Raw genomic sequence first — 52,278 nt, forward strand, 5'->3', positions numbered from 1 at the left:
TATCCTCCAGATACATCCATTTGCCCAAGAATTTCATAAATTCATTGTTTTTAATAGCTGAGTAGTACTCCATTGTGTAAATGTACCACATTTTCTGTAATGGATAGAGACTTTAAGAGCCTCAATACTATGCATGTCCTGCAAACTGTCTATCTTCCTGTCAAAGAAATGATAATTATCACTGTGCTGCCCATGGTTGTAAGACAGAATATTCCTGGGACATAACAACCCCTGTATCCAGATAGGAAGGGAAAATCCCCTTCAACTATAATCATGGAAGATGTAGCCCCATGATCATTAAGGCACCACCATTAGGTCATATGTAGAATGTAGGAAATCTGGCTTGATGCCAGTGGAAATTACCTAGAGGATTCATTTACTATCTATAAACTATAGCTACCCAAGAGAGTGACTCCCATTGGGTCCAATTCTGCTATGTTCCTCCTAATGCCAATCCCCAAAGTGAACCAAAGCTCTAGGGATCCTATCCCACTTTCCATGCTTGCCTTGACTACCAGAGAGCTTAGACTCACACTCCCATTCCATTCAGAGCCCCTCCTTCCATGCTAAACATGCTATTAAAGGTCTATTGCTCTTTAAACATGTCTGATCAAGAGTTAGGGTAGGACTGCTGGGTATGTCTATATCCATATCTACCTGTCTTTATAGGAGTAGAGTCCAATCACTCTCCAGTTGAGGACTCTACCAATTGTGAATGGAAATAATCTAAAATTTGAAAATCTGCAAGAAGGCAACTGTTTCATGTCTTCATATTTTAGTCTTGCTTTCTCACCTTATAATAAGATTTGTTCAAGCCGGGCATGGTGGCGCACGCCTTTAATCCCAGCACTTGGGAAGCAGGGGCAGGCTGATTTCTGAGTTCGAGGCCAGCCTGGTCTACAAAGTAAGTTCCAGGACAGCCAGGGCTACACAGAGAAATCCTGTCTCGAAAAAAATGAAAAAACAAACAAACAAACAAACAAACAAACAAACAAAAAAGATTTGTTCAAATGTTGAACAAATGAATGCTGGACTAAGGTAATACACATTCTTCAATGTCCCTGAGTCTACCTTCCTTTCTTATACTATTGGTTTGACTAAATTTACTTCCTCTGATTCATTGAAGTCATACCTCCCACTTTCTATATACTGGTCTTCTATCCTCCAGATGTTCCCTTCCATTATAGACATTATTTCATCCATTTTAGACATATAGACATATTATATCTATAATGGAGAAGGGAGAAGAACTCATTCAGCCTGGAGAGATGGCTCAGTGGTTAAGAGCTTGCTCTTCTAGAGGTCCTGAGTTCATGTCCCAGCAACCACATAGTGGCTCACAACCATCTGTAATGGGATCTGATGCCCTCTTCTGGTGTGTCTGAAGTCAGCAACAGTATACTCATATAAATGAAATAAATGAATCTTAAAAAAAAAAAAAAAAGATTAAAAAAAGCCCCAATTCTGTTCTTGATCCTTGTAATGACAGGAATAATCAATGCAACTATCCTAGGTACCTCAGCCTTGACTATTGGGATCTAAAACTTTAAGAGACTCAGTTCCAAGATAGATTTAGATCTGGACCATTTGGAGAGTTAGAGAACCAAGTCAACTTCCTCTCAGAGATAGTTTAACAAAATTTAAGGGAGATAGACCTTTTTATGAAGTATAATTCTCTTTCCCAGGATGAGCCCATGATTTGTATGCTCATAGAACCAGCGGGGAATGTGACAAGGGTTGTAAATTGACTATGGTAATTCCATTTTGGTAACTCAGATGAATTTTATCTTGCCCAATAAAGTCCCAGTAATTGAAATAGAGAACTTGAGAAAAACGATATCAGGAAGAAAAACCAGGGAAGGAAATGGACTCTTTGCCAAAGTCATATTAAGCTCAGTATTTTTGCATATTTTTGGCTATTATAATTATTTGCTTAACTAGCCATTATTATAGCCATTCTTGGTTGTCAACTTGACTACATCTGGAATTAACCAAAACTCAAAAATGGAGGGTACATCTATGAAGGGTTTCTGCTTAATTTAAAGTGGGAAGATCCCCTTCTAATCTAGATTTTTGAGGTAAGAAGACAAGTCTTTACTCTGGATCAGCTGAGCGAGAAAAAGACATGCTTTTAACTTGGATATTGAGGTAGGAAGACACATGTTTAATTTAGATCATTTGAGTTGGGAAAACCCATGTCTAACTGCTGGAACCTGCTAGTCAGTCAGTCAACATGAAAACCACAACTGGGAGAGTAAGGACGATGATAAGAAAAGCAGAAAGAGGATGCAAGAGAGAGATATGGGAGGACTCCTAGTAACACAAAGCATGACTAACTCCAAAAAGTTAAACAATGTCCACAAATTTACACAGTATCCATGTTTGGCCTAGGCCATTTCCTTCAGGTTTGGACAGGCTCTTAAGGACATATGTGTAAGCAGAGGAACTTGGCAGAATTTAACACATGCCTTAACTAAAAACAAAGATAGATGTTGACAGACTCATTCATAATTAATCACAAGCAAGAAGTCAGCCAAAGTTTACTCCATATGTGCTTGCCACATCAAACTTGGGCTATATCTTCTGCTGGAAGGTAAGGACATGGAACAAGAAAGCTTTTACTCTTTGCCTGCTTGTTCTTACTTTGCTAGAAATTTACTGGCATTAGAAACTACTTCTTGCCGGGCGTGGTGGCACACGCCTTTTATCCCAGCACTTGGGAGGCAGAGGCAGGCGGATTTCTGAGTTCAAGGCCAGCCTGGTCTACAGAGTGAGTTCCAAGACAGCCAGGGCTATACAGAGAAACCCTGTCTCAAAAAACCAAAAAAAAACCCAACAACAACAACAACAACAAAACCTACTTCTTTAGGATATACTGAAGACCATCTGAGCTATCCAGTTACATGGACTAAACAATACTGGATTCTTGAACTTTCTGTTTATAGCCAACTATTGTCAGATTAGTGGGACCACAGTCTGCAAGCCATTCTAATAAATCGCCTTTCTATATATTTCTGTTCGTGTTCAATATTCATGCATGATTCTGAATTCTTCCTTCAGCTTGAGAGAGGGTCCTGAAGAAGGGGTGAATGGGAGCAGCAGAGGAATGACTCAGAGTCAGTAATGGAAGCAAGCTGGTTTTTTACCCTCACTAATAGACACACATGTGGATAAGTCAGGCATGATGACACGCCCCCCTCCCCCCCAGGAGGCTAAGGCAGCATGTGCTACACTAGGCTCAGAATGTTTGCTTCTAGGAGAGCATTGGTTATTTTTAGAAAACTCTTGCCTCTAGCAGTAGTGGAAATGGAATTCTAGACCTCATGTGTCCTGAATGCTCTGCCATTAACTAACCCTTAGATCTGTTTGTTTTAAAATCCTAATGTTGTATATATAACTTTTATTGAAGATGTACATTGGAAGTGGTATTCAAGATTTTAATAGGATTATGCAGAAACTTCCTTTTGGAGTCAGCTTCCATATTGCCACCAATCTTGTAGGAAACACCTACTTAACAGCTTTTTTATACACTATTAAGGAATATATACAGTTTTCTGAAAATACTGGTGTAATTTTTTCTATGAAAAAACACTATGTGAATGGAAGGCTGAGACAGGAAGATTGCTGCTACTTCAAAAATAGCTTGGGCTAGGGAGTAACTTCCTGCCCCAGTCAAAAGAAAAACTAGAGATGTATATGAAGCCAGATGGAGTCAGTCTGGTTCTGGCTAACTCAATCTTGTCATTCCCACCTCTGATTTGTAGCGGAATCAAATAATCGATTTGTCTTTTCTTTATTAATTTTTTAATGTGTTAAGAAATATTAATGTTATTTAACCAGTTTTCACAGATGAATATTTATTCTATAAAAACTTTATGGAGTATACAGTTCATATATAGCTCAAGGTACTGAACAAAAGAGTAGATCCCACAGATACGAAAGTACTGTACCACTCCATCCAAGGTAAAGAGAGATTTACACACTGCACAGTGCTCCACATGACCGGGAAGGCATCAATTCTGAGTATAAACTTCAACAGTGTAAAAAAGTAAGGTTTTGATTTTTTTTTTCAGTCTTCATACATTCAATATGATTGCAAGCCTACAAGCCTTAGTTGTAATAGGGGTCTGTAGTTAATCCCCACACCATGGGGTACTCATGAACACAAAACCATGAGCAGTATATGGCAGACATAAAAGCAGAGACCATGGAAAATGTCAAATATAAGGTAGTTCTTTTCTGTTTTGAAAGGAGTTTATGTATTTCATAGTGTGCTAAGAGAATTGTAAATTAAATAAAATATACTCTAAGTGAGCCTAAAAATTATACTTTGTAAACATAAAAAATACTTTTGTTGTACTACATCATACACATATGCAGATAGACAAACAAAACTATCCAAAGTAGTATTTCTCACCCAGCCACAAGAAGTACTTATATATTTATTTTTCAAAAGGTCAGAAAAACTATTAAACTATTTAACCACTAATGCTAATTCATAACTTAGCAAGTAACACTCAAGCTGTGGAGTGACTCACAGACACTGGACTCTTTCCTTCGGAGACAACTGGGTTCCTCGCAGTGGCTGGGTAAGAACAGGACGTTAAAAAAGGTAGAGTCGATGGGCATCTCAGCACAAACCCACAGCCATGTGGGATTCCCTACAATCCCTACAAGGTTGGTCTTAATTTTGATCAGAACTGTTTTCAGCATATTGAGGTACTTGCACCTTCCTTTCCCCGCTAGAGGCATGAATCTGTTTCAAATGTTTCTACACATTTCAGTAGAGGGAGAAGGCCAAGGCTGGCTATCCTTTAGAGTCCATGATCTAGATTTAAGAAAACAAAAAGGAGTAAAGCAAACATTATTCCAAACTCTTTAGTCATGATTTGAATCAAGGATCTGGCCCCGTGTGCTGTAATATGAAGATGGAGCTGGAGCAGGCCAATGAGAGAAAATATGAAGTGATGAAGAAGATCTAGGGCTCAGCCCAGGGCATAGACTCCACGTTAAAGAAATCGATGAATTTTGATTGGCAGGCTGAGCAGGACACCAGTGACTCCCACTTGCTATAGCATCCTTAACAGTAGCTTGTGCTTAGAGACAGAACTAGAAACATCCAAGCTATTTATTGCAGTGGAGTTTTTAAGTACTGTAACTTTAAAATAACGACAAAGCTTCTTTGTCTATGAGTCTTTATTTTATACTCATGTATACATGAGTATAAAAATGTAATTGAGCACTGTTCTTGGAAGCTCTAATTTCTTTGTAGGCTAGTTGTGGATTTTTTTGTTTTTGTTTTTAAAAGGAATTATGTTTTATTTGGTGACAGAAGTGTTTGACTTGTCATTTCTTTTCCCCAAGGTTTGAGTCGTTGGCCAACAGGTCAATTGGAACCTAACAATTGTAAGTTAATGCCGAAATAGGATCCTTTATTACTTAGCATCTTATTCTGTAAGGTGGGGTAATGGACATTGTATTTTTCTTCTGTAACTGCTTCCTGCTGGCATTAGGACATTGTCAAAGAGGCCCAAGAAAGCTGAAATACTAGTCAAAGGCTGAGGAATAGGGCATTTATCAGAAGCATCTGATTAGGTGATCCAGCTGAAAGACAGGAAAACTCATATTGATTGTGCTGATCAATCATCAGCTCTCAGTAATCAGCATTCAGCAGTTTGCAGTCCTCAGGTGGTCCCTGGATGTTAGCCAGGTGAAAATCTAAATAAATATAAACTAGGGTCAGATGTTAAATTTTGTCTAGTAATTGGCAAAGGTAAAAAACTCTAAGACCAAGGGAAAAATCTCACTCTCAAGAATAAGACGCACCCATTTGAAATCCATCTGGTTTACTGTACGTAGATCCAAACCTTAGAACTTTTTGATTCCCTGAAGCTTATGTGATCTTTAGTTACAAGAGGATATACGTTAATATTTATCATTGCACTGAAGTCTGTATAATAGAAAAAGCAGATAACCTTTATCTGTAAGACAATAGCAGTAGAGTCATATCTTTGAGACCTAGAAAAACCAAGAGTTTTGAGTTAAAAGACAAAGAACATTTTGTCTTTTAGTCCAGGGGGCTAGATACAGAGATTGAACTGAGTTTTTTTTTTCTATTTATTTGTTTGCTTTATTTTGTTTTTGCTTTCTTTTTGCATGATAAGAAACACCTTTAAGTCTACATTTAGAAGACAACCAAAAGGGATTTAAAACATTAAGCTTGTGACTCAATTGTAAACAGCCAGTGCTCTATTTGCTTATCAGAATTCCATTGATTAATGTGAAAAATTTGAACTTTTGAAACCTTAGTATAATACCACAGAAGAGTGAAAAAATCTGAAACATTCTCCATTTTTCAGATACCTTAAATTACGTTCTCATACCTCTACAACTTGTATTTATACACCTTAAATAATTTTCAGACCCTCAGAACTTACCTAAGCTTTTACATCCTAAAACCTTTATACACTTTAGAACACTCAGAACTTGCATAGACTTTAAATCTTTTTCTTTCCATTTAATCACTTATCAGAGACAGGGGTAGTTATTACTGAGAACAATTATTGCAAAGCAAGTTTAAATAAAGGAACAGTAAAAAGCTACATCTGAAATCTGTTTGTATTTTAATTTGGAGCCTGTTAGTAAAGTAAACCTGTCTGCCTTTTTAAAACAAGAGACCTAGTGGTTTTAACTAGTAAGTTAACCAATAAACTAACACAGAAGTGGATTACCTTGACTTAAGGAGCTAGTTGTCTGTTGTCCACCTGTTAAGCTATAAGTAGTCATCAGTGTGATTAGAGAACTTGAAGGGTACATTGTAATAAACTGAATAAATATCAATTAAAAATAATAGATTTACCCATTACCCAGACAGCTACACCATTAAGTTCTTGTAATGTCAATGGCTTCATTGGGGACATAGGTCTCAAGGTAGGATCAATCTTTTATAGTAAGTCAGGCATACCTGGCTGTTGCCTGGTAACTGTGGGGGCAGAGCTTAGACTAAATGCTAACAGTATCTACTTAGCATATCTGAGTTATACAATCTTTGTTCTTAGTTATCTGCTCTAAACTGGATAGGAAAAGAAAAGAGACAAAAGCTTCTCTTTTGAATATTAGGCCATCTCAAATCCTTGAGATGTTTCTAGGGGCTGGTATTGCTGTTTGAGAACCATCAATTGAGCATTAATTATACAGGTTCACAAACGAGGGCCAATATCAGAAGGATGAGTGGGCCAGTCAAAGTTGAGACAAGGGTAGCCTGCCGCAAACACTGAACTCTGACACACGCGCCAAGGCAAGTTTTCAAGCAGCTTCTTTTTCCAACAGCTTTCTTCAACTGCTTTCTTCAAATAACTCCCAAACTGAACCCCCAAACAGCTTTTCCCCACAGCATTCTTTTATTATTATTATTATTATTATTATTATTATTATTATTATTATTATTATTATTTTCTTTATTTACATTTCAAATGCTATCCCGAAAGTTCCCTATACCTCCCTGCCCATGCTCCCCTACCCACCCACTCCCACTACTTGGCCCAGGCCTTCCCTTGTGCTGGGTCATATAAAGTTTGCAAGACCAAGGGGCCTCTCTTCCCAGTGATGGCCAATTAGGCCATCTTCTGCTACATTTGCAGCTAGAGACACAAGCTCAGAGGGTACTGGTTAGCTCATATTGTTGTTCCACCTACAGGGTTACAGACCCCTTCAGCTCCTTGGGTACTTTCTCTATCTCCTCCATTGGAGACCCTGTGNTCCATCCAATAGCTGGCTGTGAGCATCCACTTCGGTGGTTGCCAGGCACTGGCATAGCCTCACACGAGGCCACAATATCAGGGTAACTTCAGCAGAATCTTGCTGGCATGAGCATTAGTATCTAGGTTTGGTGGCTGATGATGGGATGGATTCCTGAATGGGGTAGTCTCTGGATAGTCCATCCTTTCATCTTAGCTCTAAATTTTGTCTCTGTACCTATATCCTTTCATGAGTATTTTGTTCCTTATTCTAAGGAGGAATGAAGTATCCACACAATGGTCATCCTTCTTGGTTTTCTTCTGTTTTGCATAATGTATTCTAAGTTTCTGGGCTAATATCCGCTTATCAGTGAGTGCATATCTAGTGACTTCTTTTGTGATTGGGTTACCTCACTAAGGATGATATCCTCCAATACATCCATTTGCCCAACAATTTCATAAATTCATTGTTTTTAATAGCTGAGTAGTACTCCATTGTGTAAATGTACCACAGTTTCTGTATCCATTCCTCTATTGAGGGACATCTGGGTTCTTTCCAGCTTCTGGCTATTATAAATAAAGCTGCTATGAACATAGTGGAGCATGTGTCCTTATTACCAGTTGGAAGATCTTCTGGGTATATGCCCAGAAGAGGTATTGTTGGGTCCTCTGGTAGTACTATGTCCAATTTTCTGAGGAACCGCCAGACTGATTTCCAGAGTGATTGTACAAGCTTGCAATCCCACCAGCAATGGAGGAGTGTTCCTATTTCTCCACAACCTCGCCAGCATCTGCTGTCACCTGAATTTTTAATCTGGTGTGAGATGGAATCTCAGGGTTGTTTTGATTTGCATTTCCCTGATGGCTAAGGATGTTGAACATTTTTTCATTCCCCACAGCATTCTTTTTTTTTAAAAAAACTTTTTTTTTTTTTAAGATTTATTTATTTATTTATTATATGTAAGTACACTGTAGCTTCTGACACTCCAGAAGAGGGAGTCAGATCTCGTTACGAGATGGTTGTGAGCCACCATGTGGTTGCTGGGATTTGAACTCAGGACCTTCAGAAGAGCAGTCGTGTGCTCTTACCCGCTGAGCCATTTCACCAGCCCATCCCCACAGCATTCTTAACCAGCTTTTTTTCCCCACAGCATTCTCCTTCCTCTCCCTGGGGCACATGCTGTTTTCAACAGTCCTCTGAGCTCTTTCAAAACAACATTCTCCCCCTCCTCCCAGGGCACATCCTGTTTTCATCAGTCCTCTGACTTAAACCCTCCCCCCTCTCCTGGATCCAAACAGAGTTCAGCCAGGGAGGCCAGTGACTCATCAGGTGGGCAGCACAGGATCCTCTGCACAGGTTCAGCAGGCTCAGGTTCTTGGCAAACAGGGAACACGGGGCTTGGCACATCCGCTCCCCACAGTAGCCAACCAAGGGAACCAGTTAAAAAGAGACTCATACAAGCCCTGAGACTGCTCTCTTTCCAATATCCTGTTATTTAATCTTTTTCTAAGCTGAGCCATATTTTCTCTGACTATTCCTGAATAATTTGGACCAGACACAGCATTCTCCTCCTAGAGCTATATATAATGAAAGAATTAAATTTTAGATCCATGATATAGGTGGCTCATGTTAGTTAATTAGAAAGATCCCAGGCCTAAGAAAAAGCAGAACAGGCCAGAACAAAGGCTGTTAAGCCCCAGGAACTGGCCGGCCATAAAGATAAGGGAGGAATGCAAGGATGTCAGGACTATCTCAGCTGAATTATGGGCCTCCTTTGCTGGCACCTCCCTGTCTCTCCCACCCTCCTGACTTGGGTCAAACGTTAGCTAGATGCTTCGCTAACATAGATAAGAACCCAACTCTTAGAATTACTGATTACCCCGACCTGCACATACTATTTGCTGATGTTTAAACTAACCAATTGTGTGGTACCATGCCAACTGTGCCCCTACTCTCATCTCTTTTGAATATAGGACCCTGGCCCCCGGGCCTCGGGGTCGATCCCTCTGTCTCCAATGTGAGATACATGTCAGCCCGGAGCTCTGATAATAAACTGCCTCATGTGTTTGCATCAAGACGGTCTTTTCGTGATTCTTGGGTGTGCATCATCTCAAGGCTGGAGTGGGGAAGTCTCCATACAGAGGTCTTTCAATAAACCACATTGCTGAAGAAACAATAAATCTAACCCTTTTCAATTTTGTAAAACTACTTCAGTTAGAGAGGCAAGGGAGTCTTGTAGACAGTTAATAGATTTCTCTATTCCTCTTATATCATTATCTATTGCAACATACAAGGTTCTGTGATTCTTGTCTTGCAGCATTAGTGCTGAAGCTCCTGTGCCAGCTGCTCCAGCTACTCCTATACCCAGCTATGATGGATAACGTCACAGCAGTCACAGCAACACTTTTCACCTGGTAAGCTGGGAAGTCTAATTGATTGGGAATGGCTTCCCCTATATAGTAAGTTATTTGGGTAGCTAGCTGCATCAGGATAAAGAAATCAGACAATATATTCAGAACTAGAGCATGACTGCAAGGGGTGAGTCCTGACACACAAGCCAAACAAGCATCCTCTGGAGGCAATAGGTACCCTTATTCTATATTGTCAGGAGTTGCAATGGGATTGTAGAGGTGTGAATATTCTGAGAGTATTTGATTTCCATTACAAAGGCCTTGTCCTTTTATTGGCTGTAGGGTCAGATCACTTCTTTCTGATTGCTGCCATCTACAGTGAATACTATCTGTGGTCTATGACTAGTTACCAGGGACAGGTATTCCTTCATAACAGGGGAGTTGAACATTTAAGCATTTGACACAAAAATCCTGTGACAAATTTGGATGAGAAGAGTTAAGTACCTGGAGTGAAGTTTTCAACAATTGCAGGGGTTCTGATCCAGGTAATGAAGTGGGATTTTGTTGGAGCAAAGGTGGGTGAGGTTGCCTCTTGGTGTAGGGGTGGGAATGGGAATAGATGTGGGCAAGGGCTGGGGATCTGGCCTTACTTGGTCTTTATTAGGTCCAATGGGTACCTCTGGAACATGTCTAATAACTAGTCAGACAGTGAACATTATTCCTTCATAAGAGCCCCATACTCTTTTATAGTATCTCAATACCCACATAACCCAAATCCCATTCTGTGGATGTTTTCCTCTTTCTGTGAAAGCTTAGTGTCATGGGGTTACAAGGTGAATATAGATAAGGAAGAAAAGAAGTGTTCCACTTCTAACTAGCTTGATGAAATCAGATTTTAATTGGGGGAAGGGTTCCCAATAGACGGAAGTTCTGCTTTCACAACCCCAGTGTGCATAGTAGTAGTCAGAGGCTCCTACAGAGCCTCTGGTGAGCCTGGTGTTCTGGGCACACAAAAAATATTGTTCTTGGAGATAGTTTCTCCCATAGGGGTCTAACTGGTAACATTTTGTGACAATTTGTAACAAATCTTTCATATCAAAGTGTAGTCTGGAAACCAAGTCCCAAATCGAACAGTGTGGCTGACCTGGTGGACAAGTATATCTTGGTCAAGGTTAGTGATTACCCAAGTGAGGTTGAGGGGGTGATGCAGACTAGAGGTGACAGTTGCAAGATGCAGGCATTGAGTGAGAAAAATTTGGAATGTTGAAGTCACAGCTTTAGTGAACTGGCTGGGTGTGTGATGACTTTCCATCACTCTTGTGGTAATTGTCTGGGAGTTTTGTCTCTCTCCTGGCAGTCTTAACATGGGAGTGGTGCATCCATGTTTGGATCCTGTCCATCTTAATAGCTATTGGCATGATCAGGATCACAGCATGAGGCCCTTTCCAGTGAGGTTCCAGAGTTTTGTGGTTATATCTCTTAAACCAGGCTCTGTCACCTGGTTCAAAGCAATGGAGGTTACGGAGAGTAGACTCAAACTTCATGTATGGCAGGCCAGAGTTGCTTCTGGACTCCATGGAGAGCCTCCAAACATTTTAAGAACTTATGTTGGTCATATTCAACTAGAATGTCAGACTGGAGATTAGGCAGTATGGGAAGGGGTTTCCCAAATAGGATCTCAAAGGGCATAAGACCGAAGGTATAAGGGGTATTCCTGGGCTTATATAAGGCATAAGGTCGGAGAGACACCCGATCACTGCCAGTTTCAAGGGTTAATTTGGTCAAGGCCTCCTTCAGGGTCCTATTCATCCTCTCTACTTGCCCTGAACTCTGGGGTCTATCTATACAATATAATTTCCAATTTGTGGGGAACACTTCTAGAGTCAACTTTGGCTGACTTCTTGTTTATGATTAATCATGAATAAGTCTGCTGACATCTCTATTTTTAGTTAAAGCATGTGTAATATCCTGCCAAGTTCCTCCACTTATGCATATGTCCTTGAGAGACTGTCCAAGCCTCAAGGAAATGACCTTGGTCAAACATAGATACCTTGTACCATAAGCTTGCCATGTAAGCATTTGTGATCATTGTTTAAATTCCATGGAATTGGTCATGTTTTGTGTTGCTTGCCTTTAAAAGACACCGAGAGAATAAACTCAGAGCACAGTACTTACTGTTAGCCTTCCCGACTTCTAATCTCTCTGATTCTTCTTTCAAATCCTCACTCCAGTTGTGGATTACCCATTGTCTGACTGGCAGGCTCAGGTACCAGTTGGTCCCCAGAACCTGTGCTAAAGATTGAATTACCTGAGAGATGAAGGCTGGTACATTGTCAGACCCAAGTAGTATAGGCAAACCATACTTGGGTATAATGTCTTCCAGAATCATCTTTGCTACTACACTGGTAGTCTCCTTCTTTGTATGGTAGGCTTCTACCAATTCTGAAAAGGTATTTATAAAAACTAGCAGATATTTTGTAACCATATATGCCTGGTTTTACCTCTGTGTAGTCTATTTCCTAGTTGGCTCCTGGTGGTTGGCTTCTGATTCTGGTTTCTGAAATTTTGATTGGTGCCAGAGGGGTTCATGGCCTGACAGGTAGGGCAATTTGAGATTACCGAGTCTATTAATTGACCCATATTAAATATTTTGTATCACAGCTCTCAGAACAGTTCCTTTAGTTTTTAGTGACTCAGGAGTGACACTTGATGAATCTGATAGGTGGGTTGTTTAGCGAACTCCTAGGTAAGATGGGGCAGCCCTTTGCACTGTGTAGCCATCTATTTCCCTAGTAAATCCCTTGACATTTGGCCTGATCCTATTTGTCCTTTGCAGTATATTCAAAGATTGCTGGGAGCACTGTAGATAGTAAGGCTACCAGAATGTTGGTAGTGAATGCTTGCTTGGCCTTCCATGCTGCTTTGTCAGCTTGTCTGTTCCCTTGAGCTATATCTGATATTCTTTTTTGATGCCCAGAGAAATAGATTATGGCCACTTTGAAATTAGGCCATAATGTCTCCAGCAAAGCAAGTATTTCCTCCTTTTTTTTGATGATCTTTCCTTCAGCAGTCAATAATCTCTCTTGTTATATGAGCCCATGTACATGAGCCCATGTACATAGGCAAAGCTATATCTGTTGTCAGTTTAAATGCTGGTTATAGTCCCCTCTGCCAACTTCAAAGCCTAAATTAAAGCTGTAAACTCAGCCTTTTTGGCTGATATTTTTGGCAGCAGAGCAGTTGTCCAAACAGAATCCCAGTCCATCACCACTCCTGCATACTTGGTTCTGTTCTTGATGAAGCTACTCCCATCAATGAAGTAGTTGCTGTTCTGTATCTGGCTTTGGTTTTAAAAGCATGAACATTTTTCCTCCATTCAGAGATCTGAACATAAAGATTAGATGGAGATATTTTAGCATGATGAGAAGCACATTTTTGTTTATGCCTAGAAGACAGATGAAATTTAAAATCTTGAACTTGTGACAGAAATAGTAGTTAGTGTGTTATCAGTTTAACATAATTCCATTGATATGGCAGGATTTTCCCTGTCCAATTAATTTAAATATTACTCCAGCAGGAGGCCTATGATTGGACAGGTAAAAGGGAGGTGGAACTAAGACAGAGAGATGGAGCTGGAGGAGACTGGAAGAAGGAAAAAGAAACATGGAGCAAGAGGAGGATGATTCAGATTCCACATGGCTGTAAATGGCTACAGGTAGCTATAAATATCATAAAGGACAGTATAATTGGGATAACTTGTCTATTCTAGGTGGGCAGCTTGTATCATTGTCTACTGGCTCCGAAATTATTGTGTGAGAATCTTGTGAATTGAGAATTTATTGATATGTAAATCTGACTGATTAATTATAAGCTTCTAGAGTTTTAAGTTACTGGGTTAAGGGAATCTGTGACAACTAGCCACTGGAGGTAAATGGCTGAGAAGGTATAGGTGGCACTGAGACAAGCAAACCTGAGCTGGAAGGACCACTATCAGTTGCTGCTGGGGCTATATAAAGACAGTGGTGGCAAGACTGCCACTGGGCATGGAGTAGCTGGGTGTAGAGCGGGAACTTGCCTTTCTTTTTAATATTTTCCACAACACATTGATCAATATTAAAACTCCAAACCTTCAAAATAGTAATGTAAGAAATCTGAAACATTTTTCTTACCTTAGATTGCTTTCTTATACCTTTATAACTTGCATTTACATACCTTCAAACACCAAGGTTCATATCCTCAGACACTTTTTTTCAGACCTTCAGAACTTACTTAAGCTCACACATTTTTCATCTAACCATTTGCCAGAGATATAAGTAGTTATTACTGAGAGCAGTCATTGCAAAGTAAATTCCTTTAAATCCTTTTGTTGGGCTGGAGAGATGGCTCAGTGGTTAAGAGCACTGACTATTCTTCCGAATGGTCCTAAGTTCAAATCCCAGCAACCACATGGTGGCTCACAACCATCTGTAATGATATCTGATGCCCTCTACTGGTGTGTCTGAAGGCAGCTACAGTGTTCTTACATATAAATAATAAATAAATATTTTTTTAAAAAACCTTTAAATCCTTTTGTTTTGTTTTTCCCTTCTTTCTCTGTCATAGTCAGGTGGCCCTCCAAATGCAGGACAGATTTTGGAGAAAACCTTTAAACAAATATGTTTGGGTCTAGAGGAGAGGGGGCTATAATCCAACTCCAGAACCAGTTTCCAAATAAAAAGGAACAGCATAAACCAACTTTAATATTATCCATATTCAAAGACATTTGAATTCTTGCTAAATATGATCCAGAATCCAGTAACCAGAAAGCCCAGAGATAAATTGTGAGTACTGGCCATCAAAGCAGCCAAAGCAACTGGCATTGGCATTAATGGTAGTGAATGGTCCAGCAGCATCAGAAGCAGCAGAAACAAAACCAATAAACACAGAACCCAGAAAGCTCACACACCCAGAAACCAAACATGTGATGCTACCATCATTTATACATTCAACTGAGTCTGAACCATTTCCATCTCGAGTCCCATGTTTGCCACAAGAACACACAACTTTTGTCCAGAAAGCAAGGACACACCAGAAAATGCAGACCCAGCTCCACACCCAAAACAGACAGATAAAACTTTCCAAACAAGAGCCAGGTGGGTGGGAGACATATCACCATTTTGCTTTCAATAAGAGTAAAAGGGTTTTGTAGTTGGATAAGAGGGGGATGACATTTGGCCACAGAGGGCTTTTGAGTGCTCCATACTCAGGGATGTACTTGGGAGGTTGGTGTAGTGGCTATTCCTGGTTGTCAACTTGACTATATCTGAACTGAACTACAATCCAGAATTGGAAGGCTCACCAGTGATCCTAATCTGGAGGCTGGGAGATACAAGTTTCTGACCTGGATCTTCGTATGGAGATCTTGGTGGCACACACCTTTAATCTGGACTACACCTTCTGCTAGAGACCTACATAAGGACGTTGGAAGAAAATTCCTTTGCCTGCTTGCTGCTGACCATTGTTGGGAGTTGAACTGCAGACTGTAAGTCATCAATAAATTCCTTTACTGTAGAGAGACTACCCATAAGTTCTGTGACTCTAGAGAACCCTGACTAATCAGTTGGTAAGGAAAAAGATATGTCAGATTGTGTGATTTGGAAGAATAAGAGGAAGGGAATGGCTGCTGAGCCTGAGGTCAAGCTGATGGGGAAAGTAAAACAAGCAGAGGCTCCTGCTTTGTCTAGGAGGTCCATCCCCATCAAGAGGATGGAACAGGTTCGTACCACTAGGTAGAAGTAAGTAAGGGCGGTACCCCTTAAGAAACAAATAATTGGTAGAGTTTGGTAAGGTTGATAAGGCTGTCTTTACTATATGTCCTTACATACATCCTTATACAACATAGGAGGGGTAGGTCCATAAAACTCTACCAGGACTGAGTAGGTAGCCCCCTAGAAAGGCAGAGGTGGGTTGCCCTGATTCTGTTATGACTACCCAGATCTCTCTGTCAGAGATAATGATGGTTGGGCAAGGGAGCCTATGTCCTCTATGGCCATGCCTAAGAGGGCAGCTAGAGGGTAATCTGGGCACCTGGACCTGGTATGCCTACACTGTGAGCGACATGGGGGCAGTCAACAGCCCAATGTCCCTTTTGATGTCATTTTAGACATTATGGTGGTCTGAATGAAAATAACCCCATAGGCTCACAGAACTGGCATTATTATAGGTGTGGCCTTGGAGTAGATGTGACCTTGTTAGAGGGAGTGTGTTATTGGGGGTGGATTTTGAGGTTTCAGATGTTCAAGCTAGTCTCAAGAGTCACTCTCATTTCTCAGCTACCTCTCTAACACCATATCTGCCTGCATGCCATCATGTGTTACACCATGATAATGGACTAAACTTCTTAACTATAAGCCAGCCACAATTACATATTTCTTCATAAAAGTTGTTATGGTCATGGTGTCTCTTCACAGCAATTGAAACCCTAAATAAGACATAGTAGAGGTGGTTTGTTAAAGTAACTTTTATTCACTAGATGTAATTGTCTTGGAGGCTTACTGCTGAATAAGCTCATCCTTTCTAACTCTTTCTGAACTTTGGCTGACTGTTTAACTCAACTGTTCTGGCTCAAAATATTCTCCATGCTGACAGATTCAAACTGGCATCTTTCAGCTTCTGACTAAATTGCTCTGCTTGGCCTCAAGCTAACTCTAGCAATTTGTTCTAATCTTCTTGCTCCTTCTCATTCTCTGACTCATTCTGTCTTCACCTGTGTCTAGCTTGTTCTTTTTGCAGTTCTATAAAACTGTTCTGGTAAAAAACTGCTTTTGAACTCCATGAACTGAATTGCCACCACTCAACTCCACTGCACTACCTCTCAGCTGATTTCCAACTGACTGATTCAACTGACAAACTGACTTAAACTCCACTGTTCCTCTCTGTGCTCTCTTAAGTAACCTCCCTTTCCTGAGCTGTTCTTGTGAAAGTTGAGTATATCTTATTCTGTCAAAGCTTTCTCTGATTTGTTACCTTATCTGTCCTTCAATTAGACAACATTGTTTGGGATTAAAGGCGTGTACTAAGGGCATGTCTGTATTTAAACCAGAGAGAGTAAAGGTGTGTGGCATGTCTGCATTCCAGCCAGAGTACACAGACCTAGAAAGTCTTTGATTGTGATCAGAGCAGCCATGTTGCTGGATTAAAATTCCTCTACAGTGGTTTAAAGGGGCTCAGGCCTGCCTGAGCCCAGTGACTGGGCCCGAGGTCCTCCAGCTTTGGGAGGCAAGAGAGCCTGGGTAGTTTTCTATATAGCCAGTTGAAAGGCCTTAGCCAACATCAGTTATTTTTGTTTGGTGGCTTTTCTCTCCCATGGTACACCTTGAAGGCCACCTCTTTCAGGCTTCTTCTTCATTTAAGTTTGGCTCTAATGTCGGGGAAACTCTGGGAGAAGTAGATCATGAGGTATTATTGTTTTCCACCAGGGTTCTTGGGGTCCAGATTGCTATTGTTGGGGTTCAAGAAATGCCCCATAAACTACTGAGACACTGATGTCACTTAAACAGAGATAGTTTATTGAAAGCATACCTGGAGTTGATTGTTCACAGGTTTCCATTACTATGAAGAGACATGATTGAGGAGAACAATGGCTTCCCTTTGGTTCTGGCCTGAAAGGGTCAGAGCAGTTAACTAGGGGAAAGTTCAGGGGCCATCCCTCCTGGAAGGGAGGGATGTCCTAACATAACTTTCTGTGGGCCAGTGTTTTTTCTTGTTCCTAGTTAAGAGTTAATATTTATGCTGGAGAGGAGGATGTCCTTGGGACTGCTGATAAACAATTCCTACTTCTGAAGAAGTTCTTATTATGAGAAAATGAATCCAAGAATGATAATATTGTGTGTTAAGTCTAACTGAGTAAAGATGATATTTTTTGAGCAAAAATTGCAAAGTCATACCCCATGTTTATAAGCTGGAAAAATCAGTAAAGCTTTGCTACTTGCCACCAGAGCGGTAGTCTGTCTATCTCTTTAAGGCGTTCCCGAAGCTGGTCTTTGTCATATGATAACCAAGGCAACTTTAATAAAGGACAACTTTTATTTGTTTGTTTGTTTTGGTTTTTCGAGACAGGGTTTCTCTGTGTAGCCCTGGCTGTCCTGGAACTCACTCTGTAGACCAGGCTGGCCTCGAACTCAGAAANCCGCCTGCCTCTGCCTCTGCTGGGATTAAAGGAGTGCGCCACCACGCCCAGCTAAAGGACAACTTTTAATTGGGGCTGGTTTACAGGTTCAGAGGTTCAGTCCATTATCATCGTGGCAGGAAGCCTGGCAGCATCCAGGCAGGCATGGTGCTGGAGGAACTGAAGGTTCTACATCTTGTTTTTAAGGTAAAGAGGAAAAGACTTGCAGCTAGGAGGTGGGTCTCAAAGCCTACCCCACTATGACACACTTCCTCCAACAAGGCCACAACTACTTCAACAAGCTCATATCTCCTAATAATGCCCCTTAATGGGCCAAGCATATTCAAACCACCACAGAGTGTGCACAGGAACTGAAACTGCAACTCTAAGCCAGAATACTACTGATCTTTTAAGCCTGAAATCCACAAACATCTGTGCCAAATTATCCTACCAATCAGGATTTAGGGATAGGGGACTTCCTTAGGGTCATGTCATTGTGGTACACTTATCCTGCTCCCATTGGTTGGGTTATTCAATTGTGGTGGGGCAACTTGCCTCGAATTCATGTCTCAACTTGCCAAACAGGATGTCAGTTTCCCAGGGAGGTCTTAAGGACTTAAACTTTACTGCGATTAGTTCTAAAGTAGGACAAGGGTTTGGGGCAGTTTCCAAGATACCAAAGCATAGAACATAACAGAATGTATAATCAACTCAAGCATGAGAAAGTTTCCTAATAACAGTACATAAGACAGTTTCCTCATAACAGCATAAGATGGCTGGCTGCAGGCATAAGACAAAATGGCTACAGTAATAACAGATGACAGCAGTTTCCTAGCCCTTAACAGCATATTAGATAGAAAAGAGCCTTTATAAAGGGGCCTAGAGTTTTTATGATTTGTCCTGGAGGACTTCTTGTATTTTTTCATAATTTACTGCTTTAATAATAGCCTTAGGGAGACCAGCCAAGTGGAAAGTTGTACATTGATCCCTAATACCCACGCTACCTCCCAGAGTACTTTAGGTCCTTCCAATGGGACTAAGGGAGTGGTTCTGACGCCTAGATCGGAAATCTGTATGTGAAAACTGAAGGTCCGGTTCCCTGATTGGTTCAATAAAGATGCTATCCAATGAGCTGGGCTGAATAGGAGGGACTTCCAGTTTTCCAGCAGGCAGGCTAGCAGATGCAGGAAGGAAAAAAAATATTTGCCATGCTTCAGAGGAGGAAAAAAAGCCACCAGCCATGTGAGATCTAGGGTGGAGTGGCCATTAGGAACATAACTAAAGCTGAGGGCAGATTTAGGGTTTTGAACTAGGAGTGAAAAGGGTGTGATATCCAAGGAAGGTTTAGAAGAACCCAGCCACTGAGCTAAAACATATAAAAAATAAGCTAATGTATGTGTGACTTTCATCCCTGGAACCGAGGGAACCTGGGCGGGGCTGGTGGTGAGGTCTGCCCAGAACTTAAAGCAGGTTGTAAAAACTACATTCCGGAGGGGGGTGGGGGAAGGTGAACTGCCTCAGCCCTGATTGGATGAGCAGCATTAGTTTGATAAATTTCATTTGCATATGCCCTAGGTACCTGACTTGCCTTTCTTTGAGGAGAAAGTTGTTGGTGAGAATGGCTTATATGTCATGGAAAATGAGGTTCTAAGATTGGATGATATATTGGAACAGTGTAAGATCACTACCTTTTCTCTTTTTTTCTATTGAGAGAGAGAGAGAGAGAGAGAGAGAGAGAGAGAGAGAGAGAGAGAGAGAGAGAGAGANNAGTAAGAGAGAGAGATCAGCAACCTCCTGCAAAGGGAAAACTGAGGCTGGGTTAGGCCAGGTAGAGAGAGGCTGAGTAGCAGAAGGACTGAAGCCTGTTGGTGGGCTAAAAGTGGGTGCCAGAGATGGATGATTAGGGTGGCCTGTCTCTGGAGAGGGAGGAGGGGTGGAGGAGAAAAGGAGCTGAGGGTTGAGGTCAAATATGATTGCAAAAGTGAATAATTTTGGGACCCTTCAGTTGGGTGCCAAGTAGAGAGGCTGGAGGTTTTCTAAGAGGCATCTCAAGGGGTAACAAGAAGGTATAGATGATACAATTCCCATGGCTGGAGCTGGTGTTGAAGCAGCTATAGTTGATGGTGTCCTCAGGGAGGACCAGGTCATTCAGTGGGTTGTCACAGCACTCAACAGGATCAGGTCTAAGAGCCTGAGGAGACTCAGCACCTGGTACCAGGGCTTTTGATGGGGCCGGATGTCTCTACAGAAGGCAATGAACTGAACTCAGGAACGAGGTCTCATCCATGGGAAAATAACTGAGAGCAGGATCTTATAGTATCATGAAAGCTATGAGGGCATAGAGAAGCTATGGGATTACAGACAGTTCTTAAAGGGGAGGGAGGAGGGTTGGGGCATGAAAGGTTCACAATAATCCCGTAAGGCCTAAGGAAGCTGTAGAATTTCATCTCTGAGGTTGTATATGTGTATGTGGTGGTGGCGGAAGTGTCAGTGAAGAGGGTCAGCAGTAACCATAAAGACCTTTGCTGGGGATATCCTCACTTCCAAGAATACCAGAGGAGTGCCAGATACTTGATGGTCATTTCCTCTGATTTAGGGGAAACTTACCAAATGACCCCTGGTGGATGAGGTGCTGAGCAATAGGTGAGCCAGATGGTGCGATGAGGGATAGGGTCCTAGGGTGGCTCACACCCTGAGAGGGAGGAGCACAGGCACCAGGAGAGCCTATGACATCAATGTAAGGGCTTTTCTGGAACAAGGGCATCTTGGTAGTCCAAAGGCAATAAATACCACAAATTCATCCCATGGAACAAACCTCATACAAGAGATTTATTCGGGGAGAAAAACAGCATGGTGACTGTTTCTGAACAGGAAGAGAAACTGCAGTGTTGGACTGAGGGGAAGGCTTTTATACTTTGGAGCATACTCAGAAAGTATCTTAAGATAGAAACATTGCTTGGAAGTTAAGGAGGAGTAACAGGGGATTGGGGATTTCCAAGTCTCCGAGCTTGTAGTCAAACCAGGGGCAGGTGGTTTTTCCTTTGGCTTACTTCTTGGGCTTGGGATCAAGTCAGGGTTAGGATGTTCTTTCTCTGTCTTTTACCCTACAGTTATAGCTCCGGCTAGTGGGCTATACTGTGTTGCAGCAGCTGGTCCAAAAGAGGTAATTCATTTGGCTAACACATAATTTTGTATAGCTGAAGAGACAAAAAGCAGCCAGCACCCACCTCCTCCCCCCCAAAGCCTGGGTGCTGAAAATTAATGTCCTTGAAGCGATAAGACTCCCCTGCCCCAAGCTATAGGAAAGAGACATAAGAGCTGTGGCCAGCTTGTATCAACAGGAAAGAATGCATTGGTCACTGATAATAGGACAAGTTATTCCTTCCCAGGTCAAAGAGGTCCTTTTCCAGACATATGGTCCCTCCTTGCAGTCTGAACAAACGTTATCAGTTTGAAGGATAACATTCCTTAACCCCTTTACCCAATTATGTAACACCAAGGCTTCAAAGCCCCAGCTTTTTGGTTTTCATAGCTGGACCTTGGTGGTCAGCCTCAGGAATAAGTCAGACATGAGAAAGTAGTCAAATAAGGAAGTCTAGTGGGGAGTCTACTGATTTAGCAAAAGAGAAGGGGGAAGGGGCATGGCCCGTGCTATACTTGGGCCTGCCAGAACCCTTCAGCATTTTCTAAATTTTTATTTTTCTTTTCTTTGGTTGAGATAGGGTCTCTCTGTATAACCCTATATAGGCCAGGATTCACTCACAGAGATCTATCTGCCTGTTTCTCCTTCCTAGATTCTGGGATTAAAGGTGTATGCCACTAAACCCAGCAGAGGGTGCATTTTCTTTCATGTACTTTGTAGAAGATTTTGCCATTTCATTTACAGATTGATAATGAGGTCATCAACAGCTTATCTTTGTTGAAGCCTGCCCCCACTAGCTGTAGCCCTTTTCTTTCCATGCCTACTGTGATTTTATATTGTTGCTATAATATGCCTGCCAGTCATTAACACAAAAAAATAACTTGACTCAGAGCAAGGTCATGCTGAGCACATATCCTGTTCTGTTCTGTATAAGATTTGTTAATCTTAAGAAATTCCACAAAGGTTTAGGTAGGACCCGTTAAATCAAAGGTCAATATGAACGAACTGTCGTGTCTAAAATGGTTTGTCAGAGATGATCACCAAGCAGCACCCCTATGGGCACCTGAGTTTGAGCTCACTGCGGGTTTTCGTGGCTGACATTAAAGAGTGCTACTAATAATCCAAAAAGTTATAATACTCATGTTATCTCAATTTTCCCTGTTTGTAAGACCCCCACCCTCGGTCAGTGGTACTTACTTATAGACACCTCCAACACAGAGACAAAGATCGATGCAAAAAGCAACAGGTTTATTTTCTGGTGCGATGGGATCAACCTTCAATTAGTCTCTCAAGGAGAGTGACTAGACGGTGACCCTGAACGGCTATTGCAGTTTTTATACTTTTTAGGAGCACAGGTTACATCAGAAAGGTTACAGTTCAAACTTATTGGCTAAGCATATTGACCTTTAAATCTATTGGCTAGTAAGCATGGGCAGATCATGACGTGCATTTGAACTCTATCTGGGACTTTCCAGAGGGTCAGGTGACTATCAGTCAGTACATTCTGCGGTTTTTCTGAGAATTGTTTACTTAAGAAAGGTCCTGTGGGTGGAGAATGGAACTTAACCTAACCTTGACCTCAGGTGGGAGGGAGAAGCAGAAGTGGGGAGAGGGAGTGTAAGACTGGCAAAAGCCCTTAGGGTCCTTTATGTTCACCACCCATGTCCCACCCTCTGTAGAAATTTAGTTTTAGGGGTCAAAATGACCAGACCAAGTCTACAGCTGCCAAAACAAGATTAGCAGTTCTTAGAAAAAATAACCATAACAAAATAACAGTTCTCAGAAATATTCTCCTGCCCCACCTCACACTAAATTCCGAGAAAAAACACAAACTGCACTGACCTTGCTGCCAGAATTCCCGGCAACATTAGTAGCTGACCAATGAGTTTAAAAATATACTGCTGCTTTGCTGACCAATCATAATATGTCTATTCAACCCTCCACAAAGAGTATAAAAGAACTCTGCTTTCTGAGCTTGGGGGTTGACTCTCCCTGCGAGGTTGAGCAACCCCAGCCGTTGGAACAATAAACCTCTTGCCATTGCAGAGGTCTGTCGTCAAGTTGTGTTTTTGGGGTCGTGCACCCAGGCTAAGGTCTCGGGGGTCTTATACCTCCATATCTTACTTAGGACCAGTCAGCTTAAAGGTTAGCTGATAATACTTTGCCTAGTAAGCCTACTGTTCCCCTTCTTGCCCATTAAATGTTTGAGCCTGTATTTTTCCTATAAAAAGCCTACCCCGAAAGCAGACTAGGACTATAATTACGTTTCTGAGTTCCTTCTGCAGTCCTGAAAGTTCATTAATAGGGTATGTTTTCAGTAAGTTGTTTAACTGAGATCACTGTTCATCTACTTTTGTTAGGGTCCACGAATCTCTGAAGAGTGATACCCCAGACTCAAATAGTATGCAACAGCAAAGAGCATTTATTGAACAAATTCTTGCACTCAGAAGCCCAATTCCATCAGGCCAACTCACTCCTTTCAGTTTGTGTGGCGATTCCTGAAGCCCAACAGTATATTTCCACTGGCCCTTGGCGTTTCACTCCAGAAACCCTTGTAGAAATACAGTTTTAGCGGTCAAAATGACCAGACCAAGTCTAAAGCTGCAAAACAAGATTAGCAGTTCTCGGAGAAATAACCATAACAAAAAATAACAGTTCTGCCCCGGCTCGCACTAAATTCCCAGAAAAACCACAAACTGCCCTGACCTTGCTGCCAGAATTCCCGTGACATTAGTAGCTGACCAATGAGTTTAAAAATATACTGCTGCTTTGCTGACCCATCATAATATGACTATAAGGCCTCGGGGGTCTTAAACCCTCAGGTGATTTTCATATAAATTCTAGGTGCAGGGCTGAGCTTTCTTCTTCCCTCAGACTGCAGAAGGCGCACCCGCCCGGCACTAGGACCGCGGCCCTGGTGCAAGCGCTCGGGGGCGGAGTGGGGACTCAGCTGGACCCGCCCCAACGAAGGCTGCCACCAAACCTCTGCGCTTGGCAGAGGCCTCGTCCCTTGCTATTGGCGTGTAAGCACCCGCCGGGCGGCTTGTCTGCTTCAGATCGGGCTTTTGTTCGGCCCCCTAGGCTCCGGGCTGGGTTTTCGCCACCTCTGTCCCGGCGGAGGGGCGCCGCCCGGGTCCTCGCTGTACCGCGGGGTCGCTGCTCGCCAGGCGGGCGCGGTCTGCGGTTGTTGGCCTGAGGAGCAGGCGGGCTTGTTGCAGCTAAGCGTCCCTTCCGGTTTCGGAAGGAGAAGCAGAGCTTTGTTTTGTTTTTCGGTTTCTTTCTGTCTCGGTCTTCCGCTCCCTGGCCCCTGCGACCCAGCGGAATTGCCTTGCGCTCCGCCTTCGAGCGCCCAGGCCTGTGTGAGCGCCGCGGCCCGCAGCATCTCGGAAGCTGTTTGCATTTGTGGTACTTAAGAGTGCCTTCCTAGAAAAATGGAAAAACAGGTAAAGTGGGTGAGCTGGCGTGCATTTCAGTAGGCCAGCTACAGAACTTGTGTGGGGATTTAAATTGTCTGCTGGATGTGTTACGGTTAAAGGGAATCTTAAGTTTGTTTCTTGTTACCATGCAGATATACTAAGGTCTTAGTTATTGCCCCACTCAGCCCCAATCACGTTCTCCTTTATCAGCCCACTAAAATTACTAAAGAAGTATTTTTGCTTTGGTATTATAGGACAGTAGTGGACTTGGAGAAGCCCGCTTGAATTCTAGTGGCAGGGAATATGTTGAGAGTAGCTTAGTTCAGTAGTTTTGGTTTTAGCACACCTGAAACCAATTCAGTAAACTTTTTATGGTCTCAGTGACATTGTAAGGGAAATGTACTAGACCTTAACTCTTAAAAATGTTTCTTGCTTTTCATAGGATTTGAGGCGAGAATATACTCCTTGTGAAAGAGACTAAAAGGTAAAAATTGTATTTACAGGTAAGTCTGCCTTTTATAAAGCCTATCCTGGTTCTACTGGATGACTGTTTACATTGTACCATGGAGTAACTTATTTTAGAATAAAGAGTATCATTGAATCGACACTAGTTAAACCTACCTGTGCTTGCCTTTAATTTTTAAATTTTGCATTTGGGAGACTAAGGCAGACAGATCTTTGAATTTAAGGCTAGCCTTGTCTACATACCAAATTTTAGTTTAGCTAGGACTGTATAGTGAAGGACTCAAAAACTATCACCAAACAAAACTGTCACAGAACCAATGGGACACAGTAGATTTGATGGCAAAGCTTAAGAAATAATGTTGTTGGTATGGTACTTAACAATTTTATTTTTTGCCTTAATGAGATAGAGGAGAGATGATTTTTGCTTTTAATTTTGGCAGTGTTAGAGATGGAACTCTGAGCCAGGTTGTTACCCTGGAAAAGATTATGGTAGGTGGTGAATTAAAGTTACCTAGGCAGAGCCTAGCTCTTATTTTTGGTGGGAATGTAGTACCAGGGACTGTTTCTTATTTATTTTTAACTTGTTTTATTTTATGTGCATAAGTGTTTTGCCCACATGTAACTGTAGTTTGTGTGCTTGGTGTGTGGAGCTCAGAAGAAGGCCTGGATCCTCTAGAACTGGAGTTACAGGCAGTTATAGCCACATGTTGTTGCTGGGACCACTTTTTGGGCCACAACTATTAAGTCATGTCTTTAAGCACCTATACTCAGTGATCTCTAGGGTTCCAGTCCATGACCATAAAATCTGTTTGAAAGCCTCTTCTGCCTACAGGGGTATGGTTCCTACAGTGTAAGGAACAAGATAAGGAAATGATACCATGGATGAATGTAACCATGGAAACGTAGCCTAGAGTGTGTGCTTGAGTATGATAAAGTTGAAGTAAGGTGAACTCCCAATGGAGTAATGTGTGAATGCTTTAATTATTATTGGATAATAATAAGTGTATCTTAAATACCCTGGTCTACCTACCTTAACTCACTCTAGGTTTGGTTTCCATGGTTACATTCATCCATGGTATTGTTTCCTTATTTTGTTCCTTACATAGAGTTATGTTACTTGGGTTCAGGTCTTGCTTGACCCCTCCAACTTGGGTCTACCACTTCCTGTAAAATCTCAGAAGAATTTTACTTTCCTGCTTAGCTTCCTCATCTGTAAATGGGACAACAGTAGTACCTACATTATGGAACTGTGGTAAGTTACAAGGGGGAAGCAGAGGCAGGCAAATCTCTTAGTTCTAGGTCAGCCTAGTCTACATATTGTGACCCTGTCTAAAAAAGTCATTCCCAAACAAAAACAACCAGTCAAACAACCTCTTAGATACTCTTTTAAAGACTTAGTTATGTATCAGTACACTGTAGCTGTCTTCAGACATACCAGAAGAGGGCTGAGATTTGAACTCAGGACCTCTGTAAGAGCAGTCTGCTGAGTCATCTCTCCAGCCCAGAATACTCTTAAAATAGCTCCAGGCACATAGTGTACATTTTTTTTACAGCCTTGGGCATTTCACAGCTAGGCTGGCCTTGAACTTCTTGTCTAGCAAGGTTGACCTTCAACTCTTGATTCTTCTGTTCTTCCTCCTGAACACTGGGATTAGATTTGCAATAACAAATTCTCCTCTTTACTGGGTGTCTGTGGCCAAAACCAACCAGTGGATATGTTATCCTACCTTTTTTTTTTTTTTTTTAAATCTTACATGTTTGATTAGTTCTGAACTAATCAATTGGCACTAATCAAAAGAACTCCGACTGGCAGAGACGGGGTGAGGGGGGGAATGGGGGATGGGGGGGGGCGACAGGAACACCAAGAAAGGTTTCTCCAACTTAAACAGCTTTCTCAAACAGAATTCTTCTCCCCTTCCCTCCCCCCCCATGCCCCCCTGCACATCCTGTTTTTGTTTTTCATCAGTCCTCTGACCTAATCCCTCCCCCCTCTCCTGGATCCAATCAGAGTTCAGCAGGGCGTGAGGTGATAGGCCAGTGACTCATCAGGCGGCCAAGTGCACAGGCTCAGGTTCTTGGATCATGGTGCTTGGTCACACCCGCTTCCCACACTTGTACATTTTCAGTGCTTTGATTTTAGGAATTTAGCTGTTTAGGGAATTGTAATCTTGTTAAACTTTATAATAAAGGTGAAATTCAAGAATCTTTGGTTTAACCATTTTTTCCCATTTCTTTGGAAACTAATCCATGCAAAACAGTAGTAGGAAGTATTCAGGTTGAGGTAAAACAAGAGTTTGCACCAACCCCGGCTATAGAAATGCAAACTAAGTGCAAATGGGGAAAAAAGCCTTAGGACCAGGAATTCTGGTTTTTGTTTTTGGAGGCAGGGTACTTAAAATTCTTAGTATGATAAATTAATTAGTAAATGAAGGACCTAGTTACAGTTGGCCTAGTGGGGTTAGAACTACCAGCAAACAACTCTGAAGATGTGAAGGCTATCTCTGAGCTGTGCTATTCTCTGCCTTGGGTTCTTAGGCAGTCTTAGAGGTTGAGGTTTTTATTTTCATACAAGCTAAAATGTGTAAATTAGGAAGTTCGGGTTCAATTAGAAATTAAACAAAGGTTGCTTTAAAGGAAAAAATTTTTAAAGAGGAACAATGACTTAAAATCACTTGTTTTGAACAATTTTGATTTGCCTTGCTAGTTATTTAGAATTAATGTATATTGGTGCTAGTAGTCTGCTTATATACTTAGGTCTGACCTAACCCTATCCCTAACCCCATCTCCTTTCTAGCAAATACACTTAGAGAGCTGAGGAAGAATACTTACTTCTTAAAGCTCCTTCCTGCGAATGAATGTTAATGCTATATTATCCTTAGATCACTACTTCAGTTGCTGGCAGAATGACCCTTCTTTTTCCTATTACCTCTTTTTCCTGGTGCCATTCTCTTGGGCCCAAGTTGGAAAGGGAGTTGGGATATTTTAAATAAGCTTTGTCTATATCTATTGAGATCATCTGATTTCCATCCTTTTTGAATCTTTTATTGATTTTTTTTTTGCATTAGTTTGGGATGTTGCACTATCCTTGAATTACTGGACTATATTTCAGAGTCATGGTATAGAATTTTAGTATGCACTTGTGTAAGACCCCCCAACTCAATATGTTTCTTAGACCCCTAGAAACAAAGTCTAGCATGGAGTTCTTTGTTCTTTCACCTTCAGCCCAAGAAACTGTTAACCACTGGAACTGGCTCATCACAATCTTGACCCACCCTGGCGCCTGACTTATTGTGTAAGGGACCAAGAATGTTTGCCAAAGATAGCCTGTAACCATTCTGTAAGATGAGCTATAATCCATCATCCCCATTCTTTTGATGTTTACTTAGCTTCCCCACCAAGAATGTTTGCCAAAGATAGCCTGTAACCCTTCTGTAAGAGATGAGCTGTAATCTATCATCCCCATTCTTATGATGTTTACTTAGCTCCTTGGGATAAATACTGAAACAAGACACTGAGCAAAATTCAAAGAATGATATTTTACTTCTGTATGTATTCTCTGTAAAGTTTAATTCTAGTGATAGAGTAGTAATATAGCCATTAAGGGATAGGCTCAACATTGAGTAAAACCACACACAGCCTTGTATGTATGTAGTCTGCTGTTAGCTGAGATGTTGTCTAGTCTGTGGTATTAAGTTATCTGATTGAGTGGCCCATGCTTCTGAATAGAATTTGTATTGTAGTTGAATTCATTAAAAAACAAAAACAAATAACAATTGCCGCAATGATTTACTCTTATTAATGATCAACCCAGCTTAGGTCACTTCTTACATACCTTGTGGGAACTGGAGGTACTGAACTCACTTAGAACCACAAGAATCAGACTTAGATAATCACAAATTGTTCTTCTGCATCCTAGTTCCCATTGACAGGACCTTACAGCCTTCCCATTCATCCAGGTAGAATGACCCACTTCCAAGCTGTCTTTTCAGTAGCCCATGTTTTGACTGATTAATATAATCCTTTTCTCCTTTTCTGGACTATTGTGGAACTATGCCTTCTGTGTTCTACCATTGAGCCCCATTCTCAGCTCTGTTCCTAAAAAATTCCTTGAGGTACCAAAACCAGAGGATGCTTACATTTGCAAGTTTTGCTTATTCTCTTGTGAACTTCAAATCATTTCTAGGTTATTTAAAATGCTTAATACAAAGTAAGTGCTATGTAGACTGTTGTTATGCAGTAGTCTTTAGAGAATAGAAACATGACAGAATCAGTACCAACACAATTTCTCTTGTTTTGAATCTTTGATTAAATTTAGTTTGTATTGTTCTTTGTTCATCTTTTTTTTTTTTTAATTTTTATTTATTTGATTTATATGAGTACACTGTAGCTGTCTTCAGACACAGCAAAAGAGGGCATCTGATCCTATTACAGATGGTTGTGAGCCACCATGTGGTTGCTAGGAATTGACCTTAGGACCTGTGGAAAAGCAGTCAGTGCTCTAAACCACTGAGCCATCTCTCCAGCTCCCTCATCTGTTTTTCTTGACAGGATCTTGCTGCATAGGCAAAGCTGGCCTCAAAGCTGTGACCCTCTTTCTCCAGCCTCTGATGCTGGGACTACAGGTATGCACTACTTTGCCCATCTATAGTTGTTGACACATATACATTTCTGATAGGTTAACTTGTTTATTATAGACTAGAGTTGTATTATAATATAAAATTTAGGAAAACCGATTATATAAAACCTATCAGACTAGAAAGCCTATGACTGTGGTTAAGGGTGTAGATGGCCAGAGATACTATAGATGGACTAAATCATACTTTTTGGAATTCCTTGAATTGTTGGCATTTGTAATTTTGCAGGTTTTAGGGGATTTTTTTTTTTTTTTTTGTGCTTTTATTGTAAATTAGAAATACTGTTTTTCACTTTAATCACTTTAGTGTGCTGTTTGTGCAAACTTCATTTTGTAATGTAAAAGCTTGTTAAGAAGCAGGCTGGCAAGTCAAAAAAATATATGTGTACAGAAAAAGTTTAATATCCTATGGTAGGAGTTAAGGCAGCATGTGCAAGGGCCACTGAATGCACTGGCAGGAGGAATTCAGGATTTGTCCCAGGGCAGACAGCAGGAAAGTGCTGTACCTAGACAAGAAATGAAAACAGAATCCCTCACAATGTGAGGTTAGGGTCATGGTGTGTTAACTAATTCTTTCCTACTGTCAGCCTTCCTGGGGACTCAGGACCCAGCTTCAAAGTATAGCTCTTTGGCCAATGGAGTCCTTTGAACAAAAGGGACCTCTAAGGTCAGTCTCTCTCCATTCTTCTCATCCTCCTGTCTCTGAACTCCTTTTCACAGATGTTCGTAAGGCTATTCTGGCCTCTACCCTCTGCTTCTTTGTAAGAACTGGCTATAAGAGTTCCTCTGACCTGTCTATAGGATTGCCAGCCTCACTCACAGAGGTTCTTGCCCCAAACCCAGAGGAAAGTAACACAAGGAGGCCAAGAAAAGCAGACAGACAAGTGTGGTTGAATTTTCCATATGTCCATTAGCTATTACCTTTTTATCTCTTTTTTTTTTTTTTTTTTTTTAAGATTTATTTATTTATTTATTGTATGTAAGTGCACTGTAACTGTCTTCAGACACTCCAGAAGAGGGAGTCAGATCTCATTACGGATGGTTGTGAGCCACATTGTGGTTGCTGGTATTTGAACTCAGGACCTTCGGGAAGAGCAGTCAGTGCTCTTAACTGCTGAGCCATCTCTCCAGCCCCTTATCTCATCATTTTTTAAGTTAAATTAATTTACTCTATGTAGATGGGTGTTTTGTCCACATGCACCATGTGAGGCCAGAAAAGTACATTGGATCTCTTGGGACTGGAATAACAGATGGTTTCTGGGAATTGAACTTGGGTACTCTGGAAGACCACCTAGTTCTTAACTGCTGAGCCATCTCTCTGGCCCTCTCTCTAATCACATGTCTACATAACTGTTCATTCTTTAAATCTAAACTTGAAAATGGAAATGGATAGTTTCCATTAATCATTTTTTTTTTTTTTTTTTTTTTTTTTTTTTTTTTTGTTTTTTCTATATAGGTTTTCACTGTAATGCCCAGGCTGTCCTGGAACAAACTTTGTAGGCCAGGCTGGCCTCAAACTCAGTAATCTACCTGCCTCTGCCTCCTGAGTGCTGGGATTGAAGGCATGCATCACCACCGCCCAGCTACTTTTTTTTTTTTTTTAAATGAGTTTTTCTTAGTGTTCTGAGATTTCTGATAGTATTCACTCAGCAAACATTGACTGGACATTCTTTTATGCACCTTCAACTCAGCTTGCCATACTTTCTTTTATTTATTTACTTATTTAGTTATTTTTGATTGATAAGTATCTTCTCGGGTTTTTCATAGGAAATGGTGACAGTAGTAATACCCTCCCTATAAGATTAAATCCCCTGCAAAACTAAATGGGAGACTTGGTCTACTTCTAGGTAGTAGATACTACCCAGACACTTCTAGTGTCCACTATCTAGAAGTAGGTACTTTGGATATTGATATGTAGTTTGGGCTCTCCAAGATGGACCTTTTATGTCTTTCATATGACTATTAATAGCACCTGTCCTAGTTTCCTTCCTATCGCTGTGATAATGTGGTGGTATTCAAATCCAATGGGAAAGACCAAATACTTAGACTCAATTCAGATTTAGATGAAATACTGCTAGCAGAAGGACAACAGCCTTATTGCTGAACAGCATGAAGTTTAGAAGGTGGGTTAAGGTGAAGTTTAAGGGTGGACTCAGAAAGGTCTGTATTATAACGATCCATGGAATCCACAGCTGGGCTGAATTGTTTTACTGCCCTCAGTTGTTTCTTACTTTCCCACTATACAGTAATAAAAAGACCATCTCATCCCTTTCCCACAGCAATAAACAGGTTTTACAGAAGCAAAGGCAGCTGTTAATACCTCGGGGCCCATTATCCTATTCTTATCTCCCCTGCAGGCCACTAGGACCTCCCAAGGCATTCCAGAGAAAAAGGTCAATGGCCCTTAAGGATTGGAGGTCTGGCTCCATATTAAGTTCCTTTAGTCATCCTGGGGACCTGTGTAAATTATTATGCGGGTCTGGGCACTCTAATGACTAGGATAGAGAAGTTCATTTCTGGGCAGGCAGAAACACAGTGCCATCGGATTAGGGCTGGCTGTCATGCCTTCCCAATCAACTAATGCAACTAAACATGTTTTAAGAGAAAGAGAGTTTATAAGACATACAATTCTAGGTTACACTCTATCATTGTGGGGAAGTTGAAGCAGGAATTTGAAGTACCCTGTTCCATCCCCACAGCATCATCAAGTTGCCCACTGGTTAGTTTAGTATAGATAATCCCTCATATTTTAGGCGATGGATTCTAGGTTGTATGAAGTTGACTTTTTGAGTGAAAAATCTTTTAGCTATTCATCCCCATCCACTTCACCCTCCTTCAACTCAGCTTTCTAACTTCCTACGCTTTTTTTAATAATCATCTTCTCAGGTTTCTGGTAGGAAATGGTGACAGTAGTAGTACCATGTAAAATTAAATGGTAGACTTTGTCTGCTTCTAGGTAGTAAGTTTTGTTACTGTGTTTTGTTACTATCTGAACACCTCTTTCCTTAGCCTTCCAGCTCCAAGTGCAAACTATCATACCTGGTTATTATAAGGGTCTGAAAATTGCTGAAGGAAGACCCGAGATTCTGATAATATGCAAAAACAAAGAACATTTATTCTGCAGAAACATGTAGCATGCAAAGGTTACCATTGTTTCCAAAAGGCACACCCTCTACTCCCCAGACATTTGAGTTCCTTTTGTTCAGAGATACTGCAGACTTCTAAAACTTAGGGCATGTTCCAAGGAATCACAGAAACCATTAACTGAAGGTCATAAAGAAGATGTATACCTCAGGACCCCAGGTGCAAAACAGGAGATAAGATATTGACTTGAGTTTGTCTAAACAAAACTTCAAAGACAGCGTAGTTACATCCAAGCCAGTAACAAATGGTAAAAGTTAATCCAGATGATTGCTCCTAGTGTATATGCACATGCACACAGGCATTCTCTGTTATAATCTCTTACTCATTTATGTGTAGACTTGAAGTGAGCTTTTTTTGACCTCATGAACACATGCTTTGAGTCTACAAGTGCTGAGAACAAAGGGCAGAGATAAGTCTCCCTCCCCTTTTCCCTAAATTTAGAACCTCACAATTCCCACAGGCTGTTTTCTCTAGCCTCCTGCTTTATCACTTTGAGGTGCTAACTGGAGGCTGTAGAAGCCAGCCTTAAAGCAACTCAGGTAGATAGATCAGCTACAGAACTGCAGAAGCAGAGTAAGTACCTTTCACCTAGGGTAGATAACAAGTGGTCCTTGGCCTAGTTTCTGAGTGGAGATAAAATAGGATCTGCAAAATAAAAGAAAAAGAAAAGAAAAAGGAAAAAAAAAAAAAGGATCTACAAAATGGACTCCTCAGTTATAAGTGGGGTTTTGCTTGTTTTTGTTTGTTTGTTTGTTTTGGCGAAAGGAGATTATGTTTCCAATGCTGGCCTCAAACCTGATGAATGCATCTCATAGGGGAAGTGGGATTAGCAGTGCATGCTACTATGCTGGGCTCTACATAGGAGCCAACCTTTACATTTCCTATGGCAAGCACTCTGTCCTTTGCCGTAATTTCTTTCATGTTGCTGTGATATTCTGGCAAAAGAAACTTCAAGGGAGGAAGGGTTTATTTGGTTCACAATTCCAGGTTAAAGTGTTATTGCAAGAGAGTAAGGCAAGGACTTTTGAAGTAGAGAATGTATGCATGTGTGCTAATTTTCTTTTTCTTTTTTTCCTCGAGACAGGGCTTCTCTGTATAGTCCTGGCTGTCCTGGAACTCATTCTGTAGACCAGGCTGACCTTGAACTGCCTCTTCCTCCGTAAAGGTGTGTGCCACCACTGCCCAGCTCTAATCTCCTTTATACTGTCCAGGGCCCAAACTCTTGGAATGGTGATGCATATAGTAGACTGAGTGGTCACAGGAACAGTTAACATAATGAAAGCAGTCTTCCACTGACATGTCCACAGGGCATCCTAATCTAGACAATTCTTCATTGACTCTAGTTGACAAGTACAGCTAACCCTAGCACCCACTGAGCCATCTCCCTAGCTCTTGTGTTTTTGAGATAGGGCCTTGCTGTGCAGTCCACACTGGCCTGGAGTTTATGATACACCTGCTTTAGCCTTCCTTCCAGGTGCTATGAACTCAAACAGCTCCACTATACCTCCCTTATTTCTGATTTGGGCATAGCATAGTAGAGTCACTTAAGTAAAACAGTATTTGATACATTTAAGCTTTTAGAAATTTTTATAAAAAAATTAAAGATAACAAGAAGAAAGTCTCGGGGGCTGGAGAGATGCGTCAGCGTTTAAGAGCACTGACTGCTCTTCCAGAGGTTCTGAGTTCAATTCCCAGCAACCACATGGTGGCTCACAAACATCTGTTAATGGGATCTGATGCCCTCTTCTGGTGCGTCTGAAGTGACAGTGTACTCATATAAATAAAATTAATTAATTAATTAAAAAAAAAAAAGTTGGCCTACAAGATTTAAAAAAAGAAGAAAGTCTTTCTCCAAAATAATGATTAAAATTTAAACAGGTGGAAGGGCTTACTGCCTCATTTAACCTTTGAACATTGTGCATTGAGAATATGTATCAAATTATATTATGCCCCTCAACGTGTAAAATATATTTCAGTAGATAAATTTTAAGAAAATCCTATGTTTTGGCTCAAAAAAACCAACTTATGCTCTTAGTAATTTTCTATTGCTGTGTAGACACCGTGACTTAGGACAATTTAAGCAGTAGTTGAGAGCTTTTATCTTGGTCCATCAACATGAGGCATAGAGAGCTAACTTGGAAGGATGTGGCTTTAAAAGCCACCTCTATTAACAATACCCCCATTTTTGAAACCTCAGAAGTCCATCCCCATTAACATCACCCCCAGTGACCCAACTCCTCCAAAAAGCCACATTTCCTCATCCCATTCAAATAGTACCACCAAATGGTGGGAACTAAGCACTCAAATATATGAGCCTACATGAACCATTCCCATCCAAATCACTACATGCTCCTGTGAAATAACTAAAATATATAGGATGTACTATTTAACCAAGTATACCTAAATTTAAGTCCCCAGCATCCATGCAAGAGCCAGGAGTGGACATTTCATATAGGTTAGTGTGGCCAAAGAATTCCCAGATCCCATGGTTTCTATTCTCCAACCTCCATCATGGGGTTACCAGGATGTATAGCTGTTTTTCTTTCCTTTTTTTGTTTGTTTTTCGAGACAGGGTTTCTCTGTGTAGCCCTGACTGTCCTGCTACTCACTCTGTAGACCAAGCTGGCCTCGAACTCAGAAATCCGCCTGCCTCTGCCTCCCAAGTGCTGGGATTAAATGCGTGTACCACCACTGCCCGGCAGCTGTTTTCAGTTGGTCATGGTTGAACATGCTTTGTAATTACAGCACTTGAGAAGTAGAGAGGTGGGAGGATCAGCTCAAGTTAATAGTCAGATAAGAAAATAGTGAGACCCAGTCTCAAATCTGTTGGTATTTGGGGAGCTTTGTCCAGAACTGGGATAGTGGTAAAGTACTGATAACATTTTGTACTATGTATACGTACACACACACACACACACACACACACACACACACACAAAACATAGCAAAATGTTCAGCTAACATTCTTGATTCTGCAGCCTGGAAGTCCAGAATTTTTGTGTATCTTAAAGTTTGTCATCAGGGTATGCTCCTTGCAAGTTCCTTTGGTTTGCCAGCAACTCTAGTGTGTCTTCACATAATCCACATGGCTTTAATGCTGTATTCTCATATTCATATTACACTTGTGACAACGGGGAATTTTCTCCCTGCCAACTTATTCTCTAGTTTTTTTTTTTTTTTGTGTGTGTGTGTATACATTCTGGGTATACATCTAATCCTCCCATCTAATCCTGTATCATCAAATTCTACTAGTTAAAGGGCTCAGTTCTACAAGACAGTCCCAGATCCCATTCCTGGGAGTCTTGCATTTCTGATGACTATTGTAAAATTAAGGGGTGTCTTATGACAGTCCTTATACTCAATAAAACTGAAGGATGAGGTGGCTATGGCAAGTCCTTTTTTTTTTTTTTTTTTTTTTTTCCGTTATTGTTTTTTTTCTTTAAACCTTTTCCTGACTCATAGCCAGAAAGACTTAATGTGCAGGAGTAGCTGACCAGCACAAAATAGGCTTAATGGTCTTTGGTTTTTTTTTTTTTTTTTTTTTTAATGGTTAGGTGGGTTTTTCATCTCTAGTCAGAACACACTATCCACTCAATACTACCTTGTATCACATCTCACTCAATAGTGGCGTTTTCAGAGTTAAGCTCTGGCTCTTCTGCTCTGCTCTTTCTAAAGCTATGGGAAGGGTTGAAAGTTCTATCCTTTTGGTGCCGACTGCCTCCTGGGTGGGATTTTCCTCTTATCTCAGTAGTGGACACTCAAATGTAAGCAAGAGAAGGTCTTGACAAAAGAAAGGAAAAGAAGATGCTCCTGTCAGCCAGTGCATTGCAAGTGATGTAGTTTTGTTCTAGGAATCAAATATGTTTTTCTTTTTTTGTCTTTATGACTAGGCTAGTACAGCCCTGGACAACACAGGGTCCTGGAAGTGGGGCAGTGCTAGACAGACCTCTGGCTTCACTTCAAGAATGATTAAGTTTTCTTTTTCCACAGCTGTTCCTACAGCAGTTTAGCTCTCTACTAAAGATAGAATTGTATGTCAGACTTCTTTGCCCTGTTCTCTGAGTTTCTCTTCCATACTTCTCTAGTCTTGTGGTCTTGTTTGTGCTAGAGGACATTTTTACTTTGATATTATATCATGCCTGCAGTGTTCTGAAGTCATGTAGCTTAGGGTTTGTGCTTAAGAAAGAAACTGCAAAAAATAAATAAATAAATAAATAAAATAAAAATAAAAATAAAAAAAAGAAAGAAAGAAACTGCAGACCATCTGGACCCTCATAGTTTTAACTTACTTTGAGATGGCGGGCGGCGGGCGGGGGGCGGCGCTCACTGAGTTGCCCAGGTAGGCTTCCTTAAACTTGCTGTCTGCCTGCTTCAGTTTCTTAATTATAGACATGCACAACCAGTGCTGGCTCAAGTACACTTCTTGGTATGTCAGGAGTAATATAGTCACAAGTAGAATGTTATGTAGGTAGATACATTTTTAGTGAAGTAAAATAACCTGCCTGTGTATGATAATGAAACACAAACTGTAGATTGTGTTTGGTACGATTCCATTTGTCTTAAAAGATGTTTTTGGCTGGGCGGTGGTGGCGCACGCCTTTAATCCCAGCACTTGGGAAGCAGAGGCGGGCAGATTTCTTGAGTTTGGGGCCAGCCTGGTCTACAGAGTGAGTTCCAGGACAGCCAGAGCTACACAGTGAAATCCTGTCTCAAAAAAAAAGATGTTTTAGATTTTTTTTTTTTTTTTTTTTTTTTCCAGATAGGGTCTCTCCACATTGTCCAGACATTTTTCACAATCCTGTTTAGCTTTTTCAGTAGCTGAGAGTAAGGTAGGAGGCTTTATTTATTAATTTTTGTTTATGCTTAGAAATTTTATAAGAAGATAATATTGTATACTTCAATATAATTATGTGTTGGGATGTTTAGTAAGAAATTTTTATGTAAGCTTTGCTTTACAACTAGCATGGATTGCATGGACTAAAGAAATTATCAAAATAAGTGGAAACAGGTTAACATACCTAGTTAGTGTTAGAATGAATACTTAGCATGCCTGAGACTCTGCAGTCCATCACCTATACCTCAAAAATAATAAAAGCAGAAAAGTACCACTTAAATGTAACAGGGGGTGATAACTACTTTCTTCAGAGTGAATCTTTATCACTGATCTTGACAGTTTTCTCAATTATTATTGTAGCTCGCATTACTAATTCTCTTTCCAGATTAAGTGTACAGTTTATTAATTTGAGGTCCTTCTTTAGTTACCAAGTTACCATAGACATGGTTCGCTTCCATTTTTTTTTTTTTTTTTTCTAGATTTTGTCTAGGCAGTGGGATTATCATAAGTTTGAAGCCAGTCTGGTCTACAGAAGAAGTTCTAGGCCAGAAAGGCTGTCTCAAAAAAAGGGAGTGGGGGTGGAGGTGGAGAGAAAAATTTTTAATAAACATCTTTATTTGTATTTCTTGCAGATTTATGACATTCAAAATCACAGACTTTATAATACTGCTAAGTCAGATCAACTATGAATTGGAATGCTAAACCAGAGAATGTTACCAAACCCCCACCATATTCTAAATCCCAGTCATCTATATTGCAGCAGTTTTTAATGACTTCTACAACATCTCAAAGTTCTTTCAGCTATTCTCCCCGTAACCAAGAAGCATGCATGTATTCTGGTAATTCAAATTCAGTTTCACAGCCACTTCTAAGTGGCAGAAATTATATAACTCCTCAGACTCAGATCTCTGTTTCTAATATGCCTAGCAGAACAATTGTGGCCCCACAGTCTTCAGTGGAAAGAGTTGTATCTACAAATGGTAAAGGACTACAACAACCAAACCACAATTTGCAAACAGTGTCTTCAGGAGTTATCCAGAATGTCTGGTTGCCTTCCCATACAGAAGCAACCATATCTCATAATCCCGATGGAGGGACTAATATGCCTTACATGCATCCACCACAGAATCAGCTTGTCACATCAGATACCTGTTCTATGCAACTGCAAATGGTTCCTTTACATTCTGGAAAAGTACCTATGACACATCAAGGAAATCAGGGACTTCATCACTTCATACCAGATCAGCTGGCTGACTGGACACAGTATGCACCGAATGAACTTACTTATCCTGAATACAGGCCACCTCCAAAGCAGTACTCCTACATACTGCCAGCTACTACATCATTACAAGTTAGAAATAATCAGCTCCCCACTTATACACAGAGCTTACAGTCAAAGCATTCTGTACCTTTGTCATCACAACAGTATGCTGCAGAAGCCAGCAAAAGACTCTCTGCCCTTCCTTACAGCTGTAGATTTGGAAACCAACATGTGCAAAATGCTCAACCTGTTTCTAAACACTTGCCCATGGAAGTTCCTCAGAGTTCAGAAGTGCACTCATCTGAAAAAAGGAAAGATACTTACAGAGGCTTTAAGCAGCAGTGGCAGAGCCCTAATGAGAAAGTCTCCATTGGACAATTCTCTGAGGTGAAAATAAATATCAAGCAGTCTTACAGTGAACCTGTTAGATCTTCTGGGGATGGTGTTCAGGCACTTGTTCAAAATAATCAAGAAAAAAGAAAATACACCTACAATCCAAGTACAAATCAAGTAATAGATACAAATGCCACAAAAGAAAAGCTGGCGAGGGATATTAAGTCTCTAGTAGAAATCAAAAAGAAGTTTTCAGAACTTGCAAGAAAAATTAAAATTAATAAAAGTCTTTTGATGGCAGCTGGTTGTAGTAAAACAGCTAATACTTCTTATACTGAACCAATTCAGCATTCTGATTTTTCAGCAAAAGAAATGTCTGCCAAAAATAGCAATGACTGTTCCATGGAATTGCTAGCAACATGTCTTTCTCTTTGGAAAAACCAACCTTCGAAAACCACAGAAGAAAATGTTCCAAAATCTTTAGAAGAAAAACAGTGTAACACATCAAGAATCAGTACAACAGCAGTTGGTAGTTCCAATCCCACAAGTGAAGTTCATGTGAAGAGTTTTTGTTCCAGTGTTGGAAATTCTCAGAAAATGATGAGCTCATCACAAACAGTATTGCCAGTTCTTACACTGAATTGTGAGTCTTCCGGTGTAGCTGTTGGAAAAGGAACAGAGCTTCAGATTGCTGTGGTGTCACCTTTAGTTCTTTCAGATACTAATACCTTACCTGGAAAAGAGTTAGTGCCTGAAGTTTTACCTGAAACACTGTATCCAGTTGTTAAGGAAGGTAGTGTTTGTAGCTTACAAACCCAGCAGACAGAAACTGTTGCTTTACCTTTTGATGTTATAGGAGCTGTAGCAGGTAATAATGTATCAGCAGAGATTTCTCTACCTGTTCATAAGGAAAAGCAGCATAAACCAACACAGGGTGATCCAGACATAGCTGATAGCAGCTTAGGAAAACACACTCCCCTGGGGGCTGAAGTTCTGCCTAAGCCTATGGACAGCACCATTGTGAGTGTACCTATGTTACAAATTGAAAGTATCTGTTCTCTTGCAGAAGGGGATGTATCTTACAATTCCCAGATAGCTGAGATATTCAACTCTGTACAAACTGAGCCCCAGAAACCTTCACCTAATCAGGTAATTAATAGTCAACAAGAACAAATACATGATACCACTGAAAATAAAGACATTAGCTTTCAGAAAGATAAATGTGTACAGTGTACAGATATTCCTCATGAGGTCCCTGAGCAGCCAGAGGCTCTGCAGCCTGAAGAGCCAACATCTTGTGAGTATGTGGAAGCAAACAGAGAAGCCATAGAGGAAAACTGTAGGGAGTACACTGGTAGAAAAGAAAGTACAGCTAAGGAAGTATGTTCACCAGCTGCTATTCAGCAGGATCCTCACCCTCGGGAAACTGATATGTTCAGCAGTAAGTCAGCCCACGGTCTTCCTGCAATAAGTGAGATTAATGATGAAAGTGAACCTATCTCATACCTACATGACCAGCTGTCAGAGCTTTTAAAAGAGTTCCCTTATGGCATTGAAACTGTTAACAGACCTGAAGTGTCTATGGACCAACAAAAGACACATAAAATCTTAGAAAATCAAACTGGTGGTAAAACTAGTAATGTGTCTGGAGATAGCACAGACCAAATAAAAATTACAATATTAAACTCTGAACAAATCAAAGAACTATTTCCTGAAGAGGATCAGCCCTGTGACAAGTTGACAGAACCTGAGAATAAAGAAATTGTTGCAGAAGTAAAGAGCCCGTGTGACTCACAGGTCCCTAGAGAAGAAAGTCATGACCTTGGAATGTTGGACCCAGAGAAAGACAAAATCCATTGCTGTGCCTTGGGTTGGCTCTCAATGGTTTATGAAGGTGTGCCACAGTGTCATTGCAGTTCTGCAGAAAAGAAGGGGAAAGACCAGTGTTTGGACATCAACAGCAGCAAACAAGGAGAGCAGCCCTGCAACAGTGGAATCACTATTTTTGAAATAAATCCTGTTTCTAATAACCCAAAACCTCTGACCCAAGCAACTGAGGAAGGCCATTTTTCTGCAATGCATGGTGAAAAGACCAAAGCATCTAAAACAAAAGACAGCAGGGAAGAACAGGAATTAGCCTGTCATTTTTCAGCTAAATGTTATAAAAAAGGTAATTTTAAAATAAGGCATGATAGCTCACTGAAAATGGAGCAAAAACTAAAAAATATTTCATCTAAATGTGACATACCAAATCCCTCAAAAAGCAATAAAATAGCAACCTCCGAAATACTTCACGTAACAACTTCTAACTCTGCTAAAAATACGCCATTTTCTAAACAAGCTTCTCAGGAAAGCCTACAGGAAAAACAAACGTGCCAAGACTTGGGTCCAGTAAAAACACCTGTAGAACTTCCGTCAAATACAGATCTGTGCAGGAGTGAGATATCTTCTGTACAGTCAGTGTCACCAGAAAAGAAAAAACTAAAATTCAAAGCAGGTGGCTCCAGATTGAAATATTTTGAAAAAAGAAAGACGGACCGTGTGATTATCCCAGATGTGGAAATAAAAAAGAAGAAATATGAAAAGCAAGAACAGAACAAAAATGCTGGAGACACACTCAAATTGTGCAGTATTCTTACACAGTCCAATGAAAGAGCCAGTGTTCAAGAAAAGACTGTCCCAAGTCCTGCGTCCTCAGACTCAAAGGGTAGCTCCTCTAAGAGTACTAGGGTTATAACGGTACAGGAATATTTACAACGGCAGAAAGACAAACATGTAACTGGGAATAATGCTTCCAGAAACACCTGTGTAGAAAGAGTGCTATGTGACTCTGAGCACACTAAGACCAGTAAGCGTTCTGCAGCACTAAGCTGGGGAAAGTCAGTTGAAGGGCAGAGTGTCAGTGCAGAGACCTTGAAAGAACTGGAACATAGTTCTACCAGCCATGGTAAAGATTTCAAGATCCAGCATTCTGAGGCATCTAGAACACACAGTGTGTCAAATAATAATAAAGAAAAGTTTGATGGGAAGCAGCCTGAAAAAATCTATAATAATAAGACCGGTATCAGTAATGAGTCTGACCAGATGCCTCTCCAGGTAAAAGAACAAAGGAAACAGTACCTGAATCGAGTTGCATTTAAATGCATAGAACGGGAAAGCATCTGTCTCACCAAATTGGATAGTGCATCTAGGAAGCTTAGTACAGAGAAAAAGAGTGGGACATACACACCCAAGACAAAAGACATAGACAAACCTAGTATGCTGGAGTTTAAATTATGTCCAGATGTGCTATTGAAGAATACAAGCACTGTTGACAAGCAGGATGATCCTGGTTCTGGACCTGAGAAAGAGCAAGCACCTGTGCAAGGTCCAGTATAATTTTTTTTCTCTCCCTTTTTTTTTTTTTTGGTTTTTCAAGACAGGGTTTCTCTGTATAGCTCTGGCTGTCCTGGTACTCACTTGGTAGACCAGGCTGGCCTCGAACTCAGAAATCCGCCTGCCTCTGCCTCCCGAGTGCTGGGATTAAAGGCTCTCCCTTTTTTTCATGTGGGCAATGGGGGAAGTTCCACATAGTTCAGACTGGTGTTAAACCATCATCAAGGTTGGTTTAATTCTGATCACTTTGTCTTCATCTCCCAAGTATGCAAGCCACAGAGCCCAACTATTGGTTTTATGTTTGAGGAACAGTAGAGGTGTAATCCTAGGAGTGGCTGAATAAATAGAGCAACATTTGTTTTATGTTTGTTGCTTTTTATTTTAAATTATAGTAAGTTAGTGCTGACAATATTTTCAACTTTAACATTTGCTGAATACAAATATTAGTCCCAAAGAAACTACACTGTGAAAAGGATTTTTTTTGTGTGAAAATTTTAAAAGTATCAAATGTACATTTATTTCAAGAAGTTTTGAGTTTTGATGTATTTGTGGTCAAACCACTGGTATTAGACCCTAAACCACAGCCAGAATCTGGGTTTTAGTTTCCTTTTGTATTTGTAATTTCAAAGAGGCTCCTGTGTGAAACTTTGTTCCAAATACTGGGTGGTACTGTACTTGTTAATAGTGGGTCAGTTTGTTACTTTTGTTACTTTGACACTGCGGATGAAGTTATCCCCAAAGTAAAAAGGTAGCATCTATTTTACCTATTAAATAGAAGGCCTGTAAGAGCTGTATGTGCTTGGAACAAATTAATCTCAAATTAGTCACAAAGGTCTAAATGGTGACTAGGCAGAGTGGTACATGTAGAATGCTGGTGGCCGAAGAATCTAGGAAATTGCTGGGCGTGTTGGCAGCCCAGCACTTGCAGCACTTGGGAGGCAGAGGCAGGTGGATTTCTGAGTTCGAGGCCAGCCTGGTCTACAGAGTGAGTTCCAGGACTGCCAGGGCTATACAGAGAAGCCCTGTTTAGAAAAAACAACAACAACAACAAAAAAAGAATCCAGGGAATTTAAGTCCAGCCTTGGCTATAAGACTTTGTTTCAAAAACTAAAAACAGTGAAACCGGAATAGCAATCATGAGTCATAGATAGCATCTCTGTGAAAGGCAGAACTAAAGGGGAGTATGGGTGAGTAGTTGTGGTCATAAGAGGTTGTGAAATTATAGGTATTGTAGCTAATACATTGTGTAATAAAACTCAGATTGGAAAAATACAGGATTTTAGTTGAAGTTTTAGTTTAATCTGGGATTTTTTTTTTCTTCTGGTTATGTCTGTTGGGGTGAATAAAACTATAGCATAAATGGTATTTCTTTGTGAAAGGTTATAGGTATAGAATACAAAAATAATGTTGTTTAAAATAGCTGATTTCGGGCTGGTGAGATGGCTCAGCGGGTAAGAGCACCCAACTGCTTCCAAAGGTGCAGAGTTCAAATCCCAGCAACCACATGGTGGCTCACAACCATCCTTAACAAGATCTGACTCCCTCTTCTGGAATGTCTGAAGACAGCTACAGTGTACTTACATATAATAAATAAATAAATCTTTAAAAAAAAAAAAATAGCTGATTTCAAGGCCGGGCTGATGGCACATACCAACACTTGAGAGGCAAAGGCAGGTGGGTCTCTGTGTAGTTGAGACCAGCTTGGTTTACATCAAGAGCTACGTATTGGGATCCTATCAACAACAAATAAAACTAAAACCAAAAAAGGTTGATTTCAGTAGGCGTTTTGTATCAGGTTTTTAGAATCTGAGAACTTGGGTGTAAAATAGGGATTTTGTATTTATTAGGTTTTTAGGATCTGAGAACTTGGTGTAAATAGAAATTTGGGATTAAGCAGGGATAGTAACTTCCTCTCTCATACCTGTAAATGCCCTGAGAAATGTTGGTGATTCAGCCAAGAAAATGTTTTCTTAATGTAACAATTAAAAACTATTCATTTTCTCATTGTAAAATATTCACACGAGGAAAATTATTTTCAAGCCCTTTAAAGTTTGGATTACCTATGAAATATAGGTATGGCATGTCATCAGTATTATATACATTTAGGTGAGGTTTTGATTGTTTTCATTAAGCTAAAGTAGAGGAGTAAAAGTTATATATCTGAAAACAAGTATTTAAACAGTTTCAGGAATAAAAAGTACAAAAGAAGACTGGTTAAAATGCATCCCTACAAGGACAAAGATGCCTGAATCAAGTCAAAGAGGTAAGCCATCATCTGTTTACATTTTTGTTTTGTTTTTTAAGTTGCTAGATTGCGTATGAATAACATGGATATAATTATAATATTATCACAATGCACAGTTTTATTGGTAATCTTGTTTTTTAGTCACTTGGTTTTGTTATTTATTTTATTTCTTTGTTTTGTTTTTTGTTGTTATTGTTTTTTGTTTATTGTTGTTTTTTTGAGACGGTTTCTCTGTGTAGCCCTGGCTGCCCTGGAACTCACTCTGTAGACCAGGCTGGCCTCGAACTCAGAAATCCGCCTGCCTCTGCCTCCCAAATGCTGGGATTAAAGGCGTACAACACCATGCCCAGCCAGTATATTTTTCTGAAGGTAAGATAGCATTGTTTTCTCTGTCAGGATGGAGCAGGAAGCCAGGATCTAGTTCCTTTTAACAGAAAAGTAATACTATCACACTGCATTAGGTAAGGGAGTTTTGAATCTTTTTTTTTTTTTTTTTGGTTTTTCGAGACAGAGTTTCTCTGTTTAGCCCTGGCTGTCCTGGAACTCACTCTGTAGACCAGGCTGGCCTCGAACTTCTGAGTTCCACTTGCCTCTGCCTCCCTAGTGCTGGGATTAAAGGCATGTGCCACCATGCCCAGCTTGGGAATTTTGAATCTTTTTCCTGAGTAGAACTAGAGTTAATGATTTTCTGAATCTGAGCTGACCTCAATTCTGACATTGTATCAAGTGATACATAATTAAGAATATTATAATCATGATTAAACTCTTCACTAAGATCTGGGGCAAGCTGGATTGGCCTCCATTTAATTTTTTGCAGGCTCATTCATTCAATTCCCTGAACAAAGGTGGCAAGTACATTTCCCATTTGGCTTATTACAGTGCTAGAATAGGGACTTGGACCTGGTCCCTTTCTTCAAAATTTATTGAGGATAATGGTGTAAATATTTAAAGTACAGAAAGCTAGTTGTGGTAGTTTTTATTCCCTTGTTGGAGATTAGGCTTAGCAACTATCTGGTAGGCTAGCCTTGTACTCACCATGAACTAACTGATCCTCTTGCCTCTACCTCCCCATGCTGAAAGTTTATGTGTTGTTGAGAATAGAGTCCAGGGCTCTGTGCATGCTAAACAAAAACTGTATTAACTGAATCCTCATTGTCTGTTTATCTAGAAATGGAGTGAATGTACTGTCTTGAGTTTGTGCATTGAGAATTAGAAGGTAAAACTAAAGAGTTGTGTCTTAAATTTTGCTTAGTTTAAAAGAGTTTCAGAGGGCTGGTGAGATGGCTCAGTGGGTAAGAGCACCCGACTGCTCTTCCAAAGGTCCGGAGTTCAAATCCCAGCAACCACATGGTGGCTCATAACCATCCGTAACAAGATCTGACTCCCTCTTCTGGAGTGTCTGAAGACAGCTACAGTGTACTTAGATATAATAAAAGAGTTTCAGAGTCTTAAAATTGGAAACAAACAATTTTACTAGGAACAATGATAGTATGTTTTTATTTTCTTTTTCTTTTTTTTTTTTTTNTTTTTTTTTTTTTTTTTTTGTTTTTTTTTTTTCTGCTTTGATAGTATGTTTTTAAAAGATACTTAAATTTAAAAGATTTTTAATAAGTATGTCTATGGGTCTGTGCATATGAGTGCCATTAAGGTGTAAGGTCCCCTGGGGCTGGATTTATAGCAATTTTGAGCCACCGACATGGATGCTGGGACTACATCTTGTGTCCACTCCAAGAGGGGTATGCACTCTTAATCACTGAGTCCTCTCTCTCTAGCTCCAAATTGAACAAAGATGAGAATAGAGATTCAAATGTGTATAAGCAAGTATGTACGGATTGAGTCATAGAAATATCAAGATAATGTTTATATGAGAGAGCTTAGCTAGTGATACTGTTTGATGCTTGTCAACCCTGTACTTGAGGGGATGAGGCAGGAGGATTACAGAGCCAGAGTCTAACCCAGGTTATAGAATTAAGTACTGTCTCAAGGAATAAAGGATGAGCTGGGATATAGCTCAGTAGGTTGAGTGCTTGCTTTGCAGTCGTGAGGCTCTGGGTTCACACTCAGTGCTGAAGGGATTAAAGTATAAACTCCATTTTGTTTTTCAGACTCCATTTTAAATTAACTTGTCCTGAGTGTCTTGACCCCCCACCCTTGAGTTCTGAGAAAAAAAACATGATATTCTTGGCAGTTGCAAAATAGACATAACAGCTGTGGCTAGCCAATAATAACAGGGTGGGCTAAGAAAACATGAGTTGTTCCCAAGTCAAGATGTTCCCTTTAGGTGTGTGGTCCCTCCTTGTGGTTTGGCCAGATGCTATGAACCAATCAGCTTACCCAATCATGTAATGCCAAGGCTTGGAAATCCCTGCTTCCAGGTTTTTTTTACCTTTATAAACCCCATTTCCTTTGACCTTGAGCTGCTCTCGATCCTGTTGCATCAGAAGGGTTTGTGGTCCAGGCTCAAGCCTGAATAAAGACTATCCTGTGCTTGCATCGGAGTTGTGGTCTCTTTGGGGCTCCAGTGATCTGGGCATAGCAGTGCCAGCCTGTGAAAGGAATGGCTAAAGCAGTATTGAAAGTGCAGGTGTGGTGACTAGAGTAAGGAGGCCCCTGAGGTGAGAGAGTTCCATCTAAATGTTTAGAAGATAGAGAAGCAAAGCTAGAATATCAAAATTACACCCTTTCCATTCACTGTTTGGAAATGGCCACACTTTTTATTGCTCATTTTTCTGCTTTTTTCTTTTTTCTTAAAGATGGTGTCTTATATAGCCCAGGCTGGACTTGAACTTTGTGTGTAGTTGATACTGTCCTTGCACTCTGATCATCTTATCTCCACATTCTAAGTTCTGGGTTACAGTCCTGTGCCTGGCTACCTTTCTATTTTTTCTCTATTTTGTTTGGTTATTTGTTTTTGAGATAGGGTTTCTCTGTGTAGAGCTAGCTGTCCTGGAACTTGCTCTATAGACCAGGCTGGCCTTGAACTCACAGAGGCCCATCTACCTCTGCCTCCCAAGTGTTGGGATTAAAGGTGTGCACCACCACTGCCCAGCTTGTTTTTATTTTTAATTATGTGTATATATGACAGGGGAGGGGGTAATGTGCATGCGGATGTTATGCCCTTAGAATCCAGAAGAGGACATTGAATCCCCTAGAACTAATAGGCAATTGTGCGCCCTTAAGATGTAGGTGCTGGAAACCAAAACCAAAGCACTTGGTTTTTTTGTTTTGTTTTGTTTTTTGTTTGTTTGTTTGTTTGTTTTGAGACAAGTTTTCACTATTTTGTCTTAGCTGGCTTGGAACTCTCCTTTTAGATAGACCAGGCTGGCCTCAAACTCAGATCTAAATGCCTCTGCTTCCCAGATGCTGAGGCTAAAGATAGCCGCCACTAAATTATCTCTCTAGGTCCTCCTTTGATTTTTAAGGCAAATTGTTGCTATGAAACTCAGACTGGCCTTGAGCTGAAGATCCTCCTCCCCCAACCTTGAAAATGCTGAGATTATAGGCATGAACTACCGTTTCAGCTGTCTGGCTTTGTTTTCTGTTCCCACAGATACTATACATTTTGTCTCACTTCTGATTGATGTATATTTGTTGTACTGAACATTAAGTATCATTTTTGTTTTCTTAGATAATGCTGACTTAAGACTTTCTAAGAGAAGCCTCAGTGCAGATGAATTTGAAACACTACAAAACCCAGTAAAAGACTCAAATGTCATGTTCCGGACCTACAAAAAGATGTACCTTGAGAAGAGAAGCAGAAGCCTTGGGAGTAGTCCAGTTAAATAGTCCCAGCAAGTCGTGGTTTTTGTTTTTACCACCAGAACACCCCTAGTCTTTTCTTTTCAGGTACCCTTGCAGAAAATATCTCAGGATGGTCACACTGGGATTTCTCAGCCAAGGAGTTCATGTACAGCTTTTCACTGATACTATGTGACTGAAATGGATTTGCTGCTGGTGAGCAGGCAAAAAGAAAGATTGCATTTGTCTGGGAACTACAAAGTGTATGATAATGATGCAGTGATCTGCATTGTTGAACTGTGTTTACTGTTTTAAGTGGTGCATACCTGTGACCCTAACATTTGACGCGTGGACACAAGAGGATCAAGAATTCAGGGTCATTCTCAGCAGCGTAGGGAGTCCAGCGAAGTCCCCTCTGGCTACGTGTGAGCCTCTCTAAAAGCAAAATAACAGCAACCAAAAAAAAGGGCATGAAGATGGCTTATACAAACCTTACTTTGAAATGCTGTCATCCTGAGGTAACTATTCATTCTCTGAGAACTTGGTTGTTTGACTGGGGCTGTAAATAAATTCTTGTTTCTAAGCACGTTAGCAAAATTTATTTTTCAGAAACTGCCCATTGTGAATGTCAAAGTATATTCCTAAGTATTTTGTACCTCATTGTAAAGGTTTTTTTCAGAAGTCTTGTTTTATACTTTTGTTAAACTGAATGGAGTTTTTGGAAGATGTCTTAACATTACTTTTCATACTGGAAATAAACATTTATTTTTTAAAGAACTACAGTTTAAATTTTCATGGTTCTGTAAGGGCCTGTGAATCCTGAAGAATGATACCCTAGATTCAAATAGTATGCAACAACAAAGAGCATTTATTCTTCAGAAAACCAGCATGGAGGGGTCTACCATAAGTCGGGATGAAAGACAGAGATATGGACCTTGCAGTATCAATTTTAAAGCCTGTTAGGGTAGTAGTCGTGACGGTTATCTTTCTTCCCCTTGATTGGTTGGCTATATCTCCAGGGATATGGGTGCCTTTGTGATTGGTTTAGGCTCTGGGAGATTTAGGGGACTTTTGCTGATTAACTATCAGCTCAGGCTAGGTAGTGGGGCAGCTTCTGACTACTCCTAATTGGCTGTGAGTGAGGTGTGGGTTTTCCTGGAAATGACCTGTTTTGGACTTTTCCAGTTCTGGGAAACAGAAACTTAGGCCTAGTCTCCCAAACTGCCAGTTTGCAGCCTGTCATGGAGTCAGCCTGATTCGGGCTGACTCAGTCCCTCTCAGTTCCATTTCTCTGGTTTTGTATCCTCGCTAATAGACACACATGTGGATAAGTCAGGCATGAGGGCACACCCCCCTGGGAGGCAGCCTGTGCTACACTGGGCACAGAACGTTTGCTTCTAGGAGAGCATTGGTTATTTTTAGAAAACTCTTGCCTCTAGCAGTAGTGGAAATGGAATTCTAGACTTCATGTGTGCTATGCGACACTGCCCTTAACTAATCCCAAGTCCTGTTTGTTTTTAAATCCTAATGTTGTATACTTTGAAGGAGTACATTGGAAGTGGAAGGTAGTCAAGATTTTAATAGGATTATGCAGAAGATTCCTTGTAGGTTCAGCTTCCATATATCCACCAATCTTGTAGGAAACAACTACTTAACAGCTTTTTATGAAGTATCAAGGAATATATATGGTTATCTGAAAATGCTGGTGCAGTTTTTTTTTTTTTTCTAAGAAAAAATACTTTGTGAATGGGAGCCTGAGGCAGGAAGATTGCTACTACTTAAAAAACAATCTGGAAGCCAGGCGGTGGTGGTGCACGCCTTTAATCCCAGCCCTGGGGAGGCAGGGGCAGGAGGATTTCTGAGTTCGAGGCCAGCTTGGTCTACAGAGTGAGTTCTAGGGCTACACAGAGAAACCCAATCTCGAAAAACCAAAGGAAAAAATAAAACCAAAAACAACAACAAAAAAAATCTGAGCTAGGGAGTAACATCCTGCCCTCAGTCAAAAGAAAATAGAGGTGTATATGAAGTCATAGTCTTCACAGTATACCACAGCCACAGAGAGAATGTACACGAAGATATGAAAACAACTGTAAATGAGTTATTAGACTTGAAAAAAGACAAAAACATTCTTCACCATTCCTCGGCCTTAAATGTGTTTCAGTATTTTCATCTATTATTTTATGTGTATGTGTTATTCTTGCATGTATATAAGTGTATCATGCACAGGCCTAGTACTTGATGTTTTAAGAGGTTTTAGAGCCTCTAGGTCTAGTTTCTGGTGGTTTTGACTTGCTAGGTGGGTCTTCTGCAAGAGCAACAAGTATTCTCAACTGCTGAGCCAACTCTCTATCTCTGATTTTAAAGATGTATTCATTTTAATTATGTGTCTATTTTAATTATATATATATCCTAAGAAGACTCAGGTTTATGAATGTGCATATGTTTGCCACTGCCTGCAGAGGCCAGAGAACTATTTGATTCTCCTACCTGGAATTATAGGCAGTTATGAGTTGCCAGGTGTGGGTTCTGGGATCTGAAGTTGGATCCTCTGACAGACTAGCAAGTGCTCTTAACTGTAGAACCATTTCTCCAAATGCTTTTAATTTTTAAAACCAGTTACGTTGGCTGTAAATATTATTGTTTACCTGTTAATGTTTTCAGTTTAGAAGTGACTTTTACATGCTAAATTTAGAACCTGATTTGTAAGTGCTAGTGAATGTTTTTGTGGCAAATTGAAGTTTGAATCATTCTCAGGAAAGGATGGAAGAGAATAGTTTCTGTGTAAAAGATTAGTTAATTCCCAAATTTGCAGTTTTGGGCAGTAGGATTTAGAATATTTTTTCATCCCTGATAAGGCAGATTCTCACTGAAAGAAAAAATAGCTGAATTTTTATAGGGAAAAGAAAACTTGAAAATATTTTATTAAAATGTATGAGTATGTTGGTTACACTGAGATAATCCACATGTACACAGTGAGTACTGACTAAATCTGTCCTCTCAGCTGTCTTACCTAAGCAATCAATATCCTAAGAAGACTCAGGTTGGCTATCTTAAACTTCCCTTATGAGTACCTTTGCTACTTGTTAAGTGCTTAATTCATTAGATACTCCAGTTTCCTCATTTTGTCCTACATGTTGAGATATATATATATCTATATCTCAACATGTAGGACCCAAAGAGCCTTATGTCTGGGATGTCCCACTCACAGAAACACAGAGACAGAGATCGATGCAACAAGCAAGAGGTTTAGTAAGACTCCAGGGAGCCTTAGCTTACTGGGGACCCCCTGAGTGAACCATGTGGAACTGTGATCTATGCAAAAAGCAAGAGGAATTTATTGTACTAGTGCACTGGGGTTGCCCCAGACTCAAAGGAGAGGCAGTGGCCCCTAGCACCCCTTCAGTGAGTTTTTATATGGTTTCCAGGGGCAGAACAGAGCATCAGCAACTAGGCACAAT

General features: G+C 40.5%; 1 protein-coding gene across 7 annotated transcripts; it reads left to right on the forward strand.

Annotated features, from left to right (window-relative positions):
* Nucleotides 1–24,406: 24,406 nt before the first annotated feature.
* Resf1 (retroelement silencing factor 1) lies at nucleotides 24,407–49,834 on the forward strand. Of its 7 annotated transcripts, XM_029535045.1 has the most exons (7): nucleotides 24,407–24,819; nucleotides 25,235–25,295; nucleotides 29,806–29,879; nucleotides 37,794–37,863; nucleotides 38,501–42,829; nucleotides 45,020–45,100; nucleotides 48,711–49,834. In XM_029535045.1, exons 5-7 carry the CDS (start codon nucleotides 38,554–38,556, stop codon nucleotides 48,866–48,868), a joined length of 4,515 nt encoding a protein of 1,504 aa, XP_029390905.1. In that variant the 5' UTR covers nucleotides 24,407–24,819; nucleotides 25,235–25,295; nucleotides 29,806–29,879; nucleotides 37,794–37,863; nucleotides 38,501–38,553; the 3' UTR covers nucleotides 48,869–49,834. The 7 variants fall into 7 exon arrangements, with proteins under 7 accessions (XP_029390905.1, XP_029390904.1, XP_029390906.1 ...); XM_029535044.1 differs by lacking the exon at nucleotides 37,794–37,863; XM_029535046.1 differs by lacking the exon at nucleotides 37,794–37,863 and having other exon boundaries at nucleotides 25,235–25,276.
* The last annotated feature ends 2,444 nt before the right edge of the window (nucleotides 49,835–52,278 follow it).

The sequence above is a fragment of the Mus pahari genome, chromosome 2 (assembly GCF_900095145.1).
Source record: "Mus pahari chromosome 2, PAHARI_EIJ_v1.1, whole genome shotgun sequence".
Lineage (NCBI taxonomy): Eukaryota > Metazoa > Chordata > Mammalia > Rodentia > Muridae > Mus > Mus pahari.

Bases quoted from the DNA above. Each gene is read 5' to 3' on its own strand.
- Resf1 (XM_029535045.1), top strand. From the start codon at position 38,554: ATGAATTGGAATGCTAAACCAGAGAATGTTACCAAACCCCCACCATAT. The intron at 42,830-45,019 runs GTCCAGTATAAT...GTATTTAAACAG, and splicing joins AGAGCAAGCACCTGTGCAAG to TTTCAGGAATAAAAAGTACA. The intron at 45,101-48,710 runs GTAAGCCATCAT...TTGTTTTCTTAG, and splicing joins GCCTGAATCAAGTCAAAGAG to ATAATGCTGACTTAAGACTT.